Source organism: Canis lupus, chromosome 23, assembly GCF_003254725.2.
Source record: "Canis lupus dingo isolate Sandy chromosome 23, ASM325472v2, whole genome shotgun sequence".
Taxonomy (NCBI): domain Eukaryota; kingdom Metazoa; phylum Chordata; class Mammalia; order Carnivora; family Canidae; genus Canis; species Canis lupus.
This window is the reverse complement of record NC_064265.1, coordinates 44,951,196-45,012,143: the sequence shown is the minus strand read 5'-3', so window position 1 is coordinate 45,012,143 and position 60,948 is coordinate 44,951,196. Positions and strand designations below refer to the sequence as shown.

The 60,948-nt window shown below is 46.1% G+C and overlaps 2 long non-coding RNA genes across 3 annotated transcripts; one reads left to right on the top strand and one right to left on the bottom strand.

The window, feature by feature from the left end:
* Positions 1-2,960: 2,960 nt before the first annotated feature.
* Positions 2,961-44,044, top strand: LOC118352094 (uncharacterized). The gene is made up of 3 exons (XR_004808634.2): positions 2,961-3,133; positions 37,603-37,721; positions 43,691-44,044. It is a non-coding gene; the product is annotated as an uncharacterized LOC118352094 (long non-coding RNA).
* On the bottom strand, positions 31,073-39,224 carry LOC112652583 (uncharacterized). 2 transcript variants are annotated; one of them, XR_007405109.1, is made up of 3 exons: positions 37,922-39,224; positions 37,448-37,626; positions 31,073-31,705 (listed from the first exon to the last, which is right to left on the bottom strand). It is a non-coding gene; the product is annotated as an uncharacterized LOC112652583 (long non-coding RNA). The 2 variants fall into 2 exon arrangements; XR_007405108.1 differs by lacking the exon at positions 31,073-31,705 and having other exon boundaries at positions 32,222-37,626.
* Positions 44,045-60,948: the final 16,904 nt, after the last annotated feature.

The following is a 60,948-nucleotide window of genomic DNA, read 5'->3' as shown; positions in this document are numbered from 1 at the left end:
ATGTGTAAGAAATAAAGTAAGAAGTGGCAAGTTTCCTGTTTCATGAATGCCTTGGATTCTAATTATTTCTTACAGACAGATTTAAAACAAAGACTTATGAATAATGTACAGATCATTAAGATTGTAATCTCTAAACTCTGGCATATAATATAAGCCTCTGATTCACCATATGAGTTCACGCTGATTACCCAGGATGATTTCCAGATGTTTACTCTCTGCATGTAATTAAATTTTGGTAAAAATTATAACTTAGCTAGTTTAAAACAACAACAACAACAACAACAACAACAAACCCTCTCAACAGAAACATGAAAGAAGTTTTTACTGAGATATTCCCTAACTCCCCACAGGAGTCACTTCTCTCATGACATAAATCTTCTTCCTCAAAAATCTCTAGCTTACTTAAACCCACTCCTGATTATAACCAGAGAAGAGAAAGCTGCTCTAAGAAATGTGATGGATTGATCACCTCAAGTCCATCACTTGTGAGGAAATTGCCACAGAATTTGCATAACAGATAGAAAACTGGTACAAGTAAATTACTATATTCACAGACTTAAAAGGAAATAGGAACATATTACAATGGGCAGTAAAATTAAATCTTCAGGGAGAATCAAAGTATCATGGAAAAACAGGATATGAGCATTGTCTTGTTATGTGTTGGGAATTGAAATGATAAGTTTGAGAAAATCTGTGCAATGCATCAACTGGAACGTGACAGGATAATGTGCAACAGCTAACAAAGAGACAGATGCCCCCAAGATGAAAAAGGAACAAAAGTTAGATCCGCAAGAAAAGAGTTCAAAGGTACATGTTATGTAGAAATCGTTTAAATACATCAGAAAAAGAGGAGACGGTAAAATAATCAAATACCGACTAATAAAGCAGAGGGGAGACGCTGAGAGACGAACAGAGAAGTAGAATAAATTGACAAGGGAAAGGATGGAGAGGTGGAGTGAGAGCAAGCTCTAGGCACTGGTTCTGTAATGACCTGTTTCTCATGAAAAATGCATTATCCTAGAAGGGAAGGATTTTTCTCCTCCCTCACACTACTTTGATTTGTGTGTCTACAACACGCCAAGCCCATGGGGATGCAGCGGATGGATTCACAGTTCCAGAATGTTCAACTGGAGACTGCCATTCCAGACACCAAATGCAGTGTAAATAATTAAATATCAATGCAAGTCAACTAACATTTATTGAGTGTGCACGCCCAGAACAAAGCACGTGTCAACATTCTGACAGAAGTTTCCGGATCCTGACGGAAAAGCAAAAACCAAGGTGGTCACTCTGGTTTGGGGGCAGGTGGGAATGGGACTCAAAAAAGGGTTAGGGTAACTTTGGCCCAGACATTCTTGACATTTTTTAGAATAACGGACTGCCTATTTGAGGAAAGCCTCAGATTTTTACCCAGAAAAACACACACTGCTGGGTCCCAACAAAATTTTGTTTCTATCAGGAGGTTTACAGATCTTCTGAAGTCTAAGTTGTGTTCCCGGTAGTTGAGAACCTTCGAGTTCTGAATTTAATAGAGATACAATATGTGGTATGCCACTCTTTAAACTACTTGCTGATGTGGTTCAGTTACACTCTGAGGACTAATTGGAGCTACTGAATTTAACTAAAGGGTGAGACACAGATGTTGCCCCTGAGAAATCTTTATTAAAACGACTTCCTCAGTCTTCCAGCAGAATTTGAGTTTTTGGTTTGCTTTCGTAGTATTTATACCTTGCTGTGTACTAGAAAAGAAAGTTGCTCTTTTTAATGCATAAACAGAATTGCAAAATAAGTACTTGGAGGTAGTGGGGTAAAAGGAAAACATAGATCAGCAAACAAACAACCAACCCAGGGGGAACTGGCTGGCTCAGTCGGTAGAGCATGGGACTCTTGATCTTGGGGTTGTGAGCTCAAGCCCCATGTTAGGTGTAGAGATTACTTAAAAATAAAATATTAAAAACCAAATAAACACCTCCCAATACAGAGACAAAAATTAACAGCATATGGTCTCATGTAGACAGGGTTACAATTTGGTAACCTCCCCGGGGAGCCAAAGCTAAGACAAGAGGCATGCCTAATTACAAGGCTTATAACAAGGTATAAAATGGAAACCAGTCTGGCTGTTGGATTATCGGTTAGGGCGTGTTAGGTTGCAAGTAACAGAAAGGCCAACTAATAATGGTCTACATACCATTGGTGGTTATTTTTCTCACTTAGCAAGAAGTTTAGAGGAGGGCAGTTGTTCAGTCTTGCTATCAAAGATCCAGGCTTTTCCTGTCTTTTCCACTGTCCTTAGGGTGTTGATTTTCCCCTCTTACAGTCTCATTGCCTCAAGTCAAGTGAGGACTACATTTTTTCATCAGGAAAATTGCCATCCAAGAAACTTCTTTGCAGATTCCCTTTTATGTTTGATGGCCAGACTGGATCATGTGATTACTCCTTGCCCCAAAGAGGCTGGAAAGCCAAGCATCTATCTTTTTGGCTTTTGTAGAAAAAGGAGGGCAAAGTGAAGGCTTTGGAAATGGCTTTGGGTTGGTGTCTTCCACACACAAAAAGAGCAGGTTTTCCTGCCCTTGAACAGCCTCACTCCTGGGTGTTCTTAAAAGGAGGATACTGTCTGGCACCTCAGCTGATGCCCTAAGCATAAACCCCTGCAGTAAATGCGCCAAGAATTTCCATCATGTTCCATGGAACTTAATTTTTCTCTTTTTAGGCTAATGGCTTAGGCTTAAGGCACAAATTTGGAAAAAAAGGAAGTCTACAAGGAATTAAAACAACAAGTCAAGTTCACAGCCCTATTATGACCTGGTTTAATCCAAGAGTAGCATTTAGTCTACCTAGAATAATAAATGGGCAGCAATGCCCTGGAACCACTCCTTTGTAAATATTATTTCTCACAACTGGTTTTTGAATAAGAATGGATCCACAGGCATATATCCACAGCCTGTAATCTCCAGCACAAACCTACCTGGAGCACAAAAGTCTGCATGGCTGATAAGGGCAGGTACCTGCTTTCACAACCAACTAGCAACAGAGGAGGGCTAAGTGCTCCTTATGCAAATTCAGAGGCATAACAAAGACAAATGCCTGATGGATAAACCTCCATTGACTGGTGGAGATGAGCCCCCAAGAAGAGGTAATCATTCTTTCCATTGTATTCCCTTAGCACTTTGTCTATCTCTGTGATTGTATGTGCAACCCAGATTTATGTAACGCTATTGCTGGTTATGAGCCTACTCATTTTGTAGCCCCAGACCATGTTATTTTTCATATAACAGACTTATGTGTGTTTTTAGCAATAGTTAGAGGGAAAAAATTCTTCTAGTGAACAGCGGGTGGTGGTTTGCTTAGGTAATAATTGGAAGGGCAGCTTTGCACAAAGAAATCAGTGACAACTTACTTCATGCTATTTTCAATTATAATTACTTGAAATAAGCATTATTTGAACTCTTACCATTTGAAGACTGGAATACTAGATGCCATGGTCTAGGCACTCGAGGACCAAGGGTCACAGCACATAGCTAAGAAAGGAAACCAGAACATTTACAAACACTTTTTTGCGAAGGGGGTGAAGCCTACATTGGGCAAAAAGGGACTCTTTAATTACAATGCTTTTATATTGAATCCATGTTTGATAAAAAGAGTTAAGGTCTATGACTTGTTCTATAATTGGAGGCATTAATAAATGAAAAGAATTGGTAAATAGGTTACTTGCTGTGAAATCTTAAAATGTACCTGTGAAATATATTCTTCATTTATAAATCAAAGCTACCATTTGTGCATTGTTGGCTTAGAGTAGAAACACAGAAACACAACTTGCTGTTTCTTAATGCTATAGACACTAAGGAGGCACTCCCATCTCCTTTGGGGTTTTGTAACACATGGAAAAAACATCACACAAATTACACACTTAGTTACAAGAATACCAGAAAAATGAAATGAACAAGACATGTAGGGAGAACAAAATGCTTATTTATTGTCACAGAAAATTAAAGAAGTAGGAGGTGGGATGTCAGTTGGGGAAGCATGAAATTCTGGGCAAAGAGGATCAGATTTCATATGCTAAGGAACAGAAACTGATGGTGCTTCTTAAATATTTTTCATTGTTAGATTATAAAATTCTTGAGTAATAACTGTCTTTGAGGTTTACATTTATTCACTTAAACACTATGGTACTATGGAGGATCAAAAAATAAATACAAAATAATCCTTGCTCCTCTAGGGCTCATGGTCTACTAGAGAAGAAGTGATGTTTATATAAAAAGCTGTAATAGAAGGTGGACTGTTTTAAATCCCATGGCAGAAATATAGATCAAGTTCCAGGGATTCTGATATGAAGGATTATCTCCAGCTGTAAGGTATCAAGAAAGGCTTCATAGGGGAGGTGACATTTGAGCTGGACGCTAAGGGATCAGCAGCACTTTGACACAGGGAGATGGAAAGAAGAACATTCTAGGGAAGAGAAACAGTGAGGCTAAATTGTTGGTGGCAGAAAAGAGAAACATATGTATAGAGAATAGAAAACAATCCGGTTTTTCTGGTCCATAAGTGTTCATTTAGTGGAAAAATAAGAGATAAAGTTTGAGAACATGAGTTGAGGTCAGATTCTAGAGAGTCTGTTAGGTTTAAATGAAGGCAGTTTAACTTTATTTGGCAGATAATGAGGAGCTACCGATGGTCTCTTGAGTACCTGCTGGATGCTGAACATATGTTTCCCGAGTGGAAGAGGTATGCGATGATAGGAACCGTGCTATCACTCCGCGCCCTCCGAAGCGCCTAACACAGTGTTCGTATGGAATAAGTGTTCAGTGATCTCTTTAAACCGTCTGTAGAGAAATTTATCAACAGGGAAGCCATCTGAGAAAGTTATTAAGAATGTCCGACACCTTAGAGGGAACCACCAAGGGATGGACCAGATGAGGTTGGCTGGCCCTCGGTATTCATATCCACCCCTTTTGCGCACAGGGGCTGGAAGGGTAGCAAGTGGGCTTCTCAGGCTCTCTTCTGCTAGGGTCTAAAATGCCTCCTATGGGATTTAGAAGGTGAAATGCCAGTGGACGTCATTTTTATTTCTACAGCAGTGGGAGGTTCTGGCAGAAATGAGTTTTTGCTGTGGACAGACTTCCCATCCCACTGTCTAGTGACCAGCTTCAGTGAATGTGGGGCAACTGTGAAATTGGCAGCAGTTCCTTGACCTCAGGGTGTTGACAGTGATTTCCTAACCTCTGGCTCACAGATACCAGGTTATATACTGGGTGACAGGAGCAGCATGCTCTTTCCATCTAGCAGGGCACCATCACATTTCCGTAGCGATTCCAGTGATGTTGTAGCATCCAATTCCTTGTATTGAATTCCTTTCTACTCGAAATACCTAAAATGGTTTCTGTTTCCTGCAGTGACCACCAACGGGAACAGGGGACAAGGAAACTTGCAAAGCAGAGAGACATAGTCTTTCAAGGACAACTCCTTATGGGATGGAAGGAAAGAAATTCAAGTCAGAGGTCCTTTTGCACTACCAAGGGGCATCCGTGTGCCTTTCTGTCTGTGTAGGCCCCTGTTCTGGGCCTTCTCTTACATCTATCCTAAAAAACACACACTTCACCTGATTACAAAAATAATGTGTATTCCTTGTCAAAAAGCTTGGGAAACATGCAAACTTAGAAAGGAGGACATAAAAATCACCTGTCATTGTACTCGAGCTACTTCTTGAATCAATACGGATGAGATTCAGCTTTTACAAAAAATTCACTCTAGCAGTAGCTTAAGTAAAGTAGACGCATATTTCTTTCTCTCTCACATAAATAAATTCATGGGTAAACAATCTGGGGATGGTCTGGGGGCTCCATGACCACCAGGAACCAGAGCTTTTTTCTCTTGTCCTTACTCTTTTTTTGGTACGTTCCCACTTAATTGTCCAAGCTGAATGCTCTAGCTTGCCCTCTCATATCTGCATTTCAGGCAGCAGGAAGGGAGAAGGAAGATTAAGAGCCTGCTCTTTAAGGAAACCATATGTGACATTTTGCTCGTGTTCCTTTGTTCCCAATGGTCACATCTACTTGAAGAGGAAGGTGTGAAATGTAATCTTTATTCTGTGCAGCTGTGTACTCAGCTAAAAATGGGGAGGTGGGGGGTAGGGTGGGGAGGTTCCATCTTAGGGGAGGAGGCAAAAAAGGATATGGGAGGACACTTAGCACTCCAGGTCACATCGCCATAACTATCCCCTCTCCCTCCTAAAAGCTTGCTGTTTTCCTTCTCTTTTATTCTCAGGTCCCAGCACCACCCCCATCCCATGTGATAATCTTGATCCTACTGATGTCATGTTTTTTGTCACTTTGCCCCACTTTGCCAGGATCATTTTGCTTGGAGTACTTCTCTTAGCATTAGCTACTTTACTTTTAAGATTCTTTCTCTATCAGCTTACCCCTGACCACCTGACTCCCCCCCACCCCCATCTTTATGACTCCCTGAAAATGTAACACCCACTGGGCCCCTCAGGCCAAGCTTCCATAATGCCTCTTGTAAAGTCACCTTGACCTGGCTTCTAGATCCTTGTTCAAGAAGGGCTTCAGACTGTATTGCCCTTCTCCTGACCCACCATTCTAGTTTTCTCTCTAAAAGTCCAGTAGTTCCTGAAAACAACATCTTCCTTGAAACTTCTCTGGACTAACTACAGCTCTTTTTATAGTTTGCACAAAGCTCCAACCAATGTCCCTTATGTGCCTTACCAGGGCTATCAATTATGTTCTGTAGTGTAAACTGCATCGCTTCTGGTTTTCAGCCAGTATTCTTTCGGGGCTCTTTGTAGTTTGTGAGTTTTCTCCAACCATATTTTTCTTTTCTTTCTTTCTTTCTTTCTTTCTTTTTTTTTTCTCCCACTTTCGCATTAAAACCTGCTCAGGGACTGAAGTCCTCTGACCACAGAAATATATGAAAACAGACACTTGATTCATACATTATAGTTGATGAAGTTTCTCTCTTGGCTCCCTTTAGGCTAAGCCAGTCTCAATGAACATCTTCCTGCATCTTCTGGGACTGTCATGGCTCTCAGCTGTAACACCTTGGGCTCCTCAAAGCTTGAGGCTCTGAGATGCAGTGGTAGTCACTCAACCTCAGGGCGACTCCATAGAGAAATTCCCTGCTGTGAAAGCTCCCATTGCCTCAATAAGGTGGGGATGCTTTCCCAAGGAAGTTGAGGATTCTCTTCAATATAATTCAATATTTAATCTCTATGAGCATATCAGGACAAGGGAAGGGGAGTCTTCTGGGCCTTCAGCAATTATAATAGTCTAGGTTATGTTCCTGTAAGCTGGCAAATCATAGGGGCTTTAAACCAAAAAGTTGACTTCTTGCTCATGCTACTTACCTCCTATGGGTTGGCAGGAGGAGTCTGACAAATATAGGTACTTGAAGACTCAGGCTGATGGTGAAGCTACCATCTCAAATGTTGGCGGTCCCCATTCCAAAGAGGCAAGAAAGCTCTGGAGGGTTTTGCATTGGTAATTCAATATTCCAGTCTGGAAGAGATCCTTATCACTTCTACTCTTTGGCTAGAATTAGTCACATGGTCCTATCCAACCACAAGGAGACCCAGAAATTCATTCCGCCTTGTGCTTGCTTGAAAGGGCAGAGAACTGGAAACATATAGAGAACAGCATTAATAGTATCTACAGAACCTAAGACAAGTCAAGCCAATTGTGATAATTAACATTCGTAGGCCTCTGTTTGGCCCAGACCAACTTGAGGCAATTGCGATCTGTATTTCTAAACCTCTTTGTGTTTCAATCCAAGGAAATAACTCTCAAGATTTTTCTCCTAATTACTCCACATCCCTCTCAAACTGTTCCTACTTTAAGGTAAAATGTTTTAAGAACCGTGGTGCAAACTCCCAGGACTGTCTCAGTTTCCTTGCTAACATCCTTGGCACTTGGGCTCTCCTTGAGTGTCCTCCCCACCCCCACCACCAAGCCCAGCTTCTCCCCTCCCTCCCTCCTCCCCTGTCACCCTGGGAGTTGCTTGCATGCATCTCTGTTTCAGTGGATGGCAGCAATACACAAGGGCACCTCACTGTTGGACAGGAACTGCCTTCTGGCTGCCAAGGACAAATGCAGACACACAAAGCAGTATCAAGCAAGACTTCACATCAAAGGGAACCCTGCCTGGGCTTGCCAAGAGCAGGGCTGCCTCTGGGCCTCTCCCTTCAGCCTTGTTAGTATTCTTAGGGCCCCAGGGGCCCATGGTGTTCCTGCGAGGCCCCTTCATTTACCCAGCACTCCTGTTCACTCTGACACCTGAAGCTCAGGCTCTCCCTGAGTCTGGCCTCGACTGCCTGAACAGAGCAGACTGCCAAGTGTTTAACAGTGTTGGGTGATTAGGAAGAAAAATTCATAGAAATATTTACCCCATAAACTCCATTTGAGTAGGAGAATAGAATACTCCACTTCTTCGGTGCAACAACACATAGGAAGTTCAGAAGTTCCTGCCTCAGGCCTCAGGGGAAAAAAAGCCCATGAAGGAAAAGCTCACCTCCTGAGGAAGCAAGGATGCTTTAGGAACAGAGGTTGGGGAACATTCAAACCAAGGCTGAAATGTAGACCGGTTGTCCTAGGCATTTAGACCTGGTGAAGAAATTGAAGATCCAGACAAACTTGGAGGTTTTTGGTTTTTTTTTTTGTTTTTTTTTAAGATTTTCTTTATTTACTCATGAGAGACAGACACATAGGCAGAGGGAGAAGCAGGCTCCCCATGGAGAGCCCAATGTGGGACTGGATCCCAGGACCCCAAGATAACAACCTGAGTCAAAGGCAGAGGCTCAACCCCTGAGCCATTCAGGAGTCCCTGGAGTTCTTCTTTAAAATCAACATAATTCACATTCTGTTGCTTTAAGGAAAAGACAAAGTCTTTGTTTTAAAAGAAGAATGAGGGGAAATAATGGAGAAAGGGACAAGCAGTGACAGAGAAAGGGATAAAAACTTTTAGAGAACAAAAAAAAATAAAAATAAATAAAAATTAAAAAAAAAAACTTTTAGAGAACAGTTAAGGCTTTCTGTTCTGGATGCTAAAGAACTCTTTTGGAAAGATACATTAATCGTCAAAACACAATGGAAGTTTTAAAGTCACCTATTGTGAGAGCTGGAAGAGGAACTTAAGGACTGTCTTTTCTGAATGATGTTTTTGAATTAAGAAAATCAGAGGGGCATCTCAAGAGGTTTTTTCATAATCACACGGCTGGTTAGTGGCAAAGCTGTGGTCAGAGCCGACTCGCAGGCACGGGGAAGAGAGCAGTGCTGGGCATGGCCTGTGATCAGAGTACACAGGTCTACAACTCCATCAAGTACAGTATTTTTAACTCAGTGGCTTCAACTCTTTGACTAAGATCTTCCACTGTGGCCAACCCTACCACCCTGTTCCAACAGCTTCCCAGAACAGTAGTAATTAGAGCAAGAAAAATAATGGATAGGGCCCAGAGAAAATGTCACATTTCTAGAAGTGGGAGGAGGTGGAGATAGTGCATTTACATAATTTCCAACTTTCAGAGCACTTCATGTGACCATAGGTCCACGGAGAGAGCTCGGGCATTCCACGATGGGGAAAAAAGCTGCGTCTTTTATCAACCTCCCATTGAAAGGGAGCATTTCCTTCATTACAAATGTAGGCAACAAACCACAACAGTTTTTGCAGTACTTGGACTTTGTCACTAATAGAAGGAATAAGTATTCTCATATTATATTAGTTGTGGTAGATATCTTGAAATATCTTTACTCTCATTACCACTCTGCAGTTATGGTAGTTAGATCTCCCACTAATCTTGTGATTTAGTGTTTAATAAATATAAGCACATATATTACCATGCCACAGATTCTTGTAAATATTTTGATAACAAAATTTCAATGTAATTAGATTCCTTTATAATTATGCATTTTCTTGTATGCAGTTAAAGGTATTATTCTGAGACGGGATCTGTAGCCTCCGCCTGACTGTCAAAGGGGTAATTGGCACAAAGATTAGGAACCCCTGACATGTGAGGGGTGAACAAGTGTCAGGTTGCTGTTGGATACCCGTGACACTTGGTCTCATGTCCCCGTTCCATCACCCTGTGGGCTCGGAGTGACAGAGATGCTCACTTGTCATACTGGGCTGGAGAATTGCCAGTGTCTCCTGCCACAGACTGTGTTTGTAATTTCAGGGCACACCAGCCTTTGAAAGCTGGTATGACTGTATTATAAAATGTGACAGGAGAGAATTCATTGTGGCATTATTATTAAAATTAAGGCTGATGGGGATTTTGTGACATTTATTTTAAGAGGGTGTATTCCCATGTCCCATGGAAGTTGACTTTTCTCAGGGAACTGGCAGTCCAAGGTCTACTTACAAGGAAGCTAGTTTTTTTTTTTTTTTTTCAAAGATAGCTAAGCTGGTTTGGCACGGCAAGTAAATACTGAGAGAGAAAATGAAATTTTAAAATATCAAGGAGCCACTTTCCACCTCTCAAATATGTAAAGAATTTTAAAGATGATAATTCTCAGGATTGGTGGAGTGTAACGAAATGGGTATTTTCATAATGCTCCCACAAGACCAAGAGTTGGCATTACTTTCTGAGATGGCAGTTTGAGACCTATGTTTTAAGTGTTTGTCACCCAGTAATTTCCCTTCTAGGAATTTATCCCACGGACAGAATTATAAAGATATTCTTACAAATAATATTTTGATGGATAGCCTTGAAACAGTAAAAAATTGGAAACAACACGAATGCCAACAATATGAGGTTGGGGAAATAAACCACGCTACATCTGTAGGACAGCTATGATGTAGCAAATTAAAAAAAGAGTCATTCCAAGAATATTTAAATATATGGAAAAATGCATAAATATAACATTAGGCTTAAAATGCAAGGCATAAAACTGGAGGGGTAAAATAACCCTTTTTTCTTTAGTTTGAAAAATATTCTTCGTATCTCTTTGCGATCTTACATATATATATGATCATATATATATATACACACACACACACACACACACACACACACACAGAACATGTACATGTTTTAAAAAACCAGCAGGAAATGTGTCAAAGTGTTAGTACTGGCAGTCTTTGGGTAGCAATATTTTGATTATTTGTATTTACTTCTTTCTACTTTTTTGTATAATCTAACATTAGCTGAAGCAGTAAGACATTGTTTCTAAAAAGATGAGCTGGTGCCACATGAGCCCTGATCCACGTTTGCAGTGCCTTCTTGTCGTCCCAGACAAAAGTTTGTTTTGCTGGTTGCTACCGAGTGTTATTTTTCTCCTAACCTTTGCTCTCTTTCTCCACCATTGGCTTCCAGATGTCTGCTTTAACCAAGTTCAGGGCTCTCGACTCCCGTCCTTCTCTCCCCTAGCTTGGACAGAAAATTCAGAAACGACACCAAGGCTGCCAGTCTGATAGAGTCTGCCCCAACACAAGCGTCAGTCAGAAACCCCTTGGCATAATGAAAAATCACACGACGGGGAATTTGAAGCTTTCGTAAACAACACTGAGGATTGAGCTTAAGATCGGTGAGACTTTGGGGAGGCATCTGTCCCTCTACCCTCTCCACCTGGGACTGCATCTGCCCTAGTGCTTTGTGAACCTCACGGCCTAGGAGGGAGAGGACAAAACAATTCTTGCAGAACCACTTCACTTTTTGGTGCTGTTTGGTTGAAAGTGATAGATTTTCAACTTCCAGGAGAAACTACATTCAGCATGTAATCTATATAAATAGGCTGGAAAAAAACCCAAAAAACAAAAACCACGTAAGACAAACATTTGCATACATATGAAACTATGCATATTTCTTTTTTAATTTTACCTGGGAAGTGAGAATTATGACGGTGGTTTTTCATATGCAAATGTTTGTCTGAAGGTTCTACTGTTTGCCATGCCATTTAGAATTTTGAAAACACTAGAGCCTATATTCCACTCCTTCCTTCTTTCTTAAACTTGGATCAATTTTCTCCTGGGTGAAGTTTAAAATAATAAAAACCGAGACACCATTTGCTCAATGCCTCCTGTTGCATAGCAATCTAAACAAACAAGCCCCTTTCCTCTGTTAAGAACTTCCAATAAAACACATCACAAAGGTTGTGTTTTAAAAAGACGATTTCCAAGCCTCCTTTAAAAAAAAAAAAAAAAAGAGGCCAAAGATTGCAGGCAAAAAAACTCAATTGGCTTTTTCAGTGAGTCACTTCACTTCTCATGCTACTGAAGGGATTTGAGAACGTTTTTTGATTGTGGTGAGGCCAGAGGGGCTGAGCTGGATACATGAATACCAAGCCAACCAAAGCAGAGAAAACACCAAGAAATCATCATCACCCTCAAGTCTTCAGGATCTTCTGTGTGCCAGGCTCTGGGTCATGTCAGTTATCTAAGCCCAGTAACAAACCTTCTATGTTGGGGGTCTTCCATTTGCACCCCTGGGTCACCTCTCGACTCTTCTCCACCCTGTCCTCTGCCCAGGAACGATGACCTATATGCACTGAACAGAGGGCTCCCTTGCCCAGGGCACTGGCAGGAGAGAGGAGGGAGGAGGGAAGACGGGGTATTTATTTTCCTGGCTACCTCCCTGCTGGTTACGGCAGGTTGGCTGTGTGGCTCCATCCAGAGTCACAGCTCCTGCCAAGCAGCCCTGTGCTTCCAGCTCCCCTCCCTGAATCCAGGAACCGCACCTCCCTCCCTGCCCCCTTGGGGCTTGCATCCCCAAGAGCTGCAGAGGTTGATTCCGTCCCTGACGGCAGAGTCCAGCCCCACTGAGACCTCTGGGAAGGGCCTCTCTGTTCATGTTTTTCAGGCACCCTTGTGTCTAGGTCATTGGTTTGCTGTTTATCTGTTTTCCCTGCCGCCACCCTCAAGGAGACCGGTGATAGTTGTGGTGAAGAGGGCTGCACTGGGCCCTCACTGACTCTCACTCTCCAGCTTATTATTCCAGCAGAGCAAACCTTTCACAGGCACCACCGAGGCACCCGGTTCACCCCCAGTGGAAAAGTGTGCAAAAACCTGCCATCTTTAGACTCTCCTGAGCCCTTGGCTTTGGTCAACCAGTTTGGGCTCTGTCTCTGAGAGATGGTGCAATTTTCTCCTTCCACAGGATTGCTCACTTGGTCAACGGGCCTTTGCTACCCTTCCAAAATCACACTCATCCCTCAGGACCGTCTTCCAACCCCACCTTTTCCAGTCAGCCTTCCTTTCCCTGACGTTCCATTTGGAAGTGAACTCTCACAGCAACGCCTTCCTGTGTGATACGTTGGGGCTCAATCAGCTGCCTCCTTGCTACACATCTTCCAGTGTCCTGGAAACATTAATTACATTTGGAATTCTTTGTCTTTTCAAACTCATGGGCTTTGGCACCCAGGGGTTTTGGCCTGAACTGTGAGCTCTGTCAACACTGGAAACTCATACAAGTTATTCACCTAGCAGAGTCTTCCTTACTCAAAAATGAAAGGGTAATAGTAAGAGCTGCCTTCTACTATAGTGGGAGCATTATGTGTACATATATAAAACTCTTATTCCGGGGTATGGCAGTCACATATTAATTTACTTCTCTTTTTTTCCCCTTTTTCTTCCAACTAGGGCTCACAACTAGCTAAAATTCATTGAGTGCCTATGACGTGCCCTGTACTATTCTAAGCATTTTACACACATTATTTTTTTTCACACATTAATTTATATACAGCAACCCTCTGTCCTATTATTCTCCCGACCTTACAGATGGAAAAACTGAAGTTACAAAGAGGTTAAGACCCTCGTCCAGGGCACGCCCAGGGTGTAAGATGGGAGCATTGATTCACAACTAGGTCGCAGGTTTTAGGAGGCAAAGATCTGTTTTATTGCAAATTTCTTGCTGTCTTTTCACGGGGCCTAGCACCATGTCTTATATAGAATACAGTCGGTGTTCCGTAAGTGTTGATTTCATCCCAAGAGCCAGAAGCAGTTAAGCTAGTGTCGCCATGGGTAGGGGGCTAGAAACACACTTGGTCAAAGCAGCAGCTGCTTGCACAAAGCGGGGGGTCCCGTGTGCAGCTGGGAAAGGCTGGGATGCCAGGTTCTGGCAACTGAGGAATGTGGCTGCTGCTGGAAGTCGGAGAGTGGCCAGCCAGGGGCCGGGCAACAAAGAACCTGAGTCAGGTTGGGGGGGGGTGGGCAACACCAGGGGAAGGTCTCCCCAGTGAAGGCTGAGCTCCTCTCTCAGCAGTCCTCCCGGGCTCGGAGGAGACAGCAAATCTCCCTCCATCCTGTGGGTCATACCACTGGAGCATCTTTAAAAATACTTAGCCCCACACTGATGAGCCCTTTCCTGCTGCTTTCCTACCTGAGCCAACAGCCTCAGAGCTTTCTGGGATTTCTGTTAAAAGCTACTCAGATCCCAGGACTCGTTCTCCACCAACACAGTCGTTGCTCCCGCCAAGCATGGGACATATGGCTGAGCATGTGGGAGGGGGGGCAGATTAGCCAGGAGTGCTGGCGAGCGGCACATGCTTTCATTAGGATGGATGTGTCACAGTAAATCATCTTGTAAATGTTCCCTCCCTTCCCTCTGCATAGCGAAACATAAAGGAAGATGAATTACCCAAAGCACCATAATGCGGTTGGAATATGCCAAAGCTTGTGCCTGAGACACTTACTGACATTTCCTTAAATATCTTTTTAATATCTTGGCCAGGTCAGGCATACCAATGGCATTACAGAGCTTGCAAATCAATGCCCCAGCTGTTTTGGTTTTTTAATAAAACTGAATGTGATCTCTTTAAAATGATTGCCTTCCGCACCCCTCACCCCCCCCTAGCTTTTACAGGGCTTTCAGAGAGCAGGACTGTGGGAGCCCTGAAGTCAAGAGTTGGCTCTGAAAGAGTAGTTGTTCCTTTTGGGGTGGGGTGGGGGGAGCAGAAATCAACCATTTGCTGGATCATTGTCGTCATCTGTTCCTAGTCCCCTGCCTCACAAATCCCATCTACACGATTCACAAGACCAATGTGTGGTTCGCTGCTGTCTCTAAAGAGTGAATTTACCAAAAATCTCGCTGAGAAAGATCTAAAAGGTTTCAGCTTCTAAAAATCACGTTGGTTTCTCCATCTGGGCTCGGTCCAAATGATTTATTCATAATTTTATTCGAGATCTTTTTCTAGGGCAATTCTTTGTATCAACATAATGAGAATGGAAAGAGCCCCTACTAAGAATCCAACCATATGCATGTGACTTTTGCCCCTGAAAAAAAATGCAATATGTAAAACTGTCATCAACGGGTCACCATCTTGGCCACTGGATAGCCTCAGTCCCCAGTTACAACAGGAATTCCTCATGCAAATAAGGACATGGTCCTGTCAAATGTGAGGCCCCAGTAGGAGGAGAAATCCAATATAAGTGCCTATAAATCAGAGTTTTATAATGATATTAGTTGACTGCTACTTATGGGAGTCATAAATGTGACACCACAATAAACAGGCAAGTTTCTTGAGGATGTATCCGAGGACTCTTTTACTGGCTTTGAGGAACTGCAGTACCTGCATCAGGAAAGTCTCCTTTGCTGTTGCAGTTTATTGCTTTTATTTGCTGTAGTTTGTACAAAATGTCTAAATGTCCTTCCTTCCAATATTTTGCCTGGGCTATATTAGTGCAAGTTTGTGTTTTCCCTGGGCCTCCAGAACCACAAGCCAAATTAAGACAAATGGGGAGTTGGAGCCTCAGCTGGGCCCCCCGAGAGGCCTCCTCCCACTGCCTTCCCCTGCGCTGACTTTTCACAAACCAGCTTCGAAGCAACTGAAATTTCCCTTTTTGAATTTTTTTTTTTTCCCCTGACCACAGGCAAAGTCCTGTCTCCTCAGTTCTCTGAAAGTTATCCATTCCTGAATTTTACCCCTAACCACAGTGGAGGAAAGGGAATGGCTGAGGTTAGGAAATATGGAAAGAATGTTAACAATTTACCACTAAAATATACATTAAGAATATTTTCAGCAAGTATAATCTCCACGTTGAACTTCTAAATCTAGAATTCTCTTGTCATGTGACCTTCTTCGCATTGATGTGTGCCCCTTACGGCCTCAGTTGATCTCTTCCTGAATGAACCCTCTGTAGAAGGTAGAGCTGATTAAAAATAGACAAATTCAGCCTCCAAGTTTTCCTCCCTATTCAACACTTGGCTGCACCGGTTATAAACATTCAAGTGGTTAGGTTAAAAGAGTTGTCTCTTGCAGGAGCCGGAGTGTAAGTATCATCAGAGATTTTAATGGGCGTAAAAACAGAAGTGAAAATCCACACCCAAGATAGGGCCTTCCATTGAACACAGCTATTTCTGTTCATAGAAATTCAGAGTCATAAGGCCTTTTGCCTTAAGACAGTCACAAAATGTCACTGTGAGAAGGGGACTTAGAGATCCTTTCATTCATTGCCACATTTTACAGAAGACACAATGGGCACCAGTGGCTCCGTATCATTTAATCCTAATGACCCCAGAATGTGGCATCCTGGGTTTGCAGATGGCAAACGAGGCCGGGAAAGGTGAAGTAACTTGCCCAAGTTGGAAGGGTAGAGGGAGGATCGCAGGTCCCTAATTCAAATGTCAGGCTTAGACAGCCTCCAAGGACTTGCACCCTTGTGTCCCACAGCTGGCCTCCATGCCCCGCTCTGGGGCAAGGGGGTGGCTGCGAGTTGCCTGGCTGCTTTATCAAGACTCCTTCCGTGTGGCCCGTGTCCCCCTCCTGCTGTTCCCAGGTCTGCCCGGAGTGGCTGTCAGGATCCGAGATGAATCAGCCTCCGTCCCAAGGGCCAGAGCCGGTGCCTCCGCAGACATGCATGCTGGGCTGCATCTGTCGCTAATGGCATTTCCAGATTTCTGCCTCTTGGGGAGCCCCCCCTCCTTTGGCAGCTTTGCATGTCCGTGAATCTAATGTGGATAGCGTGCTCCTCAGCTGTTCCAGGCTGGCAAGAAAGCAGGGGTGTCTGTGGCCAGGTTACCTCTGAGGCCAGATGCACCGTGGAGGAGAGGGCCTCAGACAGGGTTTGGGTGTCTGGGTCGGTCTTTGCAGGCCTGAGGCTACCTTGGGAATGCAACGTGTTGATGAAGACCCTGGACGTGCCCACCACTCACCTCTTTAGTTACTAAGCACTTCATATATTATTTTGTCCTAAGTGAGTTTTCCTTAGAAGTGTTTTTTCCTTCCCCCTGCCCCCTGCCCCCTTTTTTATAACAACATAGGACAGTAACTTGAAAGTCATTGTCTTGTTCAACTTTGTTTCTCTGTCAGCTTGCATAGGGCATTCGACTTTGGAGACCAACAAATGGTTATTAAATGCAAAAAAAAAAAAAAAAAAGAAAAGAAAGAAAGAAAAACCTGTCTCCCTCTTCTCCTGTTTGATGTGTGTAGCAGGATTTTGGTATTTCTTGGCCACCTACAACCACTCTAGAGCCCAGCAGACCCACTTTTCTTTTAGAGAATTCTCCCTCACAGTGTGAGATCTTAGTTGTAAGTTCAAGCACCCACTCCTCACTCTGGGAGCTGAGGGCGGAGGTCCCTATCTCATAGGGTGATAACGAATGTTTCATGAGTTAATTCAGAAGAGCATCTCAGTAATGATGAGCTCTTCTATTGGCATTCCTCTCCTTCATCTTGATCCGGTTGGCCTTCTCAGTTTTGTTATGATTATTAGATTACTATTCCTGTGTCCGCCAGCAGTCTGAACTTGGCCACTCAGACTCTTTTCTCCTGGCACACTGAACGCTGTCTGATCAACACAGGACAGGAGGTATGGTCGTATTTTTTTTTTTAATTGTAAAATATAACAACACTTCGGGAGAGGGTATAAAACTACAGGAAAGATTTATAAATAATTGAAAGTGAGTGCCACTGTCATGATTATTGGCCTCCTAAAGCCTCCTATGTGCCCCTCACTGATTAACATTCCTTTCCTCATTTGGGGACAACTTCATGGGTGTGTGAGCTGGGCAGTCACATGGGACTCCATGCTTAGACGTGTCTGAGGCTTGGTTTAATGTTCTGTAGCTGCCGTCTCGAAACTCTACAGTCTTTGAACAAATGATGCTGCTTTTTGCACGGGGTGCTATAAATTAGGTAGCTGATCCTATCTTTACCTCTTGAAGGAACTATTATCCTAACTTTTGTGAAGATGATTTTCTTGCTTTCCTCTGTCATTTCACCAACTATGTGAACCTCTAGAGCTCTTTCATCCCAGTGTACGCTCAGACATACTGTCCTGCTATAAGGCCTACCAGTCCTATGATTCCTGGTTCAAAGCCGCCAGAGATGCCCTGTCTGTTTCATTATTCTCCCAATACATTTTACTTGGCTTAGATTTGCCAGGATAGGGACGCCTGGGTGGCTCAGTGGCTGAACTTCTGCCTTTGGCTCAGGGCATGATCCCGGAGTCCTGGGATCCAGTCCCATGTCGAGCTCCCGGCGTGGAACCTACTTCTATAGATTTGATATTTATTTAAAAATCCAGCTGATACTCTGCTTGACAGATTCAAGTTTCACTTTCTTCTAGAAAATAAGAAATTGTGAAAGCATTTACCCATATTTAGGAAAATATCATCTTCAGGACAGGCCATGAAGCCCAAAGTACCTGCCAAAGACACTTCACTTTTTTCATTTTTGGAAAAATTACTTCAGTTTGCTGATGGATCATTAATGTCTTGGAGAACTTGTTCTTGCAACATGTGGCTGAGATAGGACTCCAAATCTCTGGTGATATGTGCATCTCTAGCCCCCCCACCCCCATCACTCTCAGTGATTTGTGCAGGGAAAGGCACGTGACCTAAAAAGAACCAATAATAATCTTCTCCAGGAGTGTTCTGTGTGACCTATCAGGGAAGTTGATCTCTGGTCTTTGGAGATCCTGGAAAGATAGATGCTTAGGGCTGCCAAGGTGTGGAATCTGAGGCCAACACACAAAAGATGGTGAGCAGACACCACGAAGCAGTAAAAGCTATGAGGTCCTTGGGGGTTGGTAGTTGATTGTGGCAGAGCAATTGTGGCAGAGCAATTCTGCCAGAGCAGAGCAATTCTGGCTGCCAGGCTGCTCTGAGCCTCTGGGGTTGCTGTGGTGTCTACAGGAACACTTAGGTGCTCCACGAAGCTGTCAGGATGGTTTCCTCTGCTTCCTTACTTCCTGGTGTGTCCTAAAATAAGCTTCTAACACCTCTAGCCTCGGCATTGGTGCCTATAATGAGATGTGTTTACAAACCCTGGACCTGGTCATTTGACTGGAGACCCTGAAAAGAAGCCTTCTGCAGACTCCCTTTGTGTGGCCAACCCCAGTGCTTACTAACTAGAGAGGGTCTTTGTGCTCAGGGCCTGCAGCTGAGGGAGGGGAGAACAGCTCAAAGCCAGCAACGTCCTGATGCAGGGCAGCTAGCAAGAGTGGCCCACAACACAGGGCCACTGACCTGAGGAGTCCTGACTTTTCTCTTCATCTCTAGCATACTTAGGCGATTCGAACCCCTTCACCTGGGTTAAGGCTGGCCTCCCTGCTTGCAGTTTGGTTCCCTTTAACTCCACAGAGAAGCCAGAGCAGAGCTTATACAATCAATGTTAGAGTGGCTACCCATTGCTCTCAGGATATGGCCCTACATTCTTAGTATGATATTGAGATTGTTTATGATCTTGGCCCTTACTCCCCCAGCTTTGTTCCCACTACACTTTTCCCACCTCCACCCCATAGCTTATATTCTCTGCTCCAGAGCCTCTCTCTCTTCCCTAAATCAACTCTTTTGCCCTCTCATCACTTTTTGTTGTAGGCTCCACACCATGCATGAAGGAAATCAATACAGGGCTCAAACTCACAACCTTGACATCAAGACCTGAGCTGAGATCAAGAGTGGGACATTCAACCAAAGGAGCCACCCAGGTGCCCCTGCCTTCTCTCCTTTTACACAAGTTTCCTTGCTTCTTCCCTCTGCTTTCTCCTACTCTTCTTGAAAATTTTAGCTGAAATGTCTCTTCCTCCAGATTTTCCCTGAGCCCCAAAGACTGGGGTTCATAATCATGCACTGTGTAGAGTTTTTTGTTTTAATTAGAATGACCCTTTAACTTGTCTGTACCTAAGTAGACTGTAAGTTCTTGAGGGTGACGGGCTTACAGTTGGTGCACAAATGCATGTACAAGATTAGAAGGAACATGGAACACTTCTGTTCTTGCAGAGCCAAAGCCCAAGGTTATGGTGTGGGTAAAGGGAGATCAGAGGATTTCACTAGCAGCTGGGACAAAATGTGGGCAAGGGTCCCAACCACTGGTTTAATAAGATTACTAGAAACCATGAATTACCTGGTCAACTACCACCTGAATCAGTTTCATTTAAGGCAATCCAGCAATCCCATCCATCTTCTTTTCTTGAGTATTTTGACTGGCAGAGACTAATTGCCCTTCCTAGCCAGTTGATACTTAAATGACAAATTGCTTATTTCATCATTTCTAATAAAAGCCAAAGACAAGCAAAAACAAAACAAGACAAAACAAAACAAAACGTAACAAAAATCACAAACTAGGATGCCTAGTGAGCTATCTAGAATCCTGGCTTGGGAGCCCATTATTGAAATTGGACTGGTAGAAGGATAAAGTGCAAATGCTTAAGCAGATTCCTTCTATTTTAGCAGAATTTTTTTTTTTTTTTTTTTTTATTTATGATAGTCACACAGAGAGAGAGAGAGAGAGGCAGAGACACAGGCAGAGGGAGAAGCAGGCTCCATGCACCGGAGCCCGACGTGGGATTCGATCCCGGGTCTCCAGGATCGCGCCCTGGGCCAAAGGCAGGCACTAACCCGCTGCGCCACCCAGGGATCCCAATTTTAGCAGAATTTAAAGAAAGAAAAAAACCACCTCTCATCCGGCCAAAATTGGAAGAGTTGATATGTGGATGACAGTATATCTTGATCACAAAGGAATGATGGTTTGATTTTGCCTTTTAAAAGATTTGGGGCACCTGTGTGGCTCAGTCAGGTGACTGACTCCTCATCAGCTCCGATCATGATCTCAGACCTCAGGATCATGAGAATGAGCCCCGTGTTGGGCCCCGAGCTCAGTGCAGCCCCTCTCTCATTTGTGCGCATAAATAAATAAATAAATAAATTAATAATTAATTAATTAATTTTTAAAAGGAGATTTATTTAAGATGTATTTATTTATTCATGAGAGAGAGGGGGGCAGAGACACAGGCAGAGGGAGAAGCAGGCTCCCCAGAGGGAGACTGATACGGGACTCGAGCCAGGAACCCAGATCACGCCTCAAGCCAAGGGCAGATGCCCAACTGCTGAGCCACCCAGGCCTTTCTTTGGATATAAGCAAGCAGATGCTGGAAGGCAACATCTTGTGGTTGAGAGAGCACTAAACGGACAATAAGATCCTGATTAAGTCACCTGACTTCTCAGAGCCCCAGTTTCTTTATCTGTAAAATGGGAATAATGAGGACAATCGAGCTTTCCTGTCTGCTGAGAGAAGTCTCAGGAGAGAGTGTTTTTATTTTATTTTATATTTTTTTTATTTTTATTTTTTTTAGGAGAGAGTGTTTTAAAAACTTAAGAACTGCTTCATAAAAGCCAGAGCCCTCTGTAAATGCACAGCAGCTTTAACTGCCTATCATGGCCAACATGAGAAACAAAGCCAAGAAACTGAGTCAGTAAGCATTAGATTTGGAAAAGTGTTTCAGAACAAAAGTCATGACATCATACTTCATGGGGAAGCAAAGAAATCACATTTTCTTTGTTCAAATTAATTGTGCTATATGATTTTGGGGCATCCCAGGCAGTTTTATACAATATCATGTTGTGTTTGATGCTCTTTGTTCATCAATTTAAATCAATTAGTTGCGGCAAGAGTCACAGGAACTGAGGCTCCTCTTTCTGTTCAGCACAGAGAGGGGACGCCAAAGGAATGTTCAAGAATGTATTTTTGTTTGGGTCTCAAGTAGAGATGGCCATTGGTACCAGTTAGGGCTGGACTGAGGATAATCACAGGACACGCACAGAGCTACAACCCTTCGCCATAGCAGACATCAGCATTCAAACACAGCATCTTTCCCTCCTTAAGCCTAGAGATGGCCTCAGAACCCTTCCTAACTCAGTGGGAACTTGATCAGATCAGGGTGAAATCCATCCGTCGTGCCTGCTCTAGATCAGAAGCACGACTCTTCATAATCAAAGTGCGAAACAGGTATTAGGTGATGCCCAAATTCCATATTGAGAAAATTAAAGCAACAACTTACGGGTTTGTGACTTATTCTTTCATTTTCAGACCACTTATTGGTTGCACTTAATTCTAGGGAAAGCAAACAAGTTCGCAGGGTTCAACCAAAATGCCTGGGTTGTAATTCCACAGAAGTTCCCCTCCCTTCATCCAGCCATACAGGATATTTGATCCTTCTAGTGCCATTAGCTGTTGGCTTCAAACAACTGTGAAGAAGAGGAGGAAACCTGACACTTGAGCTGGATGATGTTTATACAGATGCAGCTTCTTCCTTGGCATATTTGGTTAGGAAGAGCTCAATGAGCTAGAGGCTGAATCTCAGGAATGTGTAAATAAAGTGACATTGACACAGACCTTTAGGAACACTTACAAGCCCCATTCTAACCCCACTTAGAGCAGAAGTTCTTAATCTTTATTGGGCATGAACCCCTTTGGCAGTCTGGTGAAGTTAATGGACCCATCTCAGAATATGGATCTTTAAATAAAACTTCTAAAAGAAAATACATTGGGTTATAAAGAAATCTGATTATATTGAAATACAGTTATTGGGATATTCTTTTAAATCTGTGAAATAATAGGGGTGTCTGGGTGGCTCAGTGGTTGAGCGTCTGCCTTTGGCTCAGGTTGTGATCCTGGGGTCCTGGGATGGAGTCCAACATCAGTCTCCCCAAAGGGAGCCTGCTTCTCCCTCTGCCTAGGTCTCTGCCTATGTTTCTGTATCTCTCGTGAATAAATAAATCTTTTTAAAAAAATCTCATATAATAACATATATGCTTCTTTATTAAACATGAAATAACTAGGTCTTACTGCAGGTTGAATAACTACCATAATTCTGGAGTAGAGATGAGGGCAAATATTTTGAGATATCTGGGACAAGTGTCATGGTCTATAAAATTATCTGTGATTTCTACTGGTGACTAAATCACAGGTACTGACTGATAATACTACGTGGTTTGGGACCACATTTAAAGGAGAAAAGTTATCATATTTCAGAAAGAGTTTACTACAAATAAAGATGGATTTTTGTTCCTCACATCCAACTAATTCACGAGCCCTCTGAATTGTGTCCTAGGATCCCAGTGACAAACCTCCCACTTAGGCAAGTTTGGCCTTGGGGATCTCAGGGCCTGGGAGGGGCAGCAGTCTTTACTTCTAGTACTTCACTTAGAGAATCCTTCATGCAAAAGGAAACAGTTCTATGCGGATTGATTTGCTTTGGTGTGTGACTGCCAGGCTCTTCTCAAAAAGAGAATCTTCTGGACTTCCAGAGCTTTGCCCCAACCCCACAAGGGTCACACACAGCTTAAACACATTCTCTGGCATAGAAACTGTGTGGGTGTGCGGAAGTGGGGGCTTAAGCAGGTTAAGTGACCTGACCTCCAGAACGAAACAATGAGCAAAGCCCTCAAACCCTGCAGCCTCTGAGTTCCAGAGGCAGGATAAAGTTCTGTGACTTATGGTCATTTTCAATCCCTGGCAGGTTGAGACCCTAAAGACGTAGATGACCCTCTAAGCCCACGTGGTGTTGGTGCAAAGTGCTCTAACGGTAGATCATTGAAGCATTGTAGTGCTAGATACTCCTGTTTTGTGGTTGGTTTTATACTAGATCCAGTGAAATCATGGATGTATGGGTGAGCTGGGGAAATGGGGAAGAGAAGACAGTTTAGAAAATATTACCTCTTGGTACAATAGCCTCTGACACAGTTATAATTTAAATTCACGTTAGAATTTAGATGATATTCCTTTTTTAAAAAAAGATTTTATTTATTCATGAGAGAAACACACAGAGGAGAGAGAGAGAGGCAGAGACAAAGGCAGAGAGAGAAGCAGGCTCCCCACGGGGAGCCTGATGTGGGACTTGATCCCAGGACCCTCGGATCAGGCCCTGAGCTAAAGGCAGCTGCTCAACCACTGAGCCACCCAGGCGTTCCTAGATGACAGTCTTTATGTCAGCATTAAAGTTGATTAACGATTTATTTTAATTGCAATATCACCTTTTTAATTTATCCATAGGTGACCACAAAGAGGCTCACTTGAATTAAATAATTAAGTAATTCATAAAATAATTAATAAAAATAACTCCCGAGAGTAAATCAAATAAACCATCTTTTTCCAACAATAGGGAAGCCCGCCAACAAGTCCAGTACGCCTAATATACCACTTTACTATGACTCTCTATGTGGGTATTATTCCTGAGGCCAGTTGCAGAGAGGATTTTCTGGGGCACCTCACTTTCTCCTGGACTTAGGCAATTGCGAGGAGTGAAGGGAATGAGCAAAGACCACTCTCTAGGACTTCTTGGAAGATCTTTGTCTTTTGATTCAGTTGCTTTTTCTCCCACTGGAAAAAAAAAATTACCCAAGTAATACATGCTCATGTAAAAATGTAAATAACGCACGAGTGAATTAAACAAAAGTTAGTCCCTTTTCCTTTGTCATCCTCCAACCTCTCAGCTTCTGGGGAGGAGGGTGTTTCTTTCTAGAACGTTTTTCTATGGGTTTGTATATGTGTAGGTACATAAATACACAGAAAATCCACAAATGCAAATAAAATACATACCACTTTACATAAAGGGCACATGTTATAATTATATGCATTTTTCTTTTACTTGCTTTTTAAATTAACAGTGTTTGTCAGATATCCGTGTTTGCACGAGTAGATCTATCTTATCCTTTGTAATGACTGCAGACTGCCCATAGATAGCTTGGTGCACCATATTTGAACTATTTCTCTACACGTGGACATTCATGTCGTTTGCAGGTTGGGTTTCTGTTGGTTTTCTTACTAGTGGGAACCGTACTCCAACATTATCCTACCTCCTTTAAGCCACTAAAAACCATCCTTCAGTGTGTCCTTGCTCTCTCTCTCTGCAGGAATCAGAGCCGGGTGGGAAGCAAAAGCAGAGGATGCAATCATTTTTCTTCCCCGTTGATTTCTTCCCTTCCAGCTACCACCTGACTTCCATGCAATGAGCACAAGGAGAGCTCCCCCTGCTGGGAATGCCCTTCCCTTCCTCCCTCTCACCTGGGTGACTGTTCTCACCCCGCAGCCTGACCTCACATTTATCTTCCCAGGCCCTGCCCCAACCCCGTTGTAAGTCAAGGGCCCCCCCTCCCAGCACCCATGGCTCTTTCTGCATCCCAGATCATTGTAGCGTCACCTGCCTTACACCGGGCCCGTGGGGAGAGGGAAGGGACCCCACTGTGTTCACCATGTGTCCCCAGCTTCTAGTACCTCTAGCAGGTTGCCCCATGACACACTGGTGACCCCAGGGAAGGGCCTCCAGGTGCTCGCAGCTCCTCCCACCGTGTACACTTGGTCGCGTTACCTTTAAATCTGTGTCGAAGCCAATAACACTAGATTATGAATCATTTGGATAGCATCGGAGATGGAACAAGGTGTACAGCCTAAGAATAGCGTCGCAGAAAGTTAAAATAACACACATGTCGCCGGCTTGGGCCAGTCCCTGGCCTGGCCTTCCCCACACTCCTCACAGCCACGGGGATCACTCTGATCTTGGCAGCAGGCTCCAACAGACTGAAAAAGAGCAATACCTGTTCTGCAGTTTCTATTTTTAATTTCTATTAGCATTTTTTCCCGGGGCCCGGCCTGCTATCAGGCAGGTGGCTCTGATAGAACCGGTTGGGTCATTCTCTTTCCAGTTGCAGCCCTGCCCAAGCTGCCGGGGTCCGAAGGGCTTCCCCACACCACGTTCCTAACTATGTAAGGCAGAGGAGGACCGTGTGAGACCCTGGGGTGCCCAGGTGGCTCAGTGGTTGGGTGTCTGCCTTCAGCTCAGCTCGTGATCCCGGGGTCCTGGGATCGAGTCCCTCATCAGGGAGCCAGCCTGCTTCTCCCTCTGCCTCTCTCGGTCTCTCATGAATAAATAAACAAAAGCTTTTTTTTTTTTTTTTTAAAGTATAAGCTCCTTGCCCCGCTGTGAGCCTGCTGGGCCCAGAGGGGCCTGCATGTCTCCAGCCTGCTTGACCCGGGAGGGCAGAGCAGGCAAAGAGCGGAGGCAGAGAGCACGGACGGGCTGGAGAGGGAGTCCATCTGAGCCACCAAGTGGGTCAGACCCCAGAGCTGAGGCTGGCATTTTGAGTTCTAAAACCCTAGGCTGTGTGGTGAGTAGGAGAGCCAGAGTGGTGTGGGGTGGAGGCCGGGAGGACAGCATCCCACGTGAAACAGCGCAGGCCAGCACCACCTTCTACCCCATTGCAGCTCCCTAACTCCACCCACATAGGAGTTCTGGGGTGACTGGCGACTGGCCACGATTTCCCACTGTGGCTTACACAGCTGGCCAGGAGTAAACCCTGTTATCAGGACGGTGGCCCCAACAGTGGGGGAGGAGGAGGAGGCGTGAGCCAAGGAGGTGGTGGAAGGAGCCGTGTGGCCTGCATCTTCCTTCTCTCCTTCCTTCAACAGAGAAGCAAACTGGTGCCCAGAAGCAGGTCAGGCCCCAGGCACTCGGCTGGTAAACCAGTGAGAAACCTCCACGCTCGTCTCTGCTCTTTCCTATGTCCCACATTTTTGTGAAGGTAGAACGGGCACCTGCCCCCCTTCTGGGATACCCTACGTCTAGGGGACGGATGTACTGCGGCTAACACGCCTCCGGCACCGCACTCGCCAATGCCTCGTGTTACAGGAGTTTTACTCTTTGACCTCCAGCTGGGTTCTCCAAGGGCAAATGTCCCCGGGAGAAGCAACAGAATCTCATTTAATTTTATTAAATCTCTTCTGTGAAGCAGATTGAGCTAAGTGAGTTGTAGACTAAATAAAGCCCCGGGGGGAGAGATGAGAGTGTGTGTTCCAACGCTCCAGAGGGAATACAGATGCCCAAGGGAAGAGATGCTTCTAGACTCACATTTTGCCCAGAGACTGGTCTGACATCGGGGACTCTCCCCCTGGGAGAGTGTGATGGTCACTCTGGCCACGGAGCGTAATACGGAGTCACCATAGTTGGTGTCTTGGGCTGGCCCCACCTGCGACTGTCAACTCCCGCTGACCCAGATGCTTCCTGGCAGCCCACGGGAAGGGGAGTCCTTGCTGATCAGCACACTCGTCCTCTGAAGTGGAAGATGGCCAAGGAGATGGGTCAGCAGCTCTGCTTGATGGCAGAAGGTCGGGGAGTCGCCTTTGAGCAAGGTGTATGTCGAGCCCGTAGCTCATTTCTGGGCTCCTGAAGTCACCTGCCCGTTCTCAGGCAGTCAAGGAGGAGCCCCTTCTCCTCCCTCACAGGTGGACATACAAGGTCATTGCTTTGCTCCAAAAGCAGGGGCGCCTCCAAACCCTGACAACTGCCCCCATTCTGGTGTCTCTACAGTTAACAGTTATTTTAGGTTCCTTCTAAGCTTTGTCAAGTCTCCATGTTTCTCCTTAAGTTAGGGAAGCCCAGGATGGACAATAAGGAATATGGTTCTATTGCTGCTGGGCATGCTGGGAGGACTGTTTAGAGAGTCTGGCCCCCTCTTTTTTCTTCGAGTCCCTTGTGAGGATGAATAAAAGAGTAATGTATCCAAAGCTCTCTGAGCTCCTTGGGGAGAGGGATTATGAATGCCCAGATTCTGTGGTTATCCAGGGCATTTAATAATATACTAACAGCTAGACTTTCCCCTCCTTGACAGAATTTGATTACATGAGTCTCCCAAAGGTCTCCTCTGAAATAGAATTTTCTAAAAGTCAACAAAAGTGGAAAACATTGCAGTCTTCCAATAATGACTGACCCCAGGCAAGGTTCTGCTAAGTCTGGGGGAGGGGCTGCATTTCCTATGGGACAGGCAAGATTCTTCCTCTCTGGAAAGTCTGGAAGACTGGAGCCGTAATGGAAAACACAAGAGCAAGTTTGACTACTGAGACTTAATAAGGCCTGACATTTCTATGCCTAATCCTCATATATATTCCATTATGGTGATTTCTCAGGACAGACCACTCAGACGAGGCCCTCTTTATGTATGTGGGGGGCAGGGGGGAAGGGGGAGGACACAAGGCAAGTGGTGAGGGAGGAGAAACTATAATCGCTATAAAAATGAGAACAATGACCCATAATCCCAACAAAATTTCTGGAAAAGCCAGCCCTGACTTCCCTCTTTCTCAAAACATTCTCCCTTTACATTATATGCCAGCCTTCCGCAACATCCTAAACTGTTCACACATGCTTAAAATACGATATCCAATGGGAAGCTCAACATCTTAGAAATAGAGACACGAAATAACATCATGAAAAGCTGGGGGAAGGAAGGCTTGGGAAGTCCACTCTTTCTAAAATATCTGAGCCTCCTCGGCCTGGACAGGGGAGGAGTTCAGAAGCCAGCTGTGCAGCTTCTCTCTGCAGCTGCTCAGACATCCTTTAGTGGCTCTGGAGGTAAAAGTAAATAAATAAATTAAATAAACCGGCTAACTGGCTTCACAAAAACTCAGCAGCTCCCATCCGTGACTGTTGGGACGCACAGAGAATCGGGATCGTATCCACACCTGCCCAATCAATGAAAGATTACATGTCTCTTGTAAAGGTTGCAGTACCATCTACCCTCGAACAGAATGAGTAATTTTGTGCTATTTTTGGATGGCGTGGTTCTTTAAAACAAAATGATAAATTAAAGTGGCCTCGGTAATGCAGCAAAAATGTTAAGCTGTTTTAAGGCAAATGGAAAATGTGGTCTTCGTGTACAAAGAAGGAGTCAGCAGATGGAAAGGTTTGGAGTCGGCTCTCCACTGAGTTCAAAAGAATTTCAGCCAGTCGGTCTGGTATTAAACTCTGGAAACTATGCTGTGCCCAGAGTTGTGCCTGGGCAAGAGGCGTTATTAAAGAGATTTTTTTCTTTCTTCTGAGATTCCCTGAGGGTAGGCACATCGTCTGTTTTTTTCCATGATAACACGACCCTGACTTGCCTAGCCACCTTAACATCCCACCTTCTACAGTTTTCCCAGAATACTCAAATGCCTGGTTTTGGTCACGGGAGGCATGCATCACCTCTTCCCATGCTCTCCAAATCCAGGCCCTATTTGTCTATGGTTCCCTTAGCTAAATCCTCCATCCCACACAACTCCAAAGGTCCAACATAAATCCCCTATCGTTCCTTAATGACTTTGGCCTTTGCTAGCTCCTCCTTCTTTCCTCTCCTATTGCACTTAGGGTTCGACCACAAGGGGGGACTTAGCTGAGCAGCCACGAGAGGGGAACATCCAGGAAAGGCCTGAGCAAAGGCAAAGTGTGTGTGCTGCAGTGATGCTGGAGGTGGGAGAGAACAGGAGAAAATGAGAGGAGCAGGAAGGAGGAAGAAGATAGATCCCAGTTTAAATCCAGGTCCCTCCATGCCCAAGCTGGGTAATTAGGGGCAAATGATGTCCCGGAGCCTTGGGTTCCTCTGTAAGACACATAAATCATTTCAAGTTAAACCCATCGAACCCAAATCAAAGAGGTGCACTGGGGTGAGGAGGGTATGAATATGAAGTGAAGGGAGTTTCAGGAAAGCTTTTTGAATTAGGGGCTCCTCAGCGATCCCCTCTGCAACACCGAGTTCTTTTTTTGTTGCTGTATCAGTTTAAGCCTGGAGAGGTGTATGTATGTGTGGGTATCTGGCTCCCTCACTAGGCTGTATGCTCCCTGGACAGGCATGTGGGATTTCCCTCACTGTCGTATCCCCAGGGCCAAGCCCAGCGCCTCAATAACTATGTGTGGGATAAACAAATGAGTCCACCCCCAATGAGCTAGTATGTTAAAAAGCGCTTTAGAAAGAGTGTTCTGGGCAATGGTGTGCTGTGTAGATGAGAGAGAAGAGGTGCTCAGAACCTTCTGAGAAATGTCCAGCATTTGCTGTTGCATTTTATTTCTTGCCAATGAGGGCACCCCTCTCCTCAGTCCTAGTAATGGTTTCTGCTCTCTATACTTACCCCCAAGGATCTTCCAAGGGACCCCTCCATGCAGAATTAACTTCACCGTGTTTGGTGTATCTTAACCATGTGATGTATCTTAACAACAAGATTTAGTGTGTGCCTGGTATGTGCTAGACACTATCCTAAGGACTTGACATAGTGTATCAGAGTTCTCCAGAGAAACAGAAACAATAGAATATAGTATAGTTCTAGTTCAAGTTAGGTCTGAAGGCAGGACAAGACTGATGTCCCAGCTTGAAGACGGGCAGAAAGAGAGAGAGAGAAGAGAGAGATCTTCAATGGAGAGGAGGAGATCCACCCCACATTAGGGAAAGCCATCTATCTGCTTTACACAGTTTACTGATTCAAATGTTAATCTCTTCCAGAATGCCCTCAGACACACCCAGAATAACGTTTGACCAAATACCTGGGTACCCTGTGGCTCAGTCAACTTGATTAATAAATTAGCCATTATATATATGTTAACTCAATTAATCCTCACAACAATCTGCTGAAGTAGTAGGACTATTATCCTCATTATTTGAGGGAGTCAGGATTTCAGCCCAGTTGACATTAGCGCCAACAGGTTTAACTAGTACTGGGTACCACCAGGCTTCACCCTCCCTTGGAAAACCATCCTCGGGCTTTCCTTCACACTTGCAAGTGACTTTCATTTCATTTTACCAAACAAGATAACTTAGCAGCATCAAATAAAAATTTAAAAATAGTTTATTATTTTTATCTGTTCCTTTCTGTTCCTCACTCACTTTTACATGTAATTTCAAAAAGAGCCTGGTTTGCCTCAATTTTATCCACAAAGTTAGAAGTGATCTGGCATAGAGTGTCGCCCTTTGCCCTGGTGGCTCAGTGGTTTAGTGTCGCCTTCAGCCCAGGGCGTGATCCTGGAGACCTGGGATCGAGTCCCGCGTCGGGCTCCCAGCAAGGAGCCTGCTTCTCACTCTGCCTATGCCTCTGCTTCTCTCTTTCTGTGTCTTTCATGAGTAAATAAATTAAAAAAAAAAAAAAGGCTGTTGCCCTTATTTGGCTCTGGTTTGTCATGCGTGATACTAATGATAATAAAATAACACAAAATTATTATTAGTTGTATTAAATTATTATTTACTGACTACTTAATATATAACATGCTCTTGGTTTGTGGTTCAATTTCCTGAACATGAGCCAAAAAAAAGTGAATCTGTTAGTTATCACAGAAGACATTTACACTAAATTCTCTTCAGATCAAGGGAATACAAGATATCAAATGTTGGATCTGAGCAATAGGAATACAGGTAATTTTGGGGGCACCTGGGTGGCTCAGTTGGTTAAGCATCCAACTCTTTTTTTTTAAATTTTATTTATTTATTCATGAGAGAGAGAGAGAGAGAGAGACAGGCAGAGGGAGAAGCAGGTTCCGTGTAGGAAGCCTGATGTGGGACTCGACCCTGGGTCTCCAGGATCACACCCCGGGCTGAAGGCAGTGCTAAACCGCTGGACCACTGGGGCTGCCCAAGCATCCAACTCTTGATATCAGTTCAGGTCATGATTTCCAGGGTGTGAGATCCAGCCCTGTGATGGGCTTAGTACTGGGCATGGAGCCTGATGAAGATTCTCTCCCTCTGCGCCTCCTCTCCATTCTTAAAAAAAAAAAAAAAAAAAAAAAAAGAATACAGGTAATTTTCTTTTGGTCTCTCTTTTCTGCCCACCCCCCCTTTTTTTTTTTAACATATCATAATGGAAAATTTTATAATTTACCTTATTTTGTTTTTTTTGTTTTTTTTTTTTTAATTTTTATTTATTTACGATAGTTACAGAGAGAGAGAGGCAGAGACACAGGCAGAGGGAGAAGCAGGCTCCATGCACCGGGAGCCGGATGTGGGATTCGATCCCGGGTCTCCAGGATCGCGCCCTGGGCCAAAGGCAGGCGCCAAACCGCTGCGCCACCCAGGGATCCCCCTTATTTTGTTAATGTTGTGCAATTACAGCACTAATTAAAACAAGATAAAACTGGGCCAGGCTGTTTAAGAACCACTTCCAGTGGCTGCAGGAGCATCAGGGCTGCTCCATATTCCCCCTCCACTTCCAAAGAGCCTTTAGCAGCCTTCCTTATCAGACCTCAGGCCACAACAGAGACAGAACAAATGGTCCCAACATCGACATCCCAATTTATTGATTTCCTCCATGATAGTTATTTAGTGATAGGCCAAAGAACAGAACCCGGGTATCCGGATCCCACTCTCTCATCTGCTAATTATATCCCAAATGAGCCAGCTTCCTGAAGTTTTCTTTTTCTAAGAAGTTTTCCTCAGATGCATTTTCCTGCTTTGTGTTGGGTTCCTGGGTTCATGGCTATAGGAACATAACTGTGGTGATTAGGTGCAAGGGTAGCAAAAACACGGTGTGCCCTCACCCCCTCACCTATGGCTGACATCATTCATGGGTCTGAGAACTCTCTTCCCTGAGCTCAGCTTTTCTTCAGATCCTTCTCAACCCAGCGTCCAGGCAGCCACCACAAAGAGCCACCTCCAGGGATGAGCCTACTTGCTCTGCCTGGACAGGGCATGGGTTCTTTCTCTTCCTTAAACTCGGCCTTGGCTCTGTACCAGTCATGGCTATCAACTTGCACTTCTTTCTCACTCTGCTTGAGAGAACAGATTTTGAAAATGAGTATTCAGGCTAGAAGCTACTTTCATCCCAAAGCCTGTTCCTGAGACAGGAGAGCTAGGGAGTCGCATCCAACCGGTTTATTTTGCCCACTTAGAAAGCCCTTAAATGACCAGGTCAAGCTCACACGGCTGGATTCAGGGCCCAACAGAAACAGCCCCCAGGCAAACCGACTCTTCATCCAGTGCTCTTCAGCACTGCCTATCTGACTCTGGCCTTTATCAGACAGAACAGAGAAAATGTTCCTGGGATCTGACATGTGTAAACACTCCTCCATCACCCTGGCCATGGCCGCTTGCCAAGACAGGATTGAGGCCAGATTTAGTGGGTCCTTCAGCCCGGTGACCTGATGGAAACAATCCCCTGATATAGAACAGAGAGAGCCAGAGAAAAATGTGCTGTCCTACAAAGAACAAAGCCTGCGATGATTCATTCTCCTGATCCTGGTGATTTACCACTGGATGCTGGTCACTCATATGGCTGTCAGCAACTTTGCAGGAATTCTAATCTGAATGCTTGTCCTGGACACATAATTCCCTAGTTATTTCCTCATAGTTCCCAAATGTTCAGAGGTTTCCTGGGAATGCTTTCCTACTTGTCCTCCTAGTACTTTGCAAGAGACCTTTTGAAAATGCCAAACAGTCTGGTGGCCTTGGGTAACTTCCTTAGCTTCCCTGGACCTTAGCTTTCTCATCCTTAAAAATCAGGAATTGGACGAGCTGGCCCTAAAGTCTTATGACAAGACATACTTGAGGAAATCCTTTTAAACAGGAAACATTTGAGTTTTCTCTATCTTGAAACTTGGCCAGTTACCTACCTGTTAATGGGACCAGGTGGATAGGGTGGGCCAGAGCCTGGCTATGGGCATAGCCTCTGGGGAGGGACCCACCCACCATGTCCCCACTCCACTGTCTTTGGTTTCCTGCTGTGCCCCAGGGGATCACTAAAGCTCAAGGCACTAATGATTTATCTCTTGCCAAATTTAGTAAACACTTAGAAAGTGAAAGAAAAGTGAATTATATAAGCACCATGAAGATATTAAGAAAAATCAACATAGCAGGATATGTGTATATACAAAGCGATATGTATATAAGTAAACAAAAATTATGCCATTTTTAAAGGGACAAATTCTAGGTGTTTTTTCCCCCAGGTGTATTAATTCACATCATGTTTTAACTACTTTTTGTTAACCACTTCTCCATTAATGGATATTTAGTTTGCTTCTAGGTGTTGCTATTTCAAAAAAATATATATATTGTACTAAGTAATCTTGTCCATATATTTGACCATTTCTTTAAGAGAGATACATCTAAAAAGCAACAGCTGTTGGGCTTACAGAAATGCACATTTTACATTTGAAAAACTCTGCCAAATTGTCCTTCAATATGGAAATACCATTGGGAATACTCATTTCCCCATGACCTCCTTGGTCTTCCACTGTTCTTTTATATTTGCATTTTCTTCATAACCAGCAAGGGTGAGCACATTTACATGTTCTTTTGGTCATACAGGCTTCTTTCATCCATTGCCTATCTATACCTTTTATTTTTCACTTAAGTTGCCTTTTTTCTTATCAATTTGTAGAATGTTAAAAAGGTTTTTAATGAGCTCATGTACTCATCACCCAGCTTTGATATTATCAACTCATGGCCCATATATTCTCTCATCCACTCTACCCCATGCATCGATTATTTTGAAGCAAATCCCCAACATCATACCAATTCATCTGTTAATATTTTAAATATTAAAATATTAAATCTAAAATAGTGAATCTAAAAAGTCAAAACTCCTAAAAATATCCACAGTATTATCACAGCCAAAAAGAAAAATAATTTCCTGGGGGCACCTGGGTGGCTCAGTCAGTTGGGCGTCTGCCTTCAACTCAGGTCATGATCCCAGGTTCCCGGGTTTGAGTCCCACATCAGGCTCTCAGCTCAGTGGGGAGCCTGGTTCTCCCTCTCTCTCTGCTGCTCCCCCTGCTTGTGTTCTCTTGCATGCTCTTGGCCAAATAAATATATAAAATCTTAAAAAAAAAAAAAAGAAAGAAGAGGAATTTCCTTAATATCAAACATCCAGTGTTCATATTTCCTTCACCAGCTCTTGAAAATTACCTCAATGTTATCAAATATCCAGGAAGTTTCCTCCGTTGTCTCATAAATCTTTTTCAACAATTCATTTGAATCTAGATCCAACAATTCATTTGAATCTATATCCAAATAACCTGACTTCAGGTCAGGTTATTTTTCCTTGGAGTTTTCCACAGCCTGGATTTTGCTGATTGCATCTGATGGTGTTATTTGACATGTCCCTGGATCCTGTGTGTTTCTTGAACACTTATATCTAAGGCTTGCTTAGATTTAAGATTGATGTTTTGACAAGAATACCTTATAGGTGTGTTGTGTATTTCCTTTTTTAATTTTTAAAGATTTTATTTATTCATTCATGAGAAACACACAGAATGAGAGGCAGAGACACAGGCAGAGGGAGAAGCAGGCTCCTCACAAGGAGCCCCATGTGGGGACTTGATCCCTGGACCTGGGATCACACCCTGAGCTGAAGGCAGACACTCAATCGCTAAGCCACCCAGGAGTCCCATGTTGTGTATTTCCAATGAGGCCACATGACTCTGGTTGTCTTTATGAGGTTAGCAGTCATTCCTGATCACATTGGTCTGGGTCCACCCAGGAAACTGAAATCACACAGCCGCGGGGGTAATAGAATTGTTCACTATGATAGGAGAGTAACAATAAAGAGGTATGGTATATAGTATTCAGTATCTAAGTAACTCAGGGAGAAACGAGCTTGGAAGGGGGGGGCGGGTTCCCTGAAGACAGAGGCTCCAACTTAGTTGGAACAGGTCTGGCTGTAGCACAGTCGATGAAGGCAGCTAAGTTCACTGGGCTTCTTGGCCAGACCTAGACCATAGTCACCAGGCAAGCAAGAAAGAACTCATGGATGCAGGCAAGCATGGGTGCAGGGTGCTCCTATGGCTGGACGGCCTGGTGTGCAGCATTCACATCGGGAGGACAGGAGAGAATGAGGTCTCAGGTACAAGGCAGCTGATGCTGGAAAACAGTGCCCAGGAGGAGATGGGGCTCCACTGCCACCAAGAGGCCTGGAGCGCACCGTGTCCACATCACAGGTGCAGAGGCGAAGGTGGTGCCTGGGCCCAGGCTAGGACTCTAAGGTCTCTGAGGGACTGTGCATCCTAAGCACGTGGGTAGGGCAGGGCAGGCACTGTTGAGAGGCTATGCAGCCAGAGCAAGGAAAATAACGTGAACACCCACTGAGAAAAGCCCCCTTTCTCCAGCAAGGTCCCTCCTGTGCCCTCTACTGACAAAGCTCAACATTGCATGCATCATAAGAAACGCTTCAGGAGCCCAGTCCGTTATTACGGAGCAGGTACTGAAGGGTGGCTAGAGGAGGTTATACGTTGATGACTGACACAATGATCGGTAGCTACGTCCTCTATTGCCTTAGGGGTCACGAAATGGCTCAATTTTAATTCTCGCTATCTTCATTTACTAGCTGGAATGCTCCCAGACGGAGAAACTTTCTAGCTCTCCTGGGTTGTCCTGAGGCACAGCATGTACAAGAACCCGGCTCTTTCTCCACCACTACCGTTTCTCCCCTTGTCACATAGTCTAGGTCCTTAGGGTCCCAGTTTTCTCTGCTCATTCACCTGGGCCAACGCGCACTCCACCTCTGGCTCCCTTGCATCCCCTTCTCTCTCTGGTCCAAGGCCTGACTTCAGGTCAAAGCTCTTTTCATAACACCTCCTGAATCCTGACTCTGCCAATCAATCCATGGAATAGAACAAACAGGAAGTGGAACTTTTCATGCACAAACCACGGAATTGTCGCAAACACCTGATGACATGGGTGCCCTCATCCAGGCTTGGGGTTCCTGAGGCTTAGAGAAGACAGCATGTCCAGGTCCCCCACTTAATGGGCAGAGCTGGGGCCAGCCTTAGGTCTGCTTAACTCAGTCTGGAGAGCTCGCCAGCCTTGGAAAGCTCCCAGCCTCCCGCTCACGTCTCTCCAGGTAACCTCAAATGCACCTGTCTCCTGACTTCTCACCAGTTCTCCCGTTGCTTCCGAACTTCCAGCTCATGAAAAATGTTCTTGCAGGATCATCACTAGAAATGCTCTTCCAGGATCACCTCCTCCAGCACCCAACCTCCTCCAGTCTCTCTAGCTTTCAAGATGCCGTCTGACCTCCACCGTCCTCCTCCCCCCCCCCCCCCAGGAAGGGAATGAGGATAGAGGTGAGAACTTCTCTTCCCCAAAGGCGGTTATGCGACTCAGGGGATTGTGAAGAAGGAAATAAACACCACCAAACTTGGCACTGGCATGAAGAGCAGCTCTCTTCATTCTCCACTCTCAGGAAACCACGGGCCAGCTGGGAAGTCCTGGCCATGCCAGCTGCGTAGGGAGCACTGAAAATCCGGCTGCAGTCCTTTCCCTCTCTTCCTTCTCCGGTTCACTTTTCTTCCTCAACAGCACACCTGCCACTTTTCCTTTTCTCCTGAGTCATCTCCTCCACCCCATGGTTATCGCTCCCACATCCTGGTCTTCCTTAGCCCTCTCCCCTGCATTCCTTCCTTTTGGGCCATGGCCCCCTGTCTTCCTCTCTTTCCTTCCTCCTACCGAAGCTTTACTGGCAAAATCAAGCAAAATAACAAAAGAATGGGGAATAAGTAAACAGCTGCCTACCCTCACTTGGAAGTCCCTGGAAGCGGCTTCCTTCACCTCCATTGATAGAGTGTCTGTGTGTTTCAAAGTGGTTGGCCGTCATTCAAGGCCAGTCACAGTGGCCATGGAGTCATTGTGTTGAGATGAAGGTAAATCCAGGCGGTTTCTATTTTTAGATGCAATTGTGTTTCTGGAAAAGGCTGCACATAATAGGAAATCCTGAGTGTGAAGACTGTTTCCTGCCAGTTGAAGCATTGTGGTCTTTGGCTGTTCTGACAATAGCAGAAGTCTTCAAGTAAGTGCACAAAAAGGTGCAGGGGCAGGGTGAGAAAGGAACCCAGGCGCGATGGGCAGAGGAGAAGCAGTTGGGTGTGGAAGATTGGGGAAAGTGGGAATTGCTGGGGGAGGTGATTTAAAACTCTTAAGTGAAAGCAAATAAGTTACAGAATCCTTCCAGAGGATGAAACAAAAAAAAAAAAAAAAAAGGTGGTTTACCTTATAAATATATCTGTGGAAGTAGGGTCAGCTAGGGCAAGGCATTGTCTGCTCCGTATGTACCGTCATAAAAATGGTTCATGATGAAGTGTCTACCCTACGGATGCTGCTCCATGGTGATAACGAGGACAGTCACAGCGACAAAGGGGTTGGTGACGATGGGGTTGTTGAAAGTTGGCTTATTCAGGCCTAAGAAACGGAAGACCCTTTCTGCTGGGGTTTCTGGATAGTTCTGAAGCAGGGCTTCTCATCCTTAAATACGGATACAAATCACCTGGGATCTCATTAGAAACAGATGCGGATTCAGTGCTTGGGATGAGCCCGAGGTTCTGCATTTCTAACAATTCCCAGGTCAGTTCTGCTCGGTGATCACTATGTCCGCCTTGTTTGGGACCAGGAGAACATGCACGGAAACGCATCTTCAGAGAGTTGAGTCAGGGTTAGGGGGTCGGAAATAAGGTAGAACTTGATTTGCCTCCCCCCCCCCCTTGAATCAGGACTCGCATCCCAGTGAAGGTATGGTAGGCACCTTCTTTGCCGGATAAGGAGCCCACTAGTTGGGGGGACTGACCCCACCATCGCTGAGCAGCTCCGCAGGGGCGGCCCTGTGCAGGCCAAGACTGGCTGAAGGAGGGTTTACTTTAGACTTGGGCTCTAGTCATGGGGGGGGGGGGGGTGGGAGTGGGGAGGGGAGGCATTTGCCTGTCGGAGGCAAGGTGGAAGTAATTCCCATCAACCCTCCGAAGGGCTTGCTCAGGACTGCCGGGCCGCGGTGCACCTGCGGGCCAGGTCGGGGCAGCCAGCACGGGACCCTCTCGGCCCACGTAGGAGCAAGTAAGCAGACGCTGGTGTCAGCTGCCAAGTGAGGGATCGCGCGCCCTCACCCAGTTCCTAGAGGGCGGTCGTCAGGGCCTGAGCACACGAGGGCCCCTGCCCCATGCAACGTCCAGTATACTCGGTAGCTCCTCCCCTATGAAGGTTCCTGTGCCCCTTGACCCCGGTGATGACACACCGAGGAAAGAACTCCTAGAGCTCCCCAGGCCCTGAGCTGGAGACCTGCAACAAGGGACCCCAAATGCCACCATGGCCCCGGATCGAAGGGACCACGACGGAACCACGAGCTCAGTGGCCCGAGTCAGGCTCCAAATGAGCCCTGGGGCCCCACGTGGACCGTTCCTTCTTCGTTCCAGTTGTTTCTGGAGCTGGGTTCTGGGGCCTGGCAACAACAACAACAACTAAAGGCAATTAGGCCGCTCTCCTGAGAGCCACAGACGCTAACTTTATACCAAGTGCCAGCGCAGGTTCCCACTCGGGTCCGATATGCTAATAAAGGAAAGGGGGGGTAGTGCTTCATCCTGATTGGTCAGAAAGGCTGCATCCTGATTGGTTGGAGAGGCTGCATCTGATTGCTTGGGAAAGCTGCATCCTGATTGGTTGGGACGGCGGCATCCTGATTGGTTGAGAAGGCTGCATCCTGATTGGTTGGGAGGGGTGCATCCTGATTGGCTGGACAGGCAGCATCCCGATTGCTCGGGAAGGCTGCACCCTGATTGGCTGGAGACGCTGCACCCTGATTGGTCGACATTGGCAGGCAACCCGGGCAGCTCATTGGTGCCTTCAGGAGCCCTGGGTCTTGTTTTAAGCCCGGCCTGCGCAGGGGGAACACCTCTCGGCCGCAGCCTGCGTGGTTCTGCAAGGCGGGCCCGTAGGCGGCTGGCATTGTTAGGTGGCGGTGTGGGGGTGTGGGGGTGACTGGACGTGATGGACTTCGGTGTCCTTGCGTTCGTTAGCAGGTCAAAATGCAGATCTTCGTGAAAACCCTAACTGGCAAGACCATCACCCTGGAGGTGGAGCCCAGTGATACCATTGAAAACGTGAAGGCCGAGATCCAGGATAAAGAGGGCATCCCCCCCCCCCCCCCCCCCGCCGACCAGTAGAGGCTCATCTTTGCAGGCCAGCAGCTGGAAGAGGGCCGCACTCTTTCTGATTACAACATCCAGAAAGAGTCAACTCTCCACCTGGTTCTTCGTCTGAGGGGTGGCTGTTAATTCTTCAATCTTGAATTCTTAGTGCCCAATGATGGCATTGCTCGGCCTCTAGCCATTTGCCCCAATTTAAGTTTAGAAATTACCAGTTTCAGTAAGAGCTGAATCACTGGTTTTCTCAATAGCTGTTCAAAATGTTAAAGTTTTGTTGCATGGTAGCATAAAAAAAAAAAAAACTAAAGGGGAAGGGATGGGGGGACTGGGGAGCGGGAAGGGGAGGGGGAAGGAAAAAAAAGAAACCCTCTGGTTTGAACACGCGGCATTTGCAGACTCTTGGTTTGTGCGGAACTTGCATGACGACGGCCCAGTTTCGAGCCACTAACGCGAAGCGTTGACCCCAGCGCCGGCACGAGAGGCGCAGTCCCTCGGGGTACACGCAGGGTGGGGTAGTGGCCGGCAGGCAGGCCTGCCCAGGGGCCCGAGGTGGGGTCCGGGGGGGGCCGGCCCCGCTTCCCAGGCCTAAGACTCGACCCTAGTGGTTGATGGAGCTGCAGGAGCAAACGCTGAGGTACCTGGCCTGGGGGAGGCCCTTGTGTCCTCCCCAGGTAACAGGTGTCTGCTCTCCTCGCCAGAGCAAGGGCGCTGTTGCTCCCAGGCCCGTCCCCCCACGTTTCCCATCGCAGGGGCCCTCAGCTCCGCCTAGGAGGCCGCCAAGGCTGTGGCTGCAGCTCCTCTGGTTGTTGCAACGGCCTGCGGCCCATCCTAGGCCTGGTTTGCCTTGGGACTGGCCTCCAGCTGCAGTAGGTGGGGGTGTAGGGACCGGCCTCCAGCTGCAGTGGCTGGGGGTGTAAAGATGCGGCCTGAGAAGCCTCTGGCTTTCTTCTAGGTTGGTGGTTGGTGACCTGAGTCTGCAGGGTTTTTTCAACCACGAACCAACTCCGGAGTCTCCTGCCGCAGTACCTCTGACGCACAGTGCCAGGGCTATTGCAGAAGCTGCTGCGTCCCCTTCCAGCAGGCTCCATCGCTCACTGCACATCAGTCTTACCAAGCTTATTCACAAGCTGAGAGGAGGCTCTTCTAGAATCTCGAAAGCTCCGCATAAGACTAACGGCAGGCATCCTTTACCATCGGGCTGGTGGTGGTTAGTTCCACAACTCCGTTCCAAGGGTCTGCTTCCCAGGAGAACTTCCAGCACCAACTGTCTTCGGTTGAGTTTTTCCTTCCCAGACCCGAGGATTTGGGTGCAAGTAGTGTATTTGTGAGGGGATCCCAGGAAGCACTGGTAGAGATAGGGAAGGGCAGGAAGCCAATGAACGGTATCTAAGCAAGAGCCTTCTGGGGGGACACTGGGCCCTAATCCCACTGGGAAACACTCCAGAACATTCCTCAGTTACTTGCTGCCCAAGGCATGAGAAAGTTGTAGTTACGCACCCACGCCTCCCCTGTCCTTGCCGGAGGGATGCATCTGGGGGCACTAACTCATCGGCATCCAGAAACCGCCCTGCACACAAAGAAAAATCAGGTGTTTACAAAAACAGCTGTTGGTATTTAGAGATGGGGGCCAAGGAGATGCGGGCTGGGCATGTCAGCCTCTGCTACAAACTTGCATCAGAACTGAGCAAGGGTTAAGGGTTACCCCACTCTGGTAGCAATAGCGATATCCCCGAAATTTGACCCAGCCCAAATGGGGATGGTGCTTGGAAAGTCTTGGGGGAAGAGAGACCTGGTCGAGCCCGCGTGATCTTGGTGCTGGACCCACTGGGTAACACGATGCTCAGGAGTTCCAGTTAGGGTCCAGCACCCTGCCCTGCTGTGTGGGATGAGTCACCGGGCCGGATCCCACTGAGCCTTCGCACTGGGATGCCAGGAGAGGGGTTCCTCTGACAGACTAGCTGCCGCACCTTGCCACCGGGCCCTCCAGCTACCATTGCCTTGCCCGGTTAGGAAAACCCTTTCAACAGTGACTCCTTGGGTAAGGATTTCAGGCACAAGCTGTAGGAGAGTATTCTGAGAAACCCAGCTTTTTGAAGGGCCAAATTATATTGAAAATAATAGCAGCATCTACCCGGCATCTGCGTGGGGTTTTCAGAGCACGTTCCCGTGTTACAGCTCAGCTGACCCTCACAGCGAGGCAGTGGAGAAAAATGAGGGGGTATGTTTGTCCTCATTTCACAGATGAAAAAAATTTGAGCCTCAATGAGGCTAAGTGACTGTTTCAGGATTTTTTTTCCCCTCCATTGGGGCTTGTGGTTCTTGGTCACATCACTTGGAAGAATGAAGAAGTCAACCAGACGCACTGGTGGGCAGCAAAGCAAAATCTATTGAGTGACAGTACAAAGCTCCTGAGGAGGGAGGGGACCCAAGAGGTTTACCACCAGAGTTCCTAACTCTAGGGGTTTCTATGGGCTCGTTGGCGGCCTGTTTTAATTTGGTTAACCCTCCCTGCACCTGTCACCCAGCAGGTTTTCATCACATGGAGAAGGATGGAGGGCTCCTTCCAGGGTGCTGTAAACCCCTTTTAAGGGTGCTCTCCTCTTAGGGCACAGCCCCGTTGGCCCTTTCTTCCGACTCTCCTGCATATTTCAAAGGTCACAAAGCTCGTGGTGGAGGAGCGGCCCAACCTCACATCTGGCTCTGTGACTCTCCTTGCTTGCTCCTAGGCCAGGCTTTCCTGTAAACTGTGTCTCCCGTGAGCCGTAAGAGAGGGCCTTGGTAGCAGGATCTAATCAGGTTCCCTCTGGCGTCCCCAGTGCTGGTGTATCCTGATGGCTTAATATCTGGAGGCAAAACAAATGAATTTTAACCCCCCCCCCCCCCCAAGACCTGTAAAGAGACGCAGGAGCCTTTGTTACTCCTCTGTTTCCCTTCCCAGCTACATTTGCACACAGCACACACACACACTTCTCTCCCACGTAACCTCACACTCTGACCCCTAGGAATGTCAACCCTGCAGACCTTGCTCCCCCACCTAAGCTTTATTAATGCATAATTGACATATCAAATTGTAAAATATTTGGTGTGCTGCTACATTTAAAAAACGTTCCCTCCATCTAGTTAATGAACACCTCCCTCACCTCACGTGTGTAGGTATGTGGGTAGGTATGTATCTTCGTGTGAGAATGTTTAAGTTCTGCTCTCAGCAAATTTGCAATCACACAGAGCTCGGGGTATGCTCTTTTTGATACAACTTGGAAACCTTGAGGCCCACAGAAGCACCGAGACACCATGAGGGGGTCAGAGGAGACCCAAACCGCTCTCTGGGACTGTGCTTAGAGTTAGAAGATGGGATCTGGCCTGGCTGGCCCCTCCAGGCCCGTGCAGCGCCCCCCGCCCCCCCAGGCCCTTGCAGCCCTCCGCCTCCAGGCCGGTGCAGCACCCCCCAAGCCCGGGGCCTCTGCAGAGGAGAGGGCCGCTCGGCGGTGTGCAGTGACCCCCGACGGCCACAGGAGGGAGCCCGTGGCGCAGGGAGTCGCGCTTAAAAGAGCCGCCGCGGCGGGAATGACCCCCCAGAGGAGGGACTGAACCCACAAAAGGAATCTGGATGGAAAACCAAAGTGGTAGAAGGTGGGGAGGCCTAGTAGGGTGGGGGGAGCGGGACAGAGAGAACATGCGAGGAAAACAGACCTACAGAGTTCAACCTGGGGGGGGGGGAGCGTGTCAAAGGTTTAAAGATGTTTTATATATAAAAAAAAATGCATCACTGGGGCACTTGCATCTTTTACTTTGCAGGATTGTGATTTTTTCTTTCCTCCAAAGACGCATACGTTGTTTTCTAAATTAACAGGGCATAAAAAAGCATGCTTAAAACAAATGGGAGACCCAGAACCAGCAGTGAGCAAAATGATGGAAAACATCCCAAAGATGCTCTGGGGGTCCCGGAAACCTCAGTGGCCGGCTGGGAGTTTTGCTTGGTCACGAGGCGCTGGCCCTCCTGCACCTGCGCTCGTTCCCACCCTCTCTTTTTATTTCATTGCTTCTCTTCTGGATTGGCCTTGCCGCGGAGCCCACCACCTCTGGCCTGAAAGTAGTGGAAATTACCAGCAGATCATGTTGACGTTTTGCAGTGATTCTTGGTAACTGAAGCTGTTGTCATTCCCACTTATTTTTTTTTTTTAAATAAAGATAAAACTCCAAATGACTGATGCCTTTCGACTGTTAGAGATTCGTTAGAAACAATAGTAAAGCTATTTCAGGTGCCTCTTGGAAGCCCCCATTTAGAGAGATTGTTTTGCATATGCTAAGAGGCACAGCTGGGAGCAACGATGATTTTCATTAAACATCTTAGACCTTTTATATCCAGTTGACACTCTTCCTGCAAACCACGGGAACCTATAGTGTTGTGGCAGGCCTCAAAGCATTTGGCTTAAGAAACTGCCCTCAGAGTCAATTTGGGGAAATTAAAAAAAAAAAAAATTATGTCATGCTTCTTTGGGACTCCAGATGTTATTAGCCATCTTAAAAAGTGTTTTATGCATGTGAATTTAGCCTCAAGTGACTCAAAGCTTTTCTGGAAATCAATCACCTTCTGAAGATAAGGACTCCCAACCCCCATAAGGGGCTGCCATTCTGGGACCAGGAGGGAGGAGTAAAAGGAATCTAGCCTTGGTGTTGGGGCTGCAGCTCTTGGATGAGAGAGGAGGTTGGATGAGCTACTTGTCCCATGTTCTTGTCATGCTCTGTTAGCCTCTCCCTGGTCCCTGCACAGCTGAGAGAAGCCTGGGGGCGGAGGGCAGCCTCTACACACCCTCCACTCCTCCAAAGTTGGGTCTGAACTGGTATGGGCCCTGGAGAAGTGGACTGGACTCCTACTGTCCTAATGCTTCCCAACCATTTGTATATCACAAATACATAAGGAGGGCTAATTTTTTTTTAAATTTATTTATTCATGATAGTCACAGAGAGAGAGAGAGAAAGGCAGAGACACAGGCAGAGGGAGAAGCAGGCTCCATGCACCGGGAGCCCAATGTAGGACTCGATCCCAGGTCTCCAGGATCGCGCCCTGGGCCAAAGGCAGGCGCCAAACCGCTGCGCCACCCAGGGATCCCTAATTTTTTTTTTTTTTTTTTATAAAAAGCCAGAATTAAAGGGTGTCTGGAGGCATCCCCTTATAATACATAAGTATTGAATTTGAAACTCAAAGAAAATCTTTTAACACTTTTAATGAGAAGCTTTCATCAACAGACTTTTTAAATTGGATTTTTATGCTTAAGATGGCTCCTTGCAACGATTCCTCAAGGCTTTAATAATAACCTCTTCAGAGTTTTGACAGTCCCCGTCACTGGCTTTGTTTGCTATGGATGGTGATAAAATGTTTAAGGCCGGCTTTACAACCATTCAAAAATCTGCAACGTTTGAAATAACAAAAGAGAACCCAACTGCTCTTCCTCTTCTTTCATTGACAAAGGAAATGTTAGCATTTCCAGTAGACTATGAATTCAGTGGAATGTTTTGAGATCAAATATTTCAAAATAAGGTCTCTAATTTCCAGAGGCACACATGTCATGGGGGTGCTCACCTTGCTGCAAATGGCCAGAGGTATCCTAGGGATATGAAGACAGAGATTAGGGAGCTGTGAAGCCTAGAAGCTGGGGCTTTGTGTCTCATTTTCTCCACTGCCCACCCCATGGGCTTCATTCTTGCTTCTTGGGTCCCTCAACCAGATAGGCACCGGTGGTCTCTGTAGGAGATGTAGCTGCCCAGGTAGGAGGGTGCCTCCTTCACTGCCTTCAGCTCAACCATGCACAGCAACCAACACAGATTTCATTAGTGATGTCCCAGCTTCTCAAGCCTGGAGGCCTAAGAAGATCGGGGTCTTAGGGCACAGAGTAACCCACTCAGAGCACCCCACTACAAACCACTGTTGGGGAAACACTCTTCCACATTGAACTCAAGGAATCTTCACCTCACATCCAGCCTAGCCAGCTCCTCAGGGAGCAGAGCAGAAGGAAATCGCAGGCCATGGCCCTACTAGTATCAGAGTGCCCTCAGCTGACTTCGCACCCAGAGCCCAGCTCTCTTGGAGCTCACCAGGGTTAGCCATAGCCGCAGGAAGACGTTTTACGGTTCCCATCCTTGAGTATCCGTTAGATGCGACCAATCACCTTGCTGTTCAAAGTGGAATATCTAAGAGTTCTAGATGTGGTTGGAACAATTGTGTCCTTCGAATAAATGTACATCACTCAAAGTGACTATTTTGAAAGGCATGACACTTATTTGAATATTAAGCTGCTCACGTTGGCATAAGCTACCTCTTCCTATCCTTCTACGTAGTCCTCTTTCATCCATAGATCAAGAATTCTGCGTTTCTGAAGCCCTGTTCCAATGCTTCGGTGAGTCAGCGTGAAGTCAGCTCTGTGAGGGGGCCTCTCCTAATATTAATCAGTTGTAGCTGTGTGCCTCTCATATGTTTGTAGCCTGTCACTAAGTCATAAATCACCCCGCAAGTTAGCCAGCTTAAAATAACAAACATTTACTACCTCATAGTTTCTTGGTGTCAGGAATCAAGTGGGGCGCAGCTGGGTGCCTCTGGCTTTAGATGCCTCATGAGGTTGTGGTCACTCTGTTGGCTGGGGACCACGGTCTCATCTGATGCCTTGGCTCAGGGAAGATCAGCTTCTAAGCTCACTTATATGGCTGTTGGGAGGATTCAGTTCTTTGTAGGCTATTAAGGACTCGGTTCCTGACTGGCTTTTGGTTGGAGACTTCCCCAGTTCCTTGCCATAGGACTCTTCCCGTAGTGCACTTTTTCAACATGGCACCATGTTGCTTCAGAGTGAGCAGGTAGAGAGAGGAAAACGGCCCTAAGACAGAAGCCACTAGATTTGCAACCTAATCTTGGGAGTGATGTTCCATCACTTTAGCCATAATCTGTTTCCCTAAGTCCAGCCCATACTCAAGGGGAGGAAATTAAACAGGGGCATGAAGAACAGGAGGCAGAGGTCAATGCTGGTCATCATAGAAGCTACCACCACCTTCCCCCAAACATCCACACTTGCCCCCTCTCTCTAAGGCTCTGAGCTATATGCCGGATTCTCCATCCTTTTGGGATAGGAGCATTGCTTGGTTCTCGTTAGCTTCTCCATATCCATTCATTCACTCCTTCATTCCACAAGTATATAGTGAGGCCTACTACGTGCCAGATTCCATGCTAGGCACTGCAGTTGGGGGAGGAGTGGATGAGAGGCACCAAGCTTTTTTCCTTCTGATCTCTTGCCTAGAATCCTCAGAGGCCAGCTGGTGCCTGGAGAGCCCACATGGATTAGCCAGGTCGGAGATACTGGGCACCTGTCTGCTGGTGGGGCTCCTTCCTGAGGCTCCCTCTCCCTGGGCACCATGCTCCTCCACCAAGCCTGGTCCCTGTCCCTTCCTTCTGGCAGCCAGACTTTGTTTCTCCATCCTGGGCCTTCCTAGGTCAGCCCATCCTCCTGCCTTCCAGGACTGGCTCAGTTTCCTCATAGGGTCATGACTTGTAGAGCAAACTGAGTTAATAGAAAAAAAATTCTCAGCAGTAGCGGGCCACAGTACACATGTAAGCTCTGTCCTTCCCCCCGATTGTTAGTATCCTGCACACTTGTTCAGGCAGCTACAGAATTGGCCACGTTGCCACCGGAATCAAACCCACGCAGGTGTGTGAACGGGAACATGGGTAGAAAGGTTATGCTTGTTCCTTCATCTTCATCATCACTTTACGCATCTGACGTGATCATTATGGAGACCTGGACATCGTCTCACCAACCCCGGTTCTTCCCCCATCCCCCGGGCCTGCTGGGTGCGAAGGCTGTGGGGTGACTCCGGGCAGGGGGTGGGGGCTCATGGCTCTCCTCCCACCTGGGGGGCCGTCTTCCTCCTGTGCTGGGGCTCCCGGGCTGCAGGCCGGAGGATGCGGGCCAACACGTCCTCTCCAGCTCACAGGAAGGAGTGGCCTGGCTGCACCTGCCGTACAGTCAACGGCACACCTGCTGCTGGGCAAGGAGCTCACGGCAGCCCTCGACTGTGCTGAAGCTGGGGTACCCCCAGCTGTTGGTGAGCTCGGAGGAAGGGAGGGAGAGGTCCCCTGATGGGTGGTTGATCCCCGCCTGTGCCCGGCCTCTCCCCTGGAGGATGGCACTAGCAGGTAAGTGGAGGCCGGCTCCAGGCCTCGGTCAGCTGCTCCCCCTCCACGCAGCAAGTGTGGCTCGGAGGTGAGGAAGTGGCCTCCTGTCTGTTGGGCTACTCCCCAGCCCTGTGTTTCTGCTCCCCAGACTTAGCGTCGGGCAGCCTGGCTCACTTCTCGTCGGGGCAAGAAGCGTTTGCCTTCTCCTCTTAGCCCCCTGGACACCAGGGTGGCTCAGTGGCTGAGCATCTGCCTTCGGCCCAGGGCGTGATCCCGGGGTCCCGGGATCGAGTCCCACATCAGGGTCCCCGTAGGGAGCCTGCTTCTCCCTCTGTGTCTCTACCTCTCTCTGTGTGTCTCATGAATTAAAAAAAAAAAAAAAATCTCCTCTTAGCCCCCATCTGTGGCCTGGTGAATACACAATTAAGGAAGTTGGAAGGTTTATTGCTCACCACTGAGCCAAGCTTTCCACGAGCCAGGGAGGAGTGGGAGGAGAGGTGCCTGGGGCGAACTTAGGAGTGTGGTCAGTGCAACACGGAGGTCTGTGGCCCTCTCTTCCTGGAAGCCTTCCTCCCCTTGCTCTGGCTCTACCAGCTTGCCCCCTTCTGGTATTTTCCCCTCCTCCTCCTCTCATGGTTTTCCTTCTTATCCCTGCATTCCTCACCCCCCACCCCTCTGTCACTTCTTCCATAAACTCCTCTCCTCCTCACAGGTGTCCCCTCCTTACCCCTGGATCTTCCATCTGAGAGGAAGCACGCTGCCATGTGGCAAAGGCTCTGTTCTTCCTTTTCCCACCCAGAACCCTCCCCCTTCCAGTCCCTGCCCCTCTGCTGCAACTGTCGTGGGGCTGGAACAGAATGTGGGTGGAGGTCCCTGCATCCCTGTACTATGGGGCAGGCTCCTAGAGCTTCCGTGCTGGGATAACACTCAGCACTGACTAGCAGAATGCAAAGATTTTTGTGAATGGTACAGGGTGGCCGGCTTTAGAGCGGGGTAGGTGGGTACGGAGCGGTAGATGGCTTCTCAGTTCCCTCACCTCCTGCTCTCTTCTGCATCCGGGTTCAGGTCGTCTATGGAAGATGTGTCTGTATCTCCACCTGGATCTCTAAGACTTACCTGTCGGGTGAGGGACTGATGTTCAGCAGCTATCAGTCAAACAATCTCTAGAGGATTGAAAGAACTACAAGGCAACAACAAAAAGGCAAACTACCCAATTAGAAAATGGGAAAAGGACTTGACTAGACCTTTCTCCCAAGAACATATACATACCTATGGCCAATAAGCACATGAAAAAAGACGCTCAACATTGTCAGTCATTAAGGAAATGTAGATCCAAACTATGAGGTGCCATTTCACATCTAGTAAGAGGACTATTGTCAAAAAAAAAAAAAAAAAAAAAAAAGAGGAAGGAAGGAAGGTAACAAGTGTGGGTGAGGATGTGGAGAAATCAGAACCCTCATACATTGCTAGTGGGGATGTAAAATTGTATAGAGGCCGTAGAAAACAATTTGGTGACTCCCCAAAATCTAAACATACAATTATCATATGGTCCAGCAGTTCCACTCCTACGTATATAGCCCCAAAGAATTAAAACCAGGGAGCCAGATCCAGGCAGTTCGGGGTTCATTGCAGCATTACTCACAAAAGCCAAGTGATGGGAATATCCAAGTGCCCATTAACAGAGGAGCGGGTAAGCAAATTATGGTATCTAACGGAATACTATTCAACCATAGAAAGGAAAGAAGATCTGACACATTCTACAACATAGATGACCCAGAAGATATGCTACATGAAATAAGGCAGCCACAAAAGGGCAAATATTGTATGATCCTCTGATGGGTAATATCTAGAACAGGCAAATTCATAAAACAGAAAGTAGATTTGAGGTTCCCAAAGGCTGGGGAGGGACGGTGAGGAGTTAGTGCTTAACGGGCACAGTGTTTCTCCCCGGGTTGATAAAAGTTTTGGAAATGGACAGTGTAATGGTCGCACAATGTGATATATGTGATTAATGCCATGGACGCACACTCTTAAAAATGATTCAAATGGCAAATTTTATGTTATATGTATTTTACCACAATAAAAACAATTCAAAACAAAGACAAAAGCATTCCAAAGGGCAGGTACAGGAACCTGGGCTCTAGAGGTTGAATGTGGGGGGCTGTTGACTCAGAGTAGCCATGGGCCAGTGTGGTCTTGATACCTTGGACAAGTCCTGCCAGCGTTTTGGTTTTCTTACGGGGGGGGGGGGGGGGCAGCAGAGTGAAGTGCATGAGAGGATGGGCTTGGATTTCGACTACCTGGGTCCAACCCCCCAATTTGATCATCAGTGGGGTACCAAGCCCCCTTGCTCCATCCTCCCACCTGTGAGATGGAGAACTCCTTGGTGTTTTATGGGGATTGAACAAGTTAATTTGTGCCAAGTTATTTAAAATGGGGCCTGGCACATAAGAAGTGCTCAATAAACATTAGCTGCAAGGTAGAAGAGAAGTGGAGTGAGGTTGGAATCATTTGGAGGTTGTGAGGAATGAAATTCCTTTTTTTTTTAATTTTTAAAAGATTTTATTTGAGGGAGAGAGATAGCAAGTGGGAAGGAGAGGGAGAAGCAGGGTTCCTGCAAGCAGGGAGCCCGACGTGAGGCTTGAACCCAGGACTCCAGGACCATGACCTGAGCCGAAGGCAGAATCACCTGACTGAATCACCCAGGTCCCCCGAATTTTTTTTTTTAATTAAAAATTGTAAAATACTAAAAACAAAACCTTTAAGGCACACTAGCATTATAATAGCTTTGCTTATTTCTTCTAAATTTTTAGGTTTGGCAAATTCAAGGTAAGTTTATTATTGAAGATTGGATTTTCCTTTTCTTTTCTTTCTTTTTTGATCCTGCAGTGCTGTGCCCTAAGCATTTTTAAGTCAGCCTGAGTGGTAATTCCCATTGGCTATGGGAAGAGTGGCCAGAAAAACTGTATCTACCTCCAGAGGTGTTTTGAGCCCTCAATAAGATACAGGCACATGAAAAACTCCCTTTCGTGGCCTGCAATGTTGCTCAGTTCTATGAGACCCAAGGCCTCCTTCATATAACAGATATTTGTTTATTGCCAAGGACAAGCAGAAATCTGAGTGTCCCCCACCCCCACCCCAAGCCCTGATAGGAACATACTTTGTTTAATCCCCTTCCTTAGAGTGTGGGCAGGTCCAGGGAACTTGAGGGGATGTCCTTCCCATGATTAAGTTACTAATCCATTGATTGTGAGCTAATAAAAAAGGAGATTATCCCCAGTGGACCTGATCTTTAGAAGAAAGTGAAATATTACATTCTCCAAGTTACCATACTCTGTGTGGCTCTGTGGAAGGGGCTGGTTGGCAAGGACTTGAGGGGAGCCTCCAGATACTGAGAGCAGCCCTGGCTGATGGGCTGCAAGGAAACCAGGACCACAGTCCTACAACCACAGGGAACTGAATTTTGCCAACAACTCATGCAAACCTGGGACAGGTCTTGTCCTAGCTGACCCTCCAGATGAGGAGCATCACAACTAGCAAGCACCCTCCTTGATTTCTGCTTTGTGAGGTCTTGACAGAGGACCTCTGGACCCCTGCCTGTAGAAACTGGAAAGAATGAATGTGTTTTTAAACCACTAAATTTGGGGCCCTGGGTGGCTCAGTGATTGAGCATCTGCCTTCGGCTCAGGGCATGATTGCAGGGACCCAGGATCGAGTCCCACATCGAGCTCCCTCTAGGGAACCTGCTTCTCCCTCTACCTGTGTCTCTGCCCCTCTCTCTGTGTCTCTCATGAATAAATGAATAATTGCTTTTTAAAAAGTACCTTGTAATTCCAGTTAGGCTTTATACACATATAACTATTAACAGGTCTCTCATTTATACAACCGTCCGGAGGGACATTGACAAGTTATCCAGGATGCAGAAAAATTCTGGTGTGAGATGGGAGCCCATCCCCTGAAAGCTGGATGCCCCCTTCCCAAATCATGGTGAAATCCAACACCCCCCCCCACAGATTTCTAAAATGCCCCCCAGGGGAGGGTGCTGCTGGGGCTGCAGTGCAATGTTCAAGTGCTATTATTACTTCATGGTGCTCACTTCCCGTGTCCCCCTGGATTGGTCTTTGGGATTGTCAGGTTCCAAAAAGGTACGCTGTTGAACATGTAAACCATTTCCAGTATAAGAATTGTTTTTTGTTTGTTTGGCAAGATGACAATATTGAAATTAAAAATACAAAGGCAGGGATCCCTGGGTGTCTCAGCAGTTTGGCGCTTGCCTTCAGCCCAGGGTGTGATCCTGGGGTCCTCGAGTCCCACATCGGGCTCCCTGAATGGAGCCTGCTTCTCCCTCTGCCTGGATCTCTGTCTCTCTGTGTCTCTCATAAATAAAATCTTAAAAATACAAAGGCTTCCAGTGGTGACAGCCAAGCCTAAAGCCACCACAGAGTGTCCCCCCACCTTGCGCAGTGGACAGCTTCCCAGCAGAGATGTGTACGGAGGCAAGGCTGGGAGACCCGATGGCATGTGCCAGGGTTCTGGAAGCACCTAAATTTCATGAAATTCACTGGTCAGACACAGACAGATCTAACACCTTTTTGCTCAGACAGGAAAAAAGAGCATCTTGTCGAAACCCCATCGGGCAGTGCTTCCACTGCTGAGCAAATCTTTGCCCCAGCAGTGGGGATAGCAAAGAGGTCTCCCCTCCATTTAGCACCATCGAGTAGAGAGCTACTCTCTGAATGTGGACCTTGAAAAAGGAACCCAGGGTAAGACAGGGACTTTCAGCTTTAGGACCAGTACCATGGTCTGGAAGTGCTTGGTTCTTTCTCCCTCCTAGAGTCCCACCTTCTCCCCAGGGCATAGGGTCCTCAGGTACAAAGCATACGTTTCTTACATTTCAGCATCTTTAGGATTATCTGGGTCTTGTATATCTCTTAACATTATGACATTGGGCAGTATATATATTTTTAATCTCCTATAGTACTTCGAATAATGGTTAGTCTTCTAAGTATCAGTGGCCTTTATGAGATACAACACATAGGGCAGCTCCAGAGAAGAGAGAACCTTTCCTAAACTTTGAAGCCATGGGAAATGCACTGTGAAGACATCTTAGGTTGTATCTTTTGACGGGGTTACCAGATTACAGATGGCATAAGAATAGTAAAATATTTCCTGAGCATCAAAGCGTAGTGTCTTAGCTTGACTGCTGTGGTACAGCACTATACACTGGGTGGCTTAAATAATAGACCTTGATTTCTCACTGTTCTGGAAGCTATGAAGCCCAAGATCAAGGTACTGGGAGATGTGGTTCTTGGTGATGGCCCTCTTCCTGGCCACCACCTTCTCCTGTGTCCTCGCAGGGCAGGGGGGTTGATGGAAGGGGAGGGAGAGAACAAGAGGCTCCGGTCTCTTCGTATAAGGGCGTTAATCCTTTCATGAGGACCCCACACTCATGAGCTCATCTCAATCTAATTACTTCCTATCTTAGCCTGTTCCAGCTGCTATAGCAAAAACGCCATAAAAGGAGTGGCAGGAGTGGCGTATAAGTAGCAGGAATTTATTTCTCATGGTTCTGGAGGCTGGAAGGCTAAGATCAGGGCACCAGCATAATCAGGTACTGGTGAAGGCCCTTTCCTGGGCTGCAGAAAACCAACTTCTTACTGTGTCCTCACATGCGGGAAGGAGCAAGGGAGCTCTTCAGACCTCGTCTATAAGGGCACAAACCCATTCACGAGGGCTCTGCCCTCCTGACCTATTATCTCCCAAAGGCCCTACCTCCTAACACCATTACCTTGGGGGTTAGGATTTTAACCTATGAATTTGGGGGGCACAGAGATATTCAGACCGCAGCACCTCCCAAAGACTTCATCTCCAAATAGCATCACATTGGTGGTTAGGGCTTCAACAGGTGAATGGAGGTGGGAGTGGGGAGGTACAATGTAGTCCATAGCAGCTACCATTCCCAGTGAGGTGTGACCACCTAGAGGACAGTTTTCCTAAGTCATTTCTAGTTGAACATAGCACATACAGTGTAGTGACTCATTTCTGTGTCCAGCTGATGGTTATTTTTGATGTACCACTAAACACCCAACCTTGGCTCTTTTTAGGTCAATGGTTTTCTATTAATAGTTTAGATAAACACCTGTACAATACCTTTGTTTAGTTATTTACAGTTTATTCAAAGCAAGGAGGGCAAGTTATATTCAATGTGGGAAAACAATTCCCATGGCATGAAATCAGCAATGTAGAATTTAAAAGAAAAAAACGAAAGAAGGTTTCGTTTGGGTTCAAGGAATCAATGGCATACGTATAACCTGAGGAAGATGATGATCAGACCATTCCTTGTAGAGGAAGGTGTATTCAACATAAAGTTTGATGTGAAGCAAGAGTGTAACAGAGTCATGAAAATGGGTAGCAAAGAATTGCATTTTAGAAAGTATTCTGATCTTAAAATACAATGGTTCCACTGGACTCTGGACACAGATTCATATAAATTCATATTCTCAACCTCAGCACTACTGACACTTTGGACCAGATAATCCTTGCTGTGGGGGCTGTCCTGCGTGTTGTAGGAGACTTTATATCTATATCTATCTATCTATCTATCTATCTATCTATCTATCTATCCATCTATCTATCTATCATCTAGAGAGCGCATGTGTACAAGGGGTGGAGGAGGTCACACAAATATGGCAATATGCTAACAATTGCTAAAAACCTAGGTGGAGTGTATTGGGTTTTTGTACTAATCTGTCTTTTCCATATGTGTGAAAATGTTGAGGGAATAAATGGTTTGGGAGAAAAATTGGTCTCATTGTTCAAATGGAGACCAAGTAATTTTGTTATTTATTTTTAGAGCCAAAAAAGATTGACCTTTTCTCCAAATAGAGCCCAAATAACTTTATTTATTTTTCTTAGCCCTTGCTCATTTGTGGAGGCATTTGGAGTTAACCATTGAGAGTACAAACTGCCCATAAGAATTTAACCTGAAAGTTTTTTTTTTTTTTAAATAACCCCTTTGGGGACTGGTATGTAGTTACATAAACTGTGTCATTCACACAGGCGACTTCATGAAGACCCCCACCTCTGGAGCTGCACAGATAGGATGGCTGGTTTCTCCTAGTTTGCCCTGGATGGTTCCAGTGTTAGCATTCAATGAAAGCCCCTCGTTGGTGAGTGGCCACTCTATGTGCAGCACAGAAGGCCTGGCTGTGTGTTGCAAGGTTGAACAATGAAGAGGAGGGCAGTGTAAATCTCTGCTACTCTTTAACCTGCAATAAGACTTTGTTCTGTTAGTAGCTGGTCCTGGCTCCACGCATTCTCCCACTAGGCCACACCTCTGCCTGTCATCAGGTGCTTTCTACCCACAAAGTCTAGTCCAAAGGGTTGAGTGACCTCAATGTCCAGGGACACTCTATAGAGACTACGACATTGACGGTAGGTTCTGAAATAGGCAGAATAAAAGGCCAACATCACCAACGCAACATGTGAAACTTATTTTTGACATTGTCACCTTTCCATGCTATTTCCCCTCTTAGCGTTTATAAACCATGTCACTCTTCCCTCATTCTGTCTTCTCCACTCTTTGTAATCACGTAACTACTCTTTTTCCAAGGAGAAAACTGACACCTGGAGAAATTAAGCAATTTGCCCAAGGTTCCAGATCTTGTGTGGGAAGACTCAGGGCATGAGACCAGATTTTCCTGAAAACAGAGTTCCTGCTCCTAATCACTTCATTTCTACTGTAGACTGAATGTCTGTCCCCCTAAAATTCATGTGTTGAAATCCTCACCTACGATATGATGGTGTTGGGGAAGTAGGGCCCTTGGGACATACTTAGGCGGCGGGGGGGGGGGTGACGGGGGGGGTGAAGCCCTCATGAATAGAATCAGTGCCCTTAGTAAAGAGGACCCCAGAGCTAGCTTGCTTTCTCTCCACCCTGTGTGGTTACAGCAAGAAGTAGACTGCAACCCAAAATAGAGCTCTTACTAGAACCCAACCGTGTTGGCACCCTGATCTCAGACTCTCAGCCCCCACAATCATAAGAAATAAATTTCTGTTGTTTATAAGCCACCCAGTGTACGGCAATTTGTTATGGCAGCCCAAACAGACTAAGACAATTCCCTTCCAGCTCCTCACATTCATGAGCAGCGAATTCACCTCACTGGTTCTGCATTCTCAGGAGGACTTTATCTTTTTTACAGGAATATATAAAGACAGAAACCCCTGCAGGACCCGGAGAAAGGGAAGCACACTGGTTGTGGTGGCATTTCTGACAGCACAGAGCCGTGGAACGCTCTGTGCATATCAGATGGGCATCCCACCCATGACTTGGGGTTCACAGCCTCCTAATGGTTAGAGTGGAAGAGTGGTTGAGGGCCACACTCTGGAAGGAGATAGACCACGGTTCAATACCTGGTTCTGCCCCACAAGCCATGACCTTGGATAAGACATTTAAACCTCTCTAGGCCATAGTATCCCCATGTGTAATATGGGAATAATAATAGCCCCCACATCATAAAGTTATTGTGAATTTAAACACGTTGGTTCACGTGAAGTGCTGAGAGCAGTGCCTGGCCCGTTGTGAAGGAATCTTAAGAAAAACACTCTAAGATGCCTACAATATTGAGGGAAAATCATGTGTTCCGTTTCCTCCATAAGATAAACTAACACATTTAATGTACCTTGGTGGAGCCAAGTCACACATGATTCAGACTGAGAATAGAGTCATATTTTTAACATTTAAATATGAAAAAAATTAGATTTTTAAAATGCAGTCTTCAAGTCTTTTGAAGGAATGCAAGGGTAACACAAATCCAATCCTTAATGATCTTTCTAGTATCCCCTTGTCTCTTCTTTCTGCTCTGATGAACCTCAGTCTCCCCCAGCCTTTCCACTAGCCCACCCCAAACCCTCCTCCTCATCCCCAATCCAGCAACTCTAGACATTGCTTTTGACAAGTTTTTTCCACCCCCACCATACACCCCTCCCCCACCACCCTCCCCACCACTACCTTCCCCCTGCCCCACTGCTCTTCTCCCTCCTCCTCTAGTTTTGCCCAACTCCCTCCTTTACTGTTCCTCCTCTGATTTTACAGCTTAAAGTCTGGGAATTATATATATATTTCTGGGAAACACACCGAAGTATGTGGGAGTGAAATAACGTGACGTTTGAGATCTGTTTTAAAATACTTCAGAAAAGAAAAAAAATGCAATAAATGTGGCAAAATCTTGACAATTGTTTAAATCTGGGTGATGGGAACGGGGTGGTTTTGGTTTTAATTATGCTCTTTTGTGGAGGTTAGAAATTTTTCACAATTAGGCAAATACTAAGGCTTAGACCAATGTGGCAGAAAGACTTGCCCAACATGGGAGGGGGAGAGGGGGAAAGCAGGAGGGAAGCCGTTGAGTCAGGCCTCATGGGGGGCTGGGGGGTGGGCAAGAGCCAGAAACCGCAGGCTATTAGGAACCCAGGCCGCCACTCTGGGGGGGTCTCCTTCTGGGGCTACATGGTTTCTAGCCTTTCTTCACTCAGCGTAATTACCTCCTATTTTTTCTTTCCCATCTGGTGCTTTGTATCTCTTGCACCAGGCAGAAAGGGGCCACTCCCTGGGTCCCAGGTTCTCCTATCCTTGGCTCAAGGCAACTGGAAGAGACTGCTTGGCTTCCCCTGAATTCTGACTTCCAAGTTGCCAGGAAGGAGAATCTGAGTATCATTCTTTGGTCAAGGATGATTCCTGGTCCAATTACCTGTGGTCAAAGGGCCACTCAGTACAAGTGTGTTCACCGGGGGTGTGCGTGTGTGCGTAGGTGGGGGTAAGGGAATCATGCTCAAGGGAACACTCCTCAGATAGAATGAGGGCTTTCTCTTGTGAGGAACCATAGTACTGGAAAGTGAACTTCAGTTTATAAAAATAATCGGACAGTTCAAATTTTTTAAAATTCTGAAATATAATATCAAGGCCTTGCCAGACTCTGAAATGCCATCTGAATCACCGCATCAAAGGAAGGCTAGGTTAGATCCTCCAGCATTCGTAAGGGCTTTCTGTATCATTCTGAGTCTTTGCAAAAATCTGTCATTTATTTCTGAGCTGGGTGGGGATGCCCAGCTAACTAGAATATCCTATTCTCGGGCCTGCCAAATAAATAGGGGTTTACTGTCTTCCCTGGAGTCTGGAATGGTTTCGGTCAAATAGGCTCCACATTTCCATGAGTTTTAAGATGCTGAATATCAGCCAGCTCCACCCCACCAAGTGTAATTGTTGACAGCTGTGTCTTGAAAAGACTTTCTTTTGTTGCTCATCCTGCTGAGTGAGCCGAATTGCTTCATTAACATTTAGGCCATGTTACACGTTCAAGTGCTTGTGAGGTATTTGGATTTCAGATGAGGTTGTTTTTTTAAAAAAAATTCTTGTTCCAAACATGACAAGCCTCCATTTTTGTAATGAGTTTTTGTGTATATGGGTGCTACTGAAAGCTGATTTGCATCTTTGTTCGTTTGTCATGCAAAGATGTACAGCAATGATTGGTATGGGTTGACCTAGTTATTAAGGCCTTTTATATTTGTGAAGAGCAAATTCAAACCATTCCCTAGAGGAGCTGTGGATGCTGGTGTTTCACTGCCTGAGAAGACAGTGGCAATTTCAGAGGGTGCTGGGGGGGAGGGGAGCCGCTCCCCTACTAAAAATCATCGGATTCCCTAAGCCGTCCCCATAAATGTACAAATGAAGCAAAAAACGGTGAATTGCCATGAAAGTTCAGCTCCCTTCACCTACCCTTCTGAGAGATTTATGCTTTAAGCCATTCCTCTGTAGGAATTCAAGCTTCTTTGCTTGAGGCTTCAGGACAGAAAGAATTTCATTTCTGTTTATTGCCTCTTTAATATCCATTCTTCTTTGCTAACTTCAGTGAGTATGAGGGTGACAATGTGCTTCGCTAAAACACTTACCTTCTCAGGCTCCCTTGGCAGCCTGGTGGCCTTTGTGATCCAAATCTTGCTAATGAAATGCATGGGAAAGTCACTGAATGGAAACCTCCAGAAAAACCTTTTGGAAGAGGCAGATTTGCCTGGCAGTCTCATAGGCCTTTGCCCCTTCATTGCTCTGCCGCTACTTCTTTTTACTGCCTTGAACACTGCTGCAGTGATGGGAGAGACTGCAGTTGTTCTGCATGGAGCAGGGGGTAGAAGGAGCCCAGCCCTTGAGGGCAGCCTGGAGAAGTCGTGCTATTCCAGGATGCCTGCCTCTGGACCTCTGTCACCTGTTTAAGCCACTAAATAGGGTTTTCTGTTACTTACAGCCGAACAAATTCTATTTGAGACCCTCCATAAGGGCACAGAAAGGGGCTGGGGGGTTTTGGTGGGAGCCTATTCTGGTTATTGTTACTGCATAACAGACTGCTCCACAACCATAACTTAAAGCAACAACTATTATCTTCCTTGGTTTCGTGAGTCAGGAATCCAGGCAGCGAATCGCTCAGCTGAGCGATTATTCTGATCCATATGGCATCAACTATGGTCACTGGGTGGGACTCAGCTGGTGGATGGTCTAGTGTCTGGAGGGTTTAAGACAGCTCCACCCATATGTCTGGTGCCTTGGCAGGGAGCCTCTAAAGCAGGGCTCAGTGGGGTCTCTTGACTGCAGCACTTGGCTTCTTCAGCACAGTGGGCTCAGACCTTGCATGGTGGCTCAGGGCACCCGGAGAGAAAGAGCTCAAACGGACAGAAGTTTCTAGTTTCTCAAACCTGGCCTTGGAAATAGGCACTACATTGCTTTCGCTGTGTTATATTGGTCAAAGCTGTTCCAGAGTTTATCCAGATTATGGAGCAAGGGGACTTTAGACCTACCCCCCAACTGGAGGATTATCTAAGAATTTGTGGCCATCTTTAATCCACCACTGGGGCAATGAGCTATATAAGATTACCTGCACACAGGATCTACAAGCCTAGAATAGATGGGTATAGCTCTGAGAGTAGGCCTCATACTCACTCCCGGGGATATCTGTAGGAAATACAGATTGTCCACGAGGTGTCAGGAACTAGTCTAGGCTCGGAATATGATAAACACAACAAAGTCCCCTTCTGTTACGTTTAAGTTTTTTATTGGACATAGAAGAGGAGATAAAAGACATATTTGAAAATATACGGTAACTGTGATGGTTAATTTTGTGCATCAGCTTGACTAGGCTAAGGGATGCCCAGAGAGCCAATAAACCATTATTTCTGGATGTGTCTGGGAGGATGTTTCTGAAAGAAATTAGCATTTGAATCAGTAGACTGAGTAAAGATCATCCTCATCAATGAGCCTGGGCATTCATTATCCAATCTGTTGAGGGCCTGAACAGAACAAAAAGGATGGAGGAAGGATGAATTGGCTCCCTGCTTGAGCTGGGATATCCATCTTCTTCTACCTTTGTTCCTCGGTGCTCCTGATTTTGGGGGCTTTTAGATGTGGACTAGGCTTATGCCATGGGCTACCCTGGTTCTTAGGACTCCAGGTTTGGATTGGAGTCCCAACCAACTTTCTTGAAGGCTCCAGCTCGCAGACAGCAGATCATGGGACTTCCTACCTTCCATAATCATGTGAGACAATCCTCATAATAAACCTCTTTCTGTGTATCTGTATATGTCCTTATTGACTCTGTTTCTCTGGAGGACCCTGACTCATACAGTGACCTCGAGTGGCTGCTATGATAACGTAAGGAGCTTGGCCCACCGGTGAGGAGTCCTGGGTTTTCATCTTCAGCTCAATGCTAAGGATCTGTGTGACCATGAGAAAGTCCATTCACACCTTCAGGCTTTAACTTCATCATCAGTAAAATGATGGGACTGGATTTTATAATCTCTGAAGTCTCTCCCGCTGTAAAGTTTTATGGGTCCAGGCAATCACTATTTATGATTATGAAAAGAACTGGAGTCATGATTTCTTCCATTAATTCTTAAAAATAACATGCTTT